The following is a 72,089-nucleotide window of genomic DNA, read 5'->3' on the forward strand; positions in this document are numbered from 1 at the left end:
TAACATCTTGGTCGGAAACATCGGGTTCAGGAGGGGCTAAAATTGGTGTACCGATTAAGAAATGACCTAGGGTCAGTGGCGACAAATCGCTAGGATCCTCACTAGCTGGACTCAAGGGTCTTGAATTAAGACAAGCTTCGATTTTTGACAAAATTGTGGAAAATTCTTCGAAGGTAAAAGTCATTTTTGGTATGCATTTCTTCAAATGCGTTTTAAAAGACTTCACTCCGGCCTCCCACAAACCGCCCATGTGTGGAGCGCCGGGTGGAATAAATTTCCAATCTAGATTTTGATGCGAATTTTGAACAATCGCTTTATTTTGTAAGTCTTTCATGAACAAGAGTCTATCTTTCTTCAGAACATCGACTGCTCCAACAAAATTAGTTCCATTGGCGGAGTACACGCAAGATGGGCATCCACGCCTACTAATGAATCTGGAAAATGCCGCTAAAAATGACTGAGTCGAGAGATCACTGGTTGGTTCGAGGTGTATAGCTTTTGTAGCAAAGCATACGAAAAGGCACACATATCCCTTTGTAATAAGACATGCTCTACCAGTAAAGTTTCGTATGCTGAAGGGTCCCGCAAAATCTACGCCAGTATTAGTGAACGGTCTAGTTAGCAAAGTCCTTTCTGGTGGGAGTGAAGCCATAATCTGATTTTCTGTTCGCTTCTTGTGCAGAATGCAAACTCTGCAATTACGTATCGTCTTTTTTATCAACGACTTGAGTCTGGGTATACAAAATCCGGACCGTAAAACTCTTAACATCAATAGGTTCCCACCATGTAAAGTCACCTTGTGTGTATGTTCGACGAGTAAAGTAGTAAGTTTCGCATTGTGAGGAAGAATTATTGGGTGTCTTTCTTCAAAAGTGAGCGCCGGGGATTGTACGAGTCTCCCATGAGCTCTCATAATGCCTTTCGGGTCTAAGTATGGGTTCAAAGATAGCAATGGACTCTTTGAAGGTATTCTAGATTTCTTCTCTAACGCTTGAATTTCTTCTGGAAAAAAGAAACGCTGGGTACGAATTATACTGGCCCGTTTGCCAGCCTGAATTTCATCAGCAGTGAGGTCTACTTCAGAAGTTAGTGGATTTTGTCGACATACGAGGGTGTTTTTCCAAAATCTGAGTGCTTGCGCATATGCTCTGTATACTCTTGTTAGTGAAGATATGTGTCTCATGGGGTCCTTCTCAATCATTTCATCAGTATTTAACATCAGAACTTTCGAAGTTTTTGCCTCTAATGTAACATCACTTACTTCCTTTGATGGCCAACTATCCTTGGGTAATTTTAACCAATCAGGTCCATTCCACCATAGCTGATGGCTATTGAGTTCGCTAGGTGAGCATCCTCGGCTGGCAATGTCTGCTGGGTTATCTTTCGAGTCAACATGCGCCCAATTTTCTATTCCCACATTTTCAATAATCTCTGATACACGATTGCCAACAAAAGTCGACCAATGGCAAGGTGGTTTCTTCAGCCAAGCAAGAACTATTGTTGAGTCTGTCCAATAGTGTACGTTGAATTTGGAGATTTGAAGATTATTTAATATCGATGAAGACAATTTTGATAGCAGTACTGCTCCACAAAGTTCGAGTCTTGGCAGTGAAATTTTCTTAATTGGGGCAACTCGTGTCTTAGCAGTTAACAAGGAGGTTTGGATTTCATTACTAGTATTTCGGACTCTGATATATAATGCTGCTGCATATGCGCTCTCAGAAGCGTCACAGAATCCGTGAATTTCCACGTCGCTGTCTGGAGTGAAGTGTATCCACCGTGGAATCTTTAAATTTCCAATATCTCCACTATTCTTTACAAAATTCTGCCAATTCATGAGAGTAATTGTCTTCAGTATGTCATCCCAGTTAATCTTGTCCAACCAAATTTGTTGCATCACTAATTTGGCGACTATTACAATGGGAGCCAGCCACCCACATGGGTCGAACAGTTTGGCTATTATCGATAGGACTTCTCTCTTAGTATATGATGTTTTAATTTCCATTGTGGGCGGTGTAAACGAGAAAAAATCTCCAGATATATTCCATTTTATTCCTAGTGTCTTCGTTGAGGCATCATCGGAGATATCAAGCGAATTAACAGGATTAAGTTTTTCTTTCGGTAAGTCGCTGATTAACTTTGGGTCATTGGCAGTCCACTTCATCAGCTCAAAGCCAGCTGATTCCATGGCAGCTGTTAACTCCTTGCGAGATTTAACAGTATCCTCTAATGAATGACCTCCAGCTAGAACGTCATCCACGTATAAGTTTTCCAAAATAACTTTCGAGGCAATTGGGTACGTATCTTTTGTGTCTTCAGCTAATTGTATAAGTGTTCGAAGTGCCAAGAATGGTGCGCAGTTTACGCCAAAGGTAACGGTTTGTAATTCGTAATCTTCTACCGGGTCAGACGGGGATTTCCTGAATAATATTCTTTGAAATTTTGTTTGAGTAGGATCCAATAATATCTGCCGGTACATCTTGGTAACGTCGGCATTATAAACGTATCGGAAAAATCTCCACTTCAATACTTGCAATACGATGTCTTGCTGTAAAACGGGACCAGCATACAAGTTATCATTCAGACTTCTTTTATTTGAAGTGGGACATGATGCATTGAAAACAACTCGCAATTTTGAAGTAATCTTTTCGGGTCTAACTACTGCATGGTGCGGTAGATAGTAGTTTGGAGTCTTGGTGATATCACTTGGAGAAATTTTTCTCATGTGTCCCAGCTCAAGGTATTCAAGAATTGTACTATCATATGATTCCTTAATTTCTGGGGTCTTCATGAGCTTTCTTTCCATCCGATAAAATTGAGCTAGAGCAATATTTCTTGAGTCTCCAAGTTCTTCGCATTTTTTAAAGGGGAGGGTCACTATGTAACGCCCTTCCTTATTTCTTTTAGTAGTATCCAAGAAGTTTTGCTCACAAAATGCATCTTCATCTGATCTCAAAACTTGTTTTGGGGTCTCCTCCACCTCCCAAAAACGTGTTAAAATTTTCTCAATTGATATGGTATTGCAAAGTGATATTTGTCTCTTCTTTTGAGATTCATCCTTCAAGGGTCCGCCAATTATCCATCCAAAAACTGTTTTTTGGGCCAAAAGAGATCCAACTGACTTCATAGGTGTTCCAGTTGTAAATATAAGGGGTCCTATGTCCATCCCTATTAGGAGATCAACTGGTTGGCTGACGTAAAATTTCGGGTCTGCTAATTCCAAGTTCTTAGCATCGCGCATTTGTGTTTTTTCTAAAGTATATGGTGGTAAATTTGAAGGCAAAGATTTCAAAACAGGGGCCCAAACTTCCAGTTTAAAATTTGGGTCAGGCTTAGATCGTAGTTTAAAAACGCATGCTTTAGCAGAAGTTTCCGAAATGAGTTGGTTTATTCCAGTAACATGAACAAGATTTCGTTTTGTTGGCAAACTTAAACGATTTTTTAACTTCTCAGTAATGAACGTGGATTGTGATCCTGAGTCAATTATCGCACGAGCATCGTAATAATGACCATTAGCCTCAATTTGTACTATGGCTGTGAAAAGTAAAGTGTCTCCGGGATGTTGATCTCTATTTCCACCGTCCTGGAGAGTCAAAGTTGTAATATTTTCTGGTTCTTGGTTTGTTGTGGACTGTATAAGTGTCGTAAGAGCTGCAGCACTGGTACTAGGTCGTGCTTCCTCTTGAACTGTAGTTTGTATTGCAGGCAGGGTCTCCTTTCCCTTGTGTAACAAAGTATGGTGTTTCAAATTACAAGTTCTGCATCCAAAACGGCTTTTGCATTCTTTCACGCCGTGATTAGCAGATAAGCAATTATAGCAAAGATGTGAGATTTTCACAACATGAATCCGGTCATTCACGTTTTTAGCCAGAAACTGTGGGCAATCTCGTATAAAATGGTTGTCTTTGCAAATTTGACACGAATTTTGATATTGTGTCTTGGGTTGCTGAGGAGCATTTGCATTTAATTTACCCGTTGAACTCTGAACATTCTGATTTATATTAGTTTGAAAGCTGCTTGTGAACTTCATTTTCTTCGAATTATCTTGTCTGTATGGAGTTTGTTGATTTTGTTTCGAAAAACTTGGCATTATATTTCCGACCGATTCCAAAGTTTTGAATTTGTGGGTCAAAAAATTATTAAAACCGTTCCACGTTGGCAGTGTCTTACAATCTTCAAGAGTATTCTCGAATTCTTCTAAAAATGTTCTTGGAAGTTTGCTGGAACAAATATATACTAATATTGGGTCCCATCCTGAAACTTCAACTTTCAGAGTCTCTAAAGTTTGAATGCAGCTATTCACCGTTCGCTGTAATTTCTGAATGCTGTGACTTGAGTCGGAAGTAACATTTGGTAAATTGAATAAAATTTTCAGTTGCTCGTTCACCTGCATCCTCTTATTTTCATATCTGTCTGTTAAAATCTTCCAAGCTAGCTCAAAACCGTCATTTGTAAGAGGAACATGGCTTATTAATTCTCTTGCTTCACCAGAAGTCTTCTGGGTCAAATGAAAATATTTCTCCACATTACTCAACTTTGAGCCTCTAATGTAGATTGCTGTAAATAAATCACGGAAACTGGGCCAAGAATTATAACCTCCCTTAAAAACGTCTGTGTCACATGCTGGTAATCTTGAAATTGCTGTTGAATCGTTTTGCTTCTGCGCCATCAGGGTCTCTCGTTTTATTTTCTCCTCTGATTCCTTCTGCTTTAGCGTCTGAATTTGTCCATTGACTGCTGCAATCGCCTTTTTATAAATATCAATAGCCTCTAAGTAATGTTTCCTCAGCTGGTTTTTATCGATTGGTTTTTGTCCCTCTTCTGGCTCATAATCGCGGCATTCCACATAAGCTTTCTTTACTTGGTCGTAAAAAGAGTTAAGTTCCACTCGTGATGCCTCCAGGGTATGTATGTCGTCATCAGTGTTAGCAATGCTTAAAATTGAAACGTAATCCTGCAAGTCATTAACGCAGTTTGCAAATTTTGAGCACTTAGCTTTATCCATCCTTATGGTAATGAGGGTCAGACTTTAGAACAAATTTTTGTTTTACAAAGGTTTGACAAAGTTGCCCTTTACGAGGACAAAGTATTATTTTTATTGGGTCTTTAAACCAAATCAAGAATTTTGTCTTTGCAAAATCTATGTTGTTACTTCCCAAATAAATTGACTTGACGACAAAAGGATCTAATTTTGTAGAGAGCCGAGGAGTCGACAGCAAATAAAAGTATTTGATAACAAATATTTCCAAACGAAAAGCCAGGAAATGAGTCAAAAATTTGGATAATAAAACCGCTGGTAATTATTTAGTTGAGTAAGAAATCTTATAAAAATGCTTTTCCAGAAAAGATATTATGCAAATTCAAGAAACGATAGCAAAAAGAATCATAAACAGAAAAATTCCAATCCAAAAAATATTCGACTAGAAAAGGTGTGTTGGGTTGCACAGAAGAAATTATAATTTTCAAAGAGTCGTGTACCAAAGTACTATAAAATCACTTAATTCCTTTGTTAGGAGGATTTTATAATTTGTTAAAGCTCAAAAAACAGTATAATGTAGAGTCGAAACCAGACAATAATCAAATCAGAAAATGTTAAGAATCCCAGCAAAATGTTGCAATCGCGACCAAATTTTTGAGTCGGTAGAAAAATTTCAGCAAAAAATTTAAAAAACTCCAACAGAAGAATGATTTGGGTCAAATGTAAAATATTTCAGCAAAGTTTAAAGTAATTTTAAGTTTCGAAGAACAAATGGCAGCAATATGTTGTAAAAAAAAATCACAGAAAATGTTTCAGCATAAGAATTCAAGAAAGATGAAAGTATTTTGTATCGAGAACAAAAATTTCCATCAGCAAGAATTCAAAAAATTGTTCAAAAGTTTTCAAATAGTTGTGTAAATTCAGGTTAAGCGTTTTCAAAGAAATGTATAGAAAAATGTTTAGGTAAATGTTTTAAGGTTAGTTAACCTAAAAATCACTGCGCTTGTATGTATACCAAATGCTTTGTAAAAAATGCTCACATTTTTGTGGTTAGTTAACCTCAAAGTATTTTAGCGCTTGTCCACCAAACGCGTCTATTTATCAAAAAGGCGCAAAAAATTCCAAGAATTCCCAAAAGTAATTTATTGGGAATCCAATATGGCGATTATATGTAAATATTTAGCAATGTTCAAAAGTGTCTGTGTCTCCAAAAAAAGTTCCCACAAAAATTTATGTAAAAATTGCAAGGTTATGTTTGTTAAATGATGACGCCCAAAAGTTGCGCCAAAATTTGCATATAAACGCTATGTATGTGTTTATTGTAGTTGTTGTGTAAAATATTCTATTTATGTAAATTATTGTGTCACAATTATGACGCCACAAATTTGCGCCAAATTGCAAAAAAATCTCTTGTTGTGTATGTAAAGAGAATATTCCAAAAAAATGAGACAGCAAGATTCCAAAAAACAAACAGTTATTTCCTTTTCTTTCAGTTATTTCCTTTCAATAATTTCGAAGAGAATTGATTTGTAAAGTGTTTGTGGCAATATGAAATGTTTTTCTCCAATATGGCTCCACCAACGTGTAATGTAGGAAAAGTTTAATTATGGCGGGTCAATTTCATAAAGGTCCCACTGTAAACGGACAGATCTTGAGATTAGGAAGAGAGGAAAGAGAGTATATTTCTTTCCAAATGTTCCAATTTTTCCAGTAAAATTATCTCCCTTTGAAAACACACTGGTAATTTCCCAATTTTTGGAAGAAATTTCCAAATTTTCCAAATATTCAAGGAGAGAAATAGAGAGTCGTGTATGTATGTGTAAAAGTGTAGACGTATTTGTGTATTCCCACGAACAAAGAAAGGGTCAACATCAGTCCTTGGTTGCAAAATGTTGTTAAACTAGGGTCAAAGGATGTCAAATTGTATGTTTTATAGCGTTTTAATCTTTAAGGTACAGTGTCGGTGTCAAATTTCGCCGCACCCTGTAGTCCTTTCCACGCTTTCAAAGCACAAAAAAACTCATTGGTACTCACTTTGACTCTCTGTGTATAGTTGGGAGTGTGTCTGTGTGTTTTTACCCTGGTGTTGTGTCCAGTGCTTCTTCTTCCTCTCTGTTTTGGCGCCTTGTGTTGTTGTTGTTGGTTTGTAATTGTTATTTGCCCGAGCCGACCGATAATTAATTGTTGAATTTTGTTGATTTGTTTTGTTGTAAAAATGTGCCAAAGTTCTGTTTTTCTTATTTATTTGTTGTTTTTCACAATGTTCCACTGTCCTGTTTCACTATTTGTTGTTGCTATGTTCCACTTTTTGATAATGTAATTGTATTGTTCACCAAAATTATGTCGTTTTTGTCATTTGGTTTCACTGTTTGTTTTATCTGTGGCCCACTGTAGATTTTGTAGATCTTGTATTTGTTGTTGTAATTCACAGTATGTTGTTGTATTTTTGTGTGTTTCAATATTTAATTAAATATTTAATTGATTTTAAATTTTTTGATAATAATCACTGGGACCACTGTATGTTGGGGTCTTTTTTATTGTTTCTTTTCTCACTTCTCCCACAATATGTTTCTATGTTTGTTGTTGTTGTGCACTGGATGTTTCCAAAATATCACTTGTTCGTATTGTTGTTGTATTTAAATGTAATTTTACCGGCTTTTTCTCACTCTTATTGGAACACTTTTGTTTGACATTTTTCGTTTTTCACCTTTATCACTGTCACTATTTTTATTCCAAAATGTCTTTTTTGTTGTTTTTGTACTGTTGTAACACTGTTTGTATGTAATTTTGTTAATTTTTCCACTAAATTATTTATTAACTGTCACTCGTTTGCTAATTGGTATTGTTTGTTTTGATTATTTTCTTTTAGTTGTTCAATATGTAAGTGTTCACAGGAATGAACCAGGTGTTCAAGTTCACTTTTTAAATATGAAGAACTATTTATTTTATGATTGAAAATTATTATTTTTTTAATTTTGTAGTTTTTTTGTCTCACAAATCACTTTTTGCACTTTTTAATTAATTTATAAAAACACTATCTGGCTCGCAATGGACCAAATGTTTATTTACAAACCTTTTGCCTTTTTATTTGTAAATAATAAGTAGGTATTTTATGTTTTCTAATTTCAAGTGTTTGGTTTTATTTTGTGTTGTAATTCAATGGATGTTATGTGTGAGTGTGTATGTACAATGTGTGTTGATTTTAGCTAGGCTTTGTAATGCAATTTAGGTTTTTAACTAGCACAATGTAAGGTAAGTTTAAGTTCACAATTTTTAAGGTATTTTAAGTAGATATAAGTTTTAGTTAATTTTAGGCAAATTTTACACAGTGCAATATTAGGTTAATTAACAAATTTTAGTTTTAAGTAGATAATTTGTACTTTTTGTATTTGAATTCAATGTTGTATGTTAAAACTAACTTTATGTTCAATGTTTTTTGTGCGTATTTACAAATGTAATGTTTTATAACTTTTGTTTTATGTGAAATTTTATGTTCAACAAGGATAAGTGTATCGTTTTGATGTTGAATGTAACTTGTATTTGTTGACTGTAACTTGTATCACGATCGCACGATTTTAAGGTTGATGACGGACTGGATTATCGCTGCTCTTTGTACGGCTTTTAATGTTGACAAATTCCAGGATTCATTGGAAGGAGAGCAATAGGTTGATAGTTAGCGGCCGCAGTTTGTTTGTATATGTGTATATATGTAAAAATGTACATAGTGCGGACCGCTAATCAATTTTGAAGAAAATAACTTTACAGTGCTGCTCATAAGTATGGTCAGAGACCATACAACCGGTATAAAATATATTTTTGATATCACAATATATACCCACAATGAACTATTTTCGAGGCATATGTGAGGTACAAGTGCACAATTTTTGGAAGATAGATCTTCAATAAACTCGCAATTTTCCCAATTATCAAATATACCAAATTGCATGGTATTTATGTATATTTATTTATTTTAGGTGTATTCCAAAAAGGAACCTGATATTCAAAGACAATTTGAAGATGTTGCAGGAGGGGCTAATCAATGTGAATTTTCCAATTTTAGAATATTTTTTAGAAATGTATAAATTGCCACTTGCACAGACTTTTTTCATGGCTGAAATACTCAGGAGATATCGCCAACATTACTAAGGGCTATTTTGCCACCGTTGACAATTTTATGCGAATCGAACCCGGACATTCAGCGTGCAAGGCGGTTGCACATAGCTAATTCCTACAGGTTGTGGTGTTGGGTATCACATGGTCGGCCCCGTCCGACTATAGCCTTTGCTTACTTGTTTAACATAAACATAGCTTTAGCCTCCCCCCAGTTGTCTTTTAAGGTCAATATTTTTTGCTACGTCCAAAAATTTTCAATTTATCCAAATATATTTAGTTTGTATAATATACAATCACAAGTCGCGTGTTTGAAAATGGTAAACCACGGTTTCAGCCATGTTAAATTTTCAAAAATATTGGTGATATATACAAAATGCAAATTGTGAGGCGGCTGACATTTGTCGTGAAACTTTGACAATTAAACATTTTGTGGAATCTTTAGAGAAGATTATGGAACTTGACGAATATATTGTCCCGTCTCGCTGGAAATGCTGAACGCAATTTACAACTGATATTTGGACACGGCATAATAATGAGTTAGAATGTTGAAGGGTTATTTGGCAAAAATCGATTCCGAAATTCTTCCAATGTTTATACAGATGTAATATGTATGCAAATTTAAGGACATTTTGTTTATTTATGCTTATTTATACATGTTTATTCTTTTCAATTCCAAGATGTTATGTATATCAATATTCAGCGAATCGCCTGATAAAAAGTTAAGTGCAGCTGAAGACGAAATATTTTAAGCAGACAAGTCGCACCAATTCTTATAGCCAAGAAGATAAAAAGGCGATGATATTTTTGAAAAAGAAAACTATTATTTTTGTTTAGCCAGCCTTGAAATCATTGGCTTTATTTACTAATTTTATGCTTATGTGGAATTTTGGGCTTAGCACTTTATAAAGATTATATGTTATATACAATTTAAACAAAAGTTTAAGTTCAACGCCTTATTATACACACTATATAGCTTTTTAATCTATATAAAGTTCCAAATGGGAAAAAACTTAGTAGTGAAAATCTGGTACCAATGTCTCCATATTACCCTTTAGGTATATGTACCTCCAATGTCTATATTGACGCACTGCTTCCAATGTCTCCACTGACTCACTACCTCCAATGTCAACACAGGGTCCCTCGGCAACTACTGACTTACTACTGACATACTAGTTCCAATGTCACTACTAACTTGCGAATGACACGTTCATACAAAATGTCTAAAGGAAATTCCATCAGTTGTTTAAAGTTTGTCAGTAAATCAGTATAGATTCACTATTGACATTTCCTACAGGGAAGTTATGCAGATCCGCACACAATGACACTCTTCAGTAAAATGTAAAAAAATAAAGCGTAAGCTGCGTCAGCTTTCCTGCAACAAGTGTTTAGATAGGTATTTAGATCCTTGATTATACTCTTCCCTACACTTTCGGGTATTATTATTGTTCTCAAACTTACAACGGACTTTTCAATACACTGAAAGAAAAAGCTTCATAATATAAAAGAAATCTTACGTTCCATCAATGAAATTTGTAATTGATTTTGAGCCAACGTAGAGCTTCATTGAATAAACGAAAAAAGTTTCATTGAGTTTCATTGAAGTAAAATTAACGAATTTGTTCATTATTGAAATGAAACTTCTTCATTGATGCAATGAAATATCTTCATTAACGAAATGAAACTTTTTCATTGATGCAATGAAACCTCTTCATTAGTGCAATGAAACTTCTTCATTGATGCAATGAAACCTCTTCATTAGTACAATGAAACCTCTTCATTAATGCAATGAAACTTCTTCATTATTGCAATGAAATACTTTCATTAATATAATGAAATACTTTCATTAATACAATGAAATACTTTCATTAATGCAATGAAATATTTTCATTAGTGTAATGAAATACTTTCATTAATGTAAAGAAATACTTTCATTAATGCAATGAAGCCTTGCGTTGGCTCAAAATCAATGATATATTTCATTGATGTAACGTAAGATTTCATTTATTTCATGAAGTCATTTCATACTCACATAATGCATAAAAATTAAGTCAACGCTAAATATGTTTAATTCATTTTATTGCAATTAGTTTTCACCATGGACACAATACGTCATTTTTGATTCCTTAGTTATTAACTAAATACATTAATGATACCATTGGTCGTTGTCATCTGTAAGTAAAATTGAAATAATAATAAACAATTTGTTACTAAATAACTGGTTTTCTACACAATAACTTGCCTTCATATTTTGCCGCTCAGTGTACTTCCATGATGTTGGGATATAGAATACAAAGTTCACAAAAAACAACTGTACATATAAAAACTACATGAAATAGTTTTAGTTTAATATTTGTATTTTCTTTTCACATTAAACACTTCATACCTACTTTCAACGAATTTTATGATCCTATTGGGCGTTGTCACCATTAAGTAAAATTGAAAATCATAAAAACTGTTAGTAATTTATTTGTCTTTATTTGTCGGTGGACACCAAACTCTTGGCATTTTCTCCGTCATTCCATTCTTCTTTAAGAGCAGTACACATTGTCAGTTTTGAATGTCGATATTTCGCAGTTATCGATAACTGTCCAACCGTCCAGCAACCACAAAACATTTTGTGGTTGCATGATGAATGACAAAAATCAACGGCCACACTAGCAAGCACCAACAAAGCTGTCATTAAAAACTGGCAATGTGTACTCAGCTTTAGATTTTCTATTGCTTGCATCTATTACAAAGAGAAAAACCAAATAAACGTAAATTCACTTGATTGATTCACATAAACAAATGAATACATAAAACTTAACAGAAATAGTTTGTCCAATATTTACATACTTACTTTTCTAATTTAAAAACACGAATCGTAAAATTTTTATTCATCCGCACTTGGCTGCGTTATAATGTCAACTAAAACAATGTTGTTGACAATTTGCTGATCAACTTTTTGGCAGACAGGGTTGTTTTGCTTAATCTTGTTTTCTGCTTGTTAAACGCACACACGCACATTCACACCGCACAGCTGGAATTTACTTCATAACAACAATGGAATACATAACAAGGAACGACAGAGAATAACATACCGAGAGAATAAGCCTTGATACCCAAGTAGAACAAATGAGACAAACATTTTAATGAGAATGAATATGTATGTATATCAAAGCCAATCGCTAGTAAAGCAAGTAAGGAATTTTTGTACAGTTACGCTTTTAGAGACGCATCTGCTAATATTCGTACATACATATGTATGTTTGATGTATGTGATTCTATACACACATATGTATGTACTTGGCAGATTTATAAATGTAATTAATAAAAAAAAAGTAATAATTAGAAGAAAAATGATAATATAAGGTCATAATATAGATAAGATTTCAGACCCTTTTTTCATTCCGCAAAATAGTATTGGGAACTTCAGAAATGCTTCAATTATTTAATGAAACTCTTGCATTTATTTAATGAAAATGTTTCATTTATTCAATGAAACTGTTTCATTTATTTAATGAAACTATTTCATTTATTTAATGAAACTATATCATTAATTTTTGGAGCCAACTAAAAACATCAACTATATCCAATTTTCCACCATTTTCTTAAAAGATGTTTGAATACTAGTATTTTTAAGCACATACTATTAGAATAGTTTCAATACTCTCATATTTTTTTAAAATTTAAAGAAATTAGAAGTTACATTACATCAATGAAATACGTTTCATTTATTCAATGAAACCAAAAATCATTAAATTTTAGTTAACGTAAGGTTTCATAGCATTAACTAAACATTTCATTGTATTAATGTAACATTTCATAGCATCAATGAAAAATAATCAATGAAACCCGTTCATTGATACAACGAAGCATTTTTCTTTCAGTGTAGCTTAGCTGTTATTTGCTTTCATTCTCTCGCTTAGCAGTGATAAAAACGACCTGATGAAATGTTGTTTTCTTAAGAATTTCTGTTTTGACTTTTAAAGTGGTTACTCTTAGCTTTAGCATTTTTTCAAACTTAACCACTTTCTGATTTCTTTATTTTTCCTCGCTCCAATTTTCTTTTGAAAATTTCCAACTTTTTTGCATTTTAGAAACTCTTTAGCTATGCACGTTTTCCATTTTCAAAATCATTTTGTAGTGGTAATTTTGAAAATGAATAAAGTTTTCCCAACACGAAGACCACTTGCCGTGGTGGAGTAGCAGCTACTATGTATACCAAGCAGAACAAAAATTCTAACTAGGAACAAATCTTTAAGTGGGTTTTTGTGGCTTCATTAAACGCACAAAGTAAGCATCAAGCGAAAAAAAAATAAAAATCTTTCCATTTCCTTGTATAAGAGAATCCTCTCAAAGACAACCAAAAGAAACCAACATCAATGAATTTTGGTTTTGACGTTTCCCTGCGAAGCATTCATGGTTTGGAAGGTATGTTAAGTCTGTCATTCTGTTTGGAACACCTAGGGTTTATACGTGATCATATTGATCATTTATAAGGAATGAGGAGTGATTTCTTCATGAAAATTAAATAAATGCGATAAGTAGAAGATGTGGGTCAATATTCGCCTTTTGTGGACTGCAAAGAAGTGAATTTCGTTTCTAACATCAATTTGAGGCAGCAGCGCTTTTGTCCTTACAGAATCAGCTGAGATGACAATACTTAGGCTAATAGGTCTTTCCGCATAAACAACATTGGCTTTGTGTCAACTTATGGGGTGAAAAAACTCCTCATAATAATGATGATTTAAACAATAAGTAGTTCATTTCCGTTCCAAGACATGAGATTGAAACGGTGGACCAAAGATATCATTCCTTCCTGCGTTTTTATTAAAACGACACGACATGTGGACTTGTGAAAGGTATACAAAATCCGACCCACCTGAGCTCACCACTAATGCTTCCGCACCATTTTGTTTTTTCCTTTCTTCTTCTTCAGTTCGTCAATATCGTAACCGTTTTTGATGTTGTTGTCGAAGAAAAATTTTTTGATGCGTAAACTATTACACTGTGCCACCAAATTATTTTTTTTTTCAAAATGATGGGAAAACCCGAGTAGATTATAAAAGAAAAACTAAATATATGAGATACGTGTATCGGCATTTTTAATGTTTACATCGGAAAGTAAACAAAGTAGGCGGGGCAAGTTCCGCCCATTTCTAGTTGTTTTTTTCGAAATATTCGAATTAAGATATCTTGCAATACTTGCATTTCAAGTATATAGTGTCTTCGGCAACTTTACATAGGAGGATGTATGGAATATTTTTGTTACAAATTTTAACCTTCATGCGGTTCAAAGGGGTCTTTTTGGTCCTTTCTTCGAAAAGTCTTCCAAAAACGCCTTTAAAATGTGATCATATGAAATCAAATAGTCTACAAAATTGTTCGTCATAAAATTTTACTATAGGTGTCAGAATACAACAAATCGGTAAATCTTATCTAATCGCCAGGAATCCCTAAAAATGAATAACACGTTTTAGGGAAAACACGTTGTAAGGTTAACATTTATTAACAAAAATATTCCCCACATCCTCCTCTGTAAAGTTGCCAAAGACCCTATATACCTAAAATGCAAGGATTCCAAAATATCTTAACTCGAATATTTCGAAAAACCTAGAAATGGGCGGAATTTGCCCCGCCTGCTTTGGTTACTTTCCGGTGTAAACTTTAAAAACGCTGATACACGTGTCTCATATTTTTAGCTCTACTTTCATAATCTAGTCAGTTTTCCTTGTCATTTTTTTGTCGCACAGTGTTACCAAAGATGTTTTTAAACACATTCACAACTTTGAACTGGGGGTAGTACTTCCGCTTTCTTAGCTCATTGGTTAAGACAGCAGTAAGTAGTGTGGTTTCACTTGGATTAGATTCCAGATTTTCTTTTTGTAGCATTGATGCTGCCTGCTTGTGTTTCTTTCCTCTCTACAACTTTGGTTGTTTGTTAATGACTGTTTTAGCACTGCAATAAAAAGAATTAACAAGCAAATTATTTACTCCACCCCTTTTGCACATTTCTTTAACAATTTCTAGTATGCGCCACTCACTTCCACCCACAAAAAAATCAAACTTAATTAAGAAATTTTGTAGAGTTTTTTTTTCTAAAAATAAAAACCAATCTTAAAAAAATAAACTTTACTGGCAAATTTTAGAATTTTGTGGTTAACTTTGGTGGTTGTGTCGTTTTGTTTTTTGCATTGACACACAAAAAAGAAATACTAATTACGTTTTATGGTTGTGATTAGAGTTGTGTTTTTTGTTGCTGTTGTTAATAGGCATTAGTTTTTTTTTTTTTTGCTTGGCTGCAGATTTTGGCTAAATATATTTAATTAATTGTATGACTCTGGAGGGGGACTTTTGTCAACGTTGGCTGATTTGATGTGATGCATTGCATATGGACGCTGACCATAATAGTCGATGTCGTCAGATAATGATTTCAAGCAACATTATTTTGTGGTTGAATGTATTTTAACACAATGCAATACGTACAGTGGGGGAAATTTAATATTTTCTTATAAAGACACAATTGAAAACATAGTATTTTTTCATGTTACAAAGTTTGTCATATTAAAACATATATCTGGCGGAAGCAAATCGTTGCATACACATCCTTTGCGAAAACTAACACATACTTTCAGGATTTCTGTGCTGTCTGCGTATTTGTGGATGTCGGCAAGTTTGCTGGATTTTTTTGGGGAGTGGAGTTTTTTTTCTACTCCGACTGCTTTTTCTACATGCATCAGAAGAAAATTATTTTATTCCCCTTACATGGTGATGCTAAGTTCCGTGGGCACGTCTGATATAGCTATCGAAAGGAGTAACTACCGAACATAGATGAAGTTCTCACTCTTCAGAAAATTTCAAAACATTTTTAGTTTAATTCAGTTTAATTCCACTTTTCGTACGGTATTGAAATTTTAAAAGTGGATAGTCATTGTCATCATGACTTCATCTTTATAATTTATGCTCGCACCTACCACATAATGGAGGTTATAATAAGTTTGTAATTCTATCTGTAACTCCTCGAAATAATCATTTAGACCCACAAAGTAGATATATGGCAAAAACCAAAAATGTTTTACAATCGATGAATCCGAGTTTCACCCATTCAGAATTCGCGAATTGTTAACATATTCTATATAGTATGATTGACATTCTTTAAAATGAAGTGTTTTAGGAGGGATCCCATAATATCGACCATTAAAATTAATTTACGTGGAAGCTGTGTTGGCATCAATGTAGAAAAATAGGTAAAAATGGGTTGAAGCCAACAAGTTTTTTATGCTCCCTTCCGATTTCGGGCTTAACCTTACATTTTATAGACATAAGCCCAAAGAAGGACTTAAAGAATGCTTCATGGGCAATATGATACTAGTGTATCATTTTTCGATATATCCACTGCATCCACCTAAAATTGATGCCGACATTTTGAAGCCGGAATTTCGGGGTTTTTTCAATTTTTTAATACTAAAACTAATAATAGGATTATAAAACTCGTGTCTTTCTATTAAAAACCTTAGAAAGGCTGCTCGACTTGGAGATCAGATCGTACATAAATTGTGACCTTATAAGCAGCTCTCAGCATGCTTATATGAAAGGGAAATCGACGGAAACAACGCTACATGAGGTAGTGAGTTATATAGAGAAGAACATGGATAACTTGGATCACACATTGGCCGTTTTTCTAGACATAGAGGGAGCGTTCAATAATGTGAAGCTTGAATCCATTCATTCTTCTCTAGAGCTTCTGAGTGTCCCCTCTATCTTAATCAACTGGATTGACAGAATGCTGGAAAGCAGACTGATCAATTCCAGTATTGGAGAGAGTTCCGTAAGGAAGTCAGTCACTAGGGGCACCCCACAAGGTGGAGTCTTATCTCCACTGCTGTGGCTTCTAGTCGACGCTGTCGGAACTGATGCAGGGTGCGCTGGTTAAGCTCTCTCGCTCTCTCACCATGCGAAGACTGAGCTGGTACTATTCACCAGAAAAAGAAATATTGCCGAATTTGTGCCGCCAACGCTGGATGGAGTGCGATTGGATCTCTCTACGGAGGCGAAATACCTGGGAGTGATCCTGGACCATCGGCTAAGATGGAATAGGAACACGGAGGAGCGCACCAAGAGGGGTTTAATCGCGCTTTATTCCTGCAAGAACTCCATAGGCAAGAGCTGGGGCCTCAGACCACATGTAATACATTGGCTGTATAGGACAGTGGTTAGTCCCATTCTGACCTATGGTTGTCTCGTTTGGTGGCAATTAGCTACTGTGCAAAGAGCTGCGTCAGTACTCGTTGCTGGAGCAGCAAGAAGCACCCCTCAGGCCGCATTGAATGCCATACTGAACGTCCAACCTTTGGACATACTTGTACAGTATCGAGCTTCACGATCTGCCTTGAGGCTTAAAGAGCTAAATCTGTGGCGTGGTTCACATCTTGGACATGCTAGTGTTCTACAGCGGATTTGTAGCCAGATTGGACTAAGAGCCAGGGGAGATGAGACTGACTACATCTCATCAAGCCTGGACTTTGACACAGCTGACGTATTAATCCCCGACAGGAGTGAGTGGACACGAGGCAGACCACTTCCCGACAGCCTGTCGATCTTCACTGATGGGTCGAAGATGGAGGAAGGCACGGGATCTGGTGTGTTCTGTGAAGAATTAGACATCAGGAACTCATATAAGCTTAATGACAACTGTAGTGTTTTTCAGGCAGAAGTTTTTGCGGTTTTGAAAGCCTTGGAATTAATAGTGGGAATGACGGACCTTATAGATAAGGCAGTCACTGTTTACGTGGACAGTCAGGCTGCCCTAAAAGCGTTAGGGTCATACAGTATTAAATCCAGGATTGTTCAAAGATGCAGGTCTCTCTTAAAACATGTAACATAGTTGTTAGGTTTTGTTGGGTTCCAGGTCATTGCAATGTTGAGGGAAACGAGATAGTTGATGAACTGGCTAGAAGAGGATCCCAATCCTCGGACCTCACGGTAGAGGATAGTGTCAAGCCACCTCTCTGCTTCTTCCTCGACAAACTCAGTAAGCTCTACGCAGAGAAAACCGTTAAAGTTTGGCAGGATGTGCCTGGTTGTAAGGTATCTAAGTCAATCTGGCCGGTTATCTCACGGCGTAGAACTTCGTCCCTCCTCTCGCTGTGCAAATCAGAACCGCTGTGGGGGTAATAACCGGTCACTGCGGAATAAGATCCATGACTTGCAAGTGGGATGGCAATAACATTGAGTACTGTAGGTTATGTGAGGATGAGGAGGAAACGGAGACAATCGAGCACCTTCTATGTAGATGTCCTAGACTGATGGTCAAAAGACACAGACTATTTGGTGAACATGTGATTGAATCTCTTTCCTACTTCGCCTCTATTGACCCCACAGTGTTGGTGGTTTACTGCAAGAGCCTTAAGATGCTCTGGGGCAGGCCAACACAGACCTAAAACCATTAGTAATTAAATCGTAGTTAGCTACTAAACTATCTTCCCTCTTTAAATAACCTGACTTCTCTAATACAGTCACTGATCATTCTAATTATTCTTACTCTTCTCTCTTGTCATACCAACTTCCGCTTCCCTTCCTGTCCAACCTTTCCAACCTAATCACTTTCCTCCCACACAGCACATCATATCTCAACCAACATCAACACACATAGCCATATCCAGCATCTACAATCAAATAGCCCAAACCACACATCAATACAACATCTTTCACCTCTACAACACACATAATTTAATAGTTTGGATGATCACAATGGACCTCAAGGTCTCCGAGTGGAGTAGCTGCCAACATGGCAGCTGCGCATCCTGAACCTAACCTAACCTAAACTCGTGACTAAAAGCCAATATTTGATGCGTGAATTTTTTTAAAAAAACCTATTTTTTGCCTCCAAAATTTACAAGTGCCATTCAAATTCCTTTGTATCCCGCGTGAATTTAGTTTTTTTACGCGACTGATCTAATGAGCCCATCCGCGATCGAATCCATCCACTAAAACCGCGGATATAGATACCCTGAAAATAGGAAAATCAGCAAAAATTTGTTTTGACAAATCCGCGTACTAAACCGCAATTTTCTTTAAAATTTTTTACGTAAATGGAACCCTTATACGCGATTATAATATTTGCGAAAACGCGTGTCATAAATTACAGAGATACGCGAGTAATATGGGTTTTTTACCAAAAATAGAATGTGGAGGCACATCCGCGGTTCTTGAAGAATCTGTTTGAAATATGTTTATATAGACGTATTTTTGATTTGTGCTACTGAAACCGGGTGCGCATCAAAATCGTATGCAAATTGCGCGATTTTTACCCACTTTAATGTTTTTTGCATTGTGTGATGCAACTGGCGGCACACTTTGAACACTGAGTGAAACATCGAAATATGCATAAATATTGAAAGAGATTGATTCGCTGTATCCAAAAACGGATGCGCATCAACTGATTTTAACTAATTCGCGAATAACATGCTTTTTAATTTCCACATTTTTTGAATGATTGTAATTTCAATATTACTCTTAATTTCCTATTCTTATAAGTTATCACAGTAAGCAACTAAGCTTTCACGATGGTAAACCATATTTCTTGATGAAGTTTTAGCAGTACACATTAATTATTGTATGGGATTTTAGCGAAATAGTTGGAGAACTCCCAAATATTTTTTTTTTAATTTTTCGAATCAACCAAAAAATATATTTGCAACAATATTTTCCAACAATAAGTTTTTCTTTAATATGCAATTTATGTACCCAATCTCTATAAATTTGGTATCATATTTTTCTACGCATGGTCTAGATTCCGCATATATTTTTTAATTTATTTTTTGAGGGTTTGTACGGACTCTGGGACAGGATAATTTGGATTTTCTTCAAATTTTTTGTATTATTTTTTGATTTTCCGCGAAAATAATAATAAATTTAATAACTATTTAAACATTTACGAATATATATGGAATGCTGTTAACGATTTATGGATACATTTTCTCATAACAACAAATAAGATATTTTTAAATATTTTTTCTTTATATGAGAATAAAAACCGCTATAACTTTTGCGCGCATCGACCAATTTTGTGAACGCGAACAGATTTGAAACCAGAATATTTTTCTTAACCTCTATGCCAAAAATTGTAGATGTGCTCGCAAAAATTTTTTTTAATTTTTTTCAACTTTAATTGCAAGGGATTTTTGGTTTTCGTCATATATTCATTTTTAACGTGAAATTATACATCAAAATCAATCTAGCTTCAGAACGGATTGACGTACATAGATGGATCAAATGGTTGTCGAATGTATTGTATGTCCGTATAACTTTTGGTATTTACAATCGGCTATATAAATGGGGTGGATGGGGGCCCTGACACCCATCTTGGTTATTTTGTAGACATTTTCGGTGTACCTTATTTGCAAAAGTTAAAATTTGTCCATTTCAACTCTTTAAAAACAAGTTGTACCCCAGCCTTTAGGTGTTAGATCGCAAGTATGTTTGGAGGAAATCCTTTTCAGACATTTTGGAGTCGATTTAGCAATGCCAGTCCACAAGTTTTGGTGACTCCCCCGAAAAGAAAAATGTGTCACTTAAATGGTACGTATTATATCTCTTGAACAGATCCGACGATTTGGTGTAAACTTTAGATATCCTATATTTTGTCGAAATATAGTTTATCTTCGAAAAGGGTCCATAGCGTTCTTCTTCTTAGGTTACCTTACACACAGAAGTTTACATTTTTACCGATGCTACTCTTTGTAATCGTGTTTACAGCGATTTTATGTTTTTCCTGGGCAAGTCCATGCTTCCTGTCATAGTGGCCCAAAAGCTCTAAGTTATACGGTCACCAACCGAAATTACAAGTGGGCGCGATATCTAACGAAAAGAAATGACTCCCAAAATTAGATCTACTTCCTTCTTCCCCAGCAACACTTATATTTTTTCGTCAGCAAGTTTATATACTAAATGACCGTTTATTTTTGCAAGTGAAAAAGGAAAGCCGAAGATTCGAACCCACACAACCACCACTATATGACATGCATGTTTCGCCTTTGGTAGAGGCTCTTCAGTCATATCGCCTCTGGAGCGGCTTCTCTGTAATTTTATTAGTTTTCTTCTTGTTTGACCTCGCGAATAGATTTTCATAATAATTGTTATTGCAATTTTGTATATTTATGAAATACACGTTAATAAAGACGAGTTTAGTACTCCTTTAAACCGTATCAATTAATCTATATATATAAAATAGAAAAATGTTTGTATGTTTGTTTGTTTGTTTGAAATTTATAGACTCAAAAACTGCTGAACCGATCTTGCTGAAATTTTCAGGGTATATTACTACATCGCCTGAAAGTAACATACGCTATAAAAAGTTTCGAAATTCCGCTCTGATCCGGAGATATAGCATCAGAATCGGAGGTACCTCCAAAAAATTTAAACTTTGTATGCAAATATCTATAGAACGGTTACAGATACAGACTCCAAATTTGAAATGTGTGATGGATTTTAACCTAAAAATAAATGTGCCAAAATATATCGAAATCGGTCCAGATTTGGATATAGCTCCCATATATATCTTCGTCCGATTTCAAGTATTTGATGTACCAAACACGCTATATATGTGCCATTTCCATGAAATTTAGAATGCGTGACGGAACGTGGCTTATAAAAAACTGTGCCAAACTATATCGAAATCGGTTCAGATTTGGATATAGATCCCATATATAATTTCGTCCGATTTCAAGTATTTGATATACAAAACACGCTACATATGTCCGATTTCAATGAAATTTGGAATGTGTGACTAAATTTTTTGCAGAAATGAGCATGCCAAATTATCTTGAAATCGGTTCAGATTTGGATATAGCTCCTATATATATTTTCGGCCGATTTCATGTATTTGATGCACCCAACCCCCTATGTATGTCCAATTTCAATGAAATTAGGTATGTGTGACTAAATTTGTTGTAGATATGAGTATGCCGAATTATATTGAAATCGGTTCAGATTTGGATATAGCTCCTATATATATTATCGGCCGATTTCATGTATTTGATGCACCCAACCCACTACATATGTCCAATTTCAATGAAATTTGGAATGTGTGACTAAATTTTTTGCAGAAATGAGCATGCCAAATTATCTTGAAATCGGTTCAGATTTGGATATAGCTCCTATATATATTTTTGGCCGATTTCATGTATTTGATCCACCCAACCCACTATATATGTCCAATTTCAATGAAATTTGGAATGTGTGACTAAATTTTTTGCAGAAATGAGCATGCCAAATTATCTTGAAATCGGTTCAGATTTGGATATAGCTCCTATATATATTTTTGGCCGATTTCATGTATTTGATCCACCCAACCCACTATATATGTCCAATTTCAATGAAATTTGGAATGTGTGACTAAATTTGTTTTAGAAATGAGTATGCCGAATTATATTGAAATTGGTTCAGATTTGGATATATCTCCTATATATATTTTTGGCCGATTTCATGTATTTGATCCACCCAACCCAATATATATTTCCAATTTCAATGAAATTTGGAATGTGTGACTAAATTTGTTGTAGAAATGAGTATGCCGAATTATCTTGAAATCGGTTCAGATTTGGATATAGCTCCTATATATATTTTTTTGGCCGATTTCATGTATTTGATCCACCCAACCCACTATATATGTCCAATTTCAATGAAATTTGGAATGTGTGACTAAATTTGTTGTAGAAATGAGTATTCCGAATTATATTGAAATCGGTTCAGATTTGGATATAGCTCCTATATATATTTTCGGCCGATTTCATGTATTTGATGCACCCAACCCACTATGTATGTCCAATTTCAATGAAATTTGGAATGTGTGACTAAATTTTTTGCAGAAATGAGCATGCCAAATTATCTTGAAATCGGTTCAGATTTGGATATAGCTCCTATATATATTTTCGGCCGATTTCATGTATTTGATCCACCCAACCCACTATATATGTCCAATTTCAATGAAATTTGGAATGTGTGACTAAATTTGTTGTAGAAATGAGTACGCCGAATTATATTGAAATCGGTTCAGATTTGGATATAGCTCCTATATATATATTCGGCCGATTTCATGTATTTGATGCCCCAAACACGCTATGTGTGTCCAATGTGTAACTAAATTTGTTGTAGAAATAAGTATTGCAATCGGTGTTGATTTGGCTATAGCTCCCATATTTATTTCAATGAAATTTGTGCGGTATCTACGAGTATATCTATAACGGAGGAAAATGTTTGTACGTTTGTTTGTTTGAAGTTTATGGACTCAAAAACCGCTGAACCGATCTTCCTGAAACTTTCAGAGTATATTACCACATGGCCTGAAAGTGTCACAGGCTATATAAATCTTAAAAATTCCGCCCCGATCTGGAGATATAGCCTCAGGATCGGAAGTACCTCCAAAAACTGTAGACTTTGTATGCTGATATCTAACGAACGATTATCGATACAGTCTTCAAATTTGGTATGTGTGACGGAATTTGGTCTAAAAATAAATTTGCCAAAGTAATTTGAAATCGGCTCAGATTTGGATATATATTTTCGGCCGATTTAATACATTTGATGCATAAAACACGTTTTGTATGCCCAATTCCAATGAAATTTGGAAAGTGTGACGGAATTTATTGCAGAAATAAATGTTCCAAACTATTTTGAAATCGGTTCAGATTGAGATATAGCTCCCATATACATATATTTTCGGCCGATTTCATGTATTTTCTACACCAAACACGCCATGTGTGTTCAATTTTGACGAATTTTGGAATCTTTGACGGAATTGATCCTAGAAATTAGTTTGCCAAATTATATTGAAATCGGATCAGATTTGGATATACCTCCAATATATATTTTTGGCCGATTTCATGTATTTTATGCAATAAACACCTTATGTTTGTCCAATTTCAATGAAATTTGAAATATGTGGCAGAAATTGATCTGCAAAAAAATTTGTCAAATTATATTGAAATCGGTTCAGATTTACATATAGCTCCCATATATATTTTCGGCCGATTTCATGTATTTGATGCACCAAACACGCTATGTAAGCCCAATTTCAATGAAATTTGGAATATGTGGCGGGAATTGGTCTGCAAAACAAATTGGTAAATTATATTGAAAGAATTTCAGTCAATAGAATTTCAGGAAATGCACGAACGTACAAATCCATTGATACTGTGGCAACTGAAGACGACGCGGTTAACTATCCAGTTGAATTCCTAAGTTCGTTGGATCTTCAGGCTTTCCACCACATAATTTAGTGCTAAACGTTGGTGTTCCTATTATTTTATTAAGAAACATCGACCCACCTCGCCTTTGCAATGGTACAAGGTTAACAGTAAAAAAAACTACATAACTATTTAATTGAGGCAATGATTATTACTGGAAGTATATAGGTTCAGATGTACTTCTACCTCGAATCCCTCTAATAGCAACAGAAACGCCCTTAAATTTTAAAAGATTGCAGTTTCCTGTACGTTTGGCATTTGCAATGACTATAAATAAATCCCAAGAACAGATTCTTCGTGTATGCGGCCAAAATTTAGCATGTTCTTGCTTTTCTCATGGTCAGCTCTACGTTGCATGTTCACGTGTTGGTAGACCGGCCGATTTGTTTGTTTACGCTCCTGAAGCAAAAACAAAAACATTGTATATCCTAAAGCATTACAATAAATACTTTACTTTAAATTTTTGAATTTGATTTCTTTCTGATTCTAAAGGGGTAGCGAAGCGCACCGGGTTCAGCTAGTACTACATATGTTTCAATGTTCACAAATACATTTGTATTTGCTCTTCTATATCAGAAGATTTTTGATCATCAAATTTTATCGACTAAAGTCTTGACAAGTTGATCGTGGTTTAGAACGCTAAGACGCCGGCAACATTGACACTCTGTTGGCGTGGACCCAGGTTCGAAAACCAGCCTGACACATGCTGAAATTATTTTTTATTTTTCCCTTATTAAGGCGAAGGTCGATTATAGTGAATTTATTTAATTAATTCTCGTTCGAGTTGAGCTGTTATGACCTAAGAGGTACATTGAAAAATTATGAGTCTACCGAAGTCCCACACATCATATCGTAAATACAATCGTTGAGTATAGACGGTAAAGTGAGTGAATAAATAAGCGTTTGTGTTTTCTTAAAGAAATTGTGGTTTTTAGTAAATTAATTACCCCATACATTTTATAATTGAATCAAAACGGTGAATGGAAATATTTTATTGGACAGGAAGAAATCGCTTTTAATATTGGTAATAACATTAATACATTTTTAATATACCTGCATATATTTGCGTTCAAGCGTTCAACGATGTTTGAATATTTTATAATTAATAGTTTTTAATTGTTTTTCATTCTAAAAGTGTGACACTATTTCTTTTATTTGCAATTTTTATGTATCTACGCGTCTGTTGTTGTTTTTGTGTTTGGTATTTCTATACATTTCAATAAAAAAAAAAACCACCACCATTTGTAAATGTGTGTATGTCTGAGTAAGACAATGGGTCTCCCGTGAGCGTAAAATTACTCTCGATCACCACCAGTTATAGTCGACACAGGTTGTGAGCGAGAGTAAATTTACGCTCACGGGAGACCCATTGACTTTTGACAAATATATGTTTTTGTGGATACATATATTTGTTTGCACCCAAACATATATTTGTTTGCACCCAAACATATATTTGTTTGCAGGACCCAAACATATGTTATGTTTGGGACTGCTTGCAAAGCCTGTCAATGGACGAAGAAAGTATTACCTTTACATTGGTATGTTGTAAAGGCGATGTTGGCGATGGTGGTCAAACAAGGGAGATACCACAATAGTCGGTAATGCATCCAATTCTTCCATTTTTTTGCAATCACGCTACAGGTGAAAGAGAGAAAGAGGCATATTATATTTGGTGGTAGTCGGATTACACTATGCAACACTGAAAATGCAAACAACTTCAAGTATGCATTTTTTGAAAGTACATATTTAGACTACAAAAATCCTAGTAGCAAGGGCGTAGCCAGGATCAAATCTAGGGGGGGGCAACTTCTTTTTTTGTGATGTGTATAGTTTTTTTAAACAAAATTTGAAAACCATTATTTAGGTACTTACTTATTGAAAAACAAGTAAAAAACGTCCACCATGAAGTATTTTGAACTAAAGTACCATTGCCCACAATTTTAGGCGAATTTGTTTAACCACTTCGTAAACCAATTACCTATTACCTAACCTTATCTGGTCAGCTAAAATTTTGTACAATACTTGAAATTGGGCGGTATTGTTTGTAACGTGACAAGTGTCACATACATACAACAACACCTACGGTCTTCCCTTACCACCATAGTAGCAATGAGTCGATATGCACTCAACAGCATCTCCATCTACGCCAGCCATGCATTGAAGTCATTTGCTTGCTGTACTCAATACACAATAATTCGCAATCACTCTGTACAACGTAAGACTTTAGTATTTTGGTTTTCGCTGTTGGAGTCAGCTTGCTACTGCTGGGGGCTTGCTATCCACCAAGGCATTCCTGGGTGGCTTGTTGCGTTGGCAAATTTTGGAAGGGACTACCCATTGTGGCTGTCCCATTAATAAATTGCACACAGTGAATTCTGTTTACTGTCCCCCACAGAGACTTCGGTTTCCTGTTCCTCACAGAGACTTCGGTTTTCTGTTTCACACGGAGACTTCGGTTTCCCGTCCCACACGGAGACTTCGGTTTCCCGTCTCCCACAGAGACTTCGCTTCCCTGTTCCACACAGAGACTTCGGTTTTCTGTCCCACACGGAGACTTCGGTTTCCCGTACCACACTGAGACTTCGGTTTCCTGTTCCACACAGAGACTTCGGTTTTCTGTCCCACACGGAGACTTCGGTTTCCCGTACCACACGGAGACTTCGGTTTCCCGTCCCACACGGAGACTTCGGTTTCCCGTCCCACACAGGGACCTTGTTGTATAGTAGTCGTTCCGAACAGCAGATCGTCGTCAACCAGCCCCGACATCAATCAACACGTTCCCGATCAATACTGAAACGAATCAGCAACCAGGATCGTCGCTTCCTATCATCGATAACTGTCGTTATCAGCCAGCATCGTCATCACCGATCCCCGCTAACCATCGGCGTTCCCGAACTCCCCCGAAACGTCATCGCTGAGCGTCGTCACCCGTCGCCGTTCCCGAACAACTTCGGACGAGTTACCGAACATCACCGAATCGTCGTCACCGAGCTTCGTCAAGCGTCGTCGTTGCCGAACAGCATTAGCCGAGTTGCCGAATCGTCGTCACCGAACTTCGTCAACCATTTCCGTTCCCGAACATCACCGAGCTTCATCAACCATCGTCGTTCCCGAACAGCTTTTGCCTAGTTGCCGAACACCAACACATACGAGTTGATAAAGTTCCCGATCACCTATAAATCGTCATCATCTGTCTTATCATCATCCTCCCCTCCGAAGAAGGGCCAAAGTAATAATATCGCATTTCATTGAAGTAGAACATACTAGTATTTAGATCAATAAATATCCTATTGAACCCCTAGAAGGGATAAAACTAGTCTTTTATTTCGTAAGGTTTAGTGGGTCCTTATGGAGACCCTGGACGCGACTGGACTTACCCCAGCCGACGAGAAAACCACGTTACAAATGGCGCCCGAGCAGGGACCCGATTCGAAATCGAACTGCGGAAAAATCGAAACCCCCGCCAACGAGGACGGATCGAGTCAGAAATGCGATAATGAATTGCAACCTAGAAACCGAGAAGCTTGTAGTTTTGAGACGATGGAAATAATACGTCAATGGAACTTGAAATTTACTGGCGAAGAGAATCTCCCAGAGTTTTTGGAACGGTTGGAGGAACTGGCCGATTGTTACCAGATCCCACATAATCGATTAATTTCCACATTATCGAGCATTTTGGAAGGTAACGCTCTGAAGTGGTACAGAATTAAGAAGGATGGCATAACTTCGTGGCACTCGTTTCGCAGGGAAGCCGAAAAATTCTTTTTGCCGAAGCGATACTTACAGCAGGTTGAACACTCCTTCTACAACTGCCGACAGTCCGGCCGAGAAAACGCAAAGCAATACATAATTCAACTATTAACAATAGCCAGACAACACCCTACCCTCCGAACCATGGATCATCTGGACCGCATATATGATGGCCTACGACCAGACTACCGCCTTTATGTTCGCCGAAAAGACTTCAATAGCCTAGACGAGTTAATATCGCTAACAGATGAGTTTGAGCAGCTGAAGAAGGAAGAAACCCGCAATGAAAGACCACACACATCGCACATGGTGTCCGAGGCAACCGAAATTTACAACCGATCAACCCACTGCTGGCGTTGTAAAAGAAGAGGACACATTCGATTCCAGTGTAGAGGCAAAAGAAGGAAATTTTGTTCGTACTGCGGCATGGACGATGTACTGTCAAGGGACTGTGAATGCCGAAATGGCGTTAACGTCGACGTTGAACACCCTGGTCGGTATTACATCTGGGTGGAGATTAACGGTCGAAAGATGTGGGCTTTAGTCGACACCGGATCCTCCCTTACATTCATAGACAAATCAGTTGCCAGTTTCCTAGAAAGTAGTGGGGTGGGCCCAGTTGCAGCTAACCGGAGAGTGCAGATGGCCGACCAGGAAATGGTTAAGTGTAACAAAGTGTACCCTGTGAACATCAGTTATAACGCAAAAGTCACACATATGAGGGTATCAGTATTGCCGAGTCTAGCTGAACATGTGGTTTTGGGAATGGACTTCCTTTTAAAAAGAGGCCTTAATATCGTGCTTGATGGGGAAGTCGTTCCTCAGGCCGCAATAAGTGACGGAAACGGTTTATACTACCTCTATAGCCCAACAAATCAAAACCAACCAGACCAACCAAGCAGCTCACAAACTAAGAACTCGTGTCCAACTCGTCCCATAACCGAAACATCGACTGGGGCTCGACCCGAACATTGCAGACAACGTTCGCCACAGACCTCGAACCAAGAATCAACATTAATCCTGCCTATCCTCAAAGACCAGCTCGTCAACCCGTCAACTAGAGGCGGTGATTCGCCCCTCGTTGCTACAGTACCCAATAATGCCAATAATGATGAAACCGAACATGTCAACAAAAACTGTGGAACTGAAAAAAAATCCGAAAGCACGAGGGAAGAAGTTATACCAGATTTGCAAAATTATCCGAAGCCGAAGAAGAGAAACAGAATGAAAATACGATGATAAGAGCCAGAATAAACATTTAGTTTACGTCCCTTTGGTCTACTATGTATCCCTTTCCGAAGCGGGGGAGAGATGTAACGTGACAAGTGTCACATACATACAACAACACCTACGGTCTTCCCTTACCACCATAGTAGCAATGAGTCGATATGCACTCAACAGCATCTCCATCTACGCCAGCCATGCATTGAAGTCATTTGCTTGCTGTACTCAATACACAATAATTCGCAATCACTCTGTACAACGTAAGACTTTAGTATTTTGGTTTTCGCTGTTGGAGTCAGCTTGCTACTGCTGGGGGCTTGCTATCCACCAAGGCATTCCTGGGTGGCTTGTTGCGTTGGCAAATTTTGGAAGGGACTACCCATTGTGGCTGTCCCATTAATAAATTGCACACAGTGAATTCTGTTTACTGTCCCCCACAGAGACTTCGGTTTCCTGTTCCTCACAGAGACTTCGGTTTTCTGTTTCACACGGAGACTTCGGTTTCCCGTCCCACACGGAGACTTCGGTTTCCCGTCTCCCACAGAGACTTCGCTTCCCTGTTCCACACAGAGACTTCGGTTTTCTGTCCCACACGGAGACTTCGGTTTCCCGTACCACACTGAGACTTCGGTTTCCTGTTCCACACAGAGACTTCGGTTTTCTGTCCCACACGGAGACTTCGGTTTCCCGTACCACACGGAGACTTCGGTTTCCCGTCCCACACGGAGACTTCGGTTTCCCGTCCCACACAGGGACCTTGGTTCTTTGTTCCTGGATATACGCAGTAGTCTGTATGAGTTCGTAGCTGTAATTAGTGTTGTATAGTAGTCGTTCCGAACAGCAGATCGTCGTCAACCAGCCCCGACATCAATCAACACGTTCCCGATCAATACTGAAACGAATCAGCAACCAGGATCGTCGCTTCCTATCATCGATAACTGTCGTTATCAGCCAGCATCGTCATCACCGATCCCCGCTAACCATCGGCGTTCCCGAACTCCCCCGAAACGTCATCGCTGAGCGTCGTCACCCGTCGCCGTTCCCGAACAACTTCGGACGAGTTACCGAACATCACCGAATCGTCGTCACCGAGCTTCGTCAAGCGTCGTCGTTGCCGAACAGCATTAGCCGAGTTGCCGAATCGTCGTCACCGAACTTCGTCAACCATTTCCGTTCCCGAACATCACCGAGCTTCATCAACCATCGTCGTTCCCGAACAGCTTTTGCCTAGTTGCCGAACACCAACACATACGAGTTGATAAAGTTCCCGATCACCTATAAATCGTCATCATCTGTCTTATCATCATCCTCCCCTCCGAAGAAGGGCCAAAGTAATAATATCGCATTTCATTGAAGTAGAACATACTAGTATTTAGATCAATAAATATCCTATTGAACCCCTAGAAGGGATAAAACTAGTCTTTTATTTCGTAAGGTTTAGTGGGTCCTTATGGAGACCCTGGACGCGACTGGACTTACCCCAGCCGACGAGAAAACCACGTTACAAATGGCGCCCGAGCAGGGACCCGATTCGAAATCGAACTGCGGAAAAATCGAAACCCCCGCCAACGAGGACGGATCGAGTCAGAAATGCGATAATGAATTGCAACCTAGAAACCGAGAAGCTTGTAGTTTTGAGACGATGGAAATAATACGTCAATGGAACTTGAAATTTACTGGCGAAGAGAATCTCCCAGAGTTTTTGGAACGGTTGGAGGAACTGGCCGATTGTTACCAGATCCCACATAATCGATTAATTTCCACATTATCGAGCATTTTGGAAGGTAACGCTCTGAAGTGGTACAGAATTAAGAAGGATGGCATAACTTCGTGGCACTCGTTTCGCAGGGAAGCCGAAAAATTCTTTTTGCCGAAGCGATACTTACAGCAGGTTGAACACTCCTTCTACAACTGCCGACAGTCCGGCCGAGAAAACGCAAAGCAATACATAATTCAACTATTAACAATAGCCAGACAACACCCTACCCTCCGAACCATGGATCATCTGGACCGCATATATGATGGCCTACGACCAGACTACCGCCTTTATGTTCGCCGAAAAGACTTCAATAGCCTAGACGAGTTAATATCGCTAACAGATGAGTTTGAGCAGCTGAAGAAGGAAGAAACCCGCAATGAAAGACCACACACATCGCACATGGTGTCCGAGGCAACCGAAATTTACAACCGATCAACCCACTGCTGGCGTTGTAAAAGAAGAGGACACATTCGATTCCAGTGTAGAGGCAAAAGAAGGAAATTTTGTTCGTACTGCGGCATGGACGATGTACTGTCAAGGGACTGTGAATGCCGAAATGGCGTTAACGTCGACGTTGAACACCCTGGTCGGTATTACATCTGGGTGGAGATTAACGGTCGAAAGATGTGGGCTTTAGTCGACACCGGATCCTCCCTTACATTCATAGACAAATCAGTTGCCAGTTTCCTAGAAAGTAGTGGGGTGGGCCCAGTTGCAGCTAACCGGAGAGTGCAGATGGCCGACCAGGAAATGGTTAAGTGTAACAAAGTGTACCCTGTGAACATCAGTTATAACGCAAAAGTCACACATATGAGGGTATCAGTATTGCCGAGTCTAGCTGAACATGTGGTTTTGGGAATGGACTTCCTTTTAAAAAGAGGCCTTAATATCGTGCTTGATGGGGAAGTCGTTCCTCAGGCCGCAATAAGTGACGGAAACGGTTTATACTACCTCTATAGCCCAACAAATCAAAACCAACCAGACCAACCAAGCAGCTCACAAACTAAGAACTCGTGTCCAACTCGTCCCATAACCGAAACATCGACTGGGGCTCGACCCGAACATTGCAGACAACGTTCGCCACAGACCTCGAACCAAGAATCAACATTAATCCTGCCTATCCTCAAAGACCAGCTCGTCAACCCGTCAACTAGAGGCGGTGATTCGCCCCTCGTTGCTACAGTACCCAATAATGCCAATAATGATGAAACCGAACATGTCAACAAAAACTGTGGAACTGAAAAAAAATCCGAAAGCACGAGGGAAGAAGTTATACCAGATTTGCAAAATTATCCGAAGCCGAAGAAGAGAAACAGAATGAAAATACGATGATAAGAGCCAGAATAAACATTTAGTTTACGTCCCTTTGGTCTACTATGTATCCCTTTCCGAAGCGGGGGAGAGATGTAACGTGACAAGTGTCACATACATACAACAACACCTACGGTCTTCCCTTACCACCATAGTAGCAATGAGTCGATATGCACTCAACAGCATCTCCATCTACGCCAGCCATGCATTGAAGTCATTTGCTTGCTGTACTCAATACACAATAATTCGCAATCACTCTGTACAACGTAAGACTTTAGTATTTTGGTTTTCGCTGTTGGAGTCAGCTTGCTACTGCTGGGGGCTTGCTATCCACCAAGGCATTCCTGGGTGGCTTGTTGCGTTGGCAAATTTTGGAAGGGACTACCCATTGTGGCTGTCCCATTAATAAATTGCACACAGTGAATTCTGTTTACTGTCCCCCACAGAGACTTCGGTTTCCTGTTCCTCACAGAGACTTCGGTTTTCTGTTTCACACGGAGACTTCGGTTTCCCGTCCCACACGGAGACTTCGGTTTCCCGTCTCCCACAGAGACTTCGCTTCCCTGTTCCACACAGAGACTTCGGTTTTCTGTCCCACACGGAGACTTCGGTTTCCCGTACCACACTGAGACTTCGGTTTCCTGTTCCACACAGAGACTTCGGTTTTCTGTCCCACACGGAGACTTCGGTTTCCCGTACCACACGGAGACTTCGGTTTCCCGTCCCACACGGAGACTTCGGTTTCCCGTCCCACACAGGGACCTTGGTTCTTTGTTCCTGGATATACGCAGTAGTCTGTATGAGTTCGTAGCTGTAATTAGTGTTGTATAGTAGTCGTTCCGAACAGCAGATCGTCGTCAACCAGCCCCGACATCAATCAACACGTTCCCGATCAATACTGAAACGAATCAGCAACCAGGATCGTCGCTTCCTATCATCGATAACTGTCGTTATCAGCCAGCATCGTCATCACCGATCCCCGCTAACCATCGGCGTTCCCGAACTCCCCCGAAACGTCATCGCTGAGCGTCGTCACCCGTCGCCGTTCCCGAACAACTTCGGACGAGTTACCGAACATCACCGAATCGTCGTCACCGAGCTTCGTCAAGCGTCGTCGTTGCCGAACAGCATTAGCCGAGTTGCCGAATCGTCGTCACCGAACTTCGTCAACCATTTCCGTTCCCGAACATCACCGAGCTTCATCAACCATCGTCGTTCCCGAACAGCTTTTGCCTAGTTGCCGAACACCAACACATACGAGTTGATAAAGTTCCCGATCACCTATAAATCGTCATCATCTGTCTTATCATCATCCTCCCCTCCGAAGAAGGGCCAAAGTAATAATATCGCATTTCATTGAAGTAGAACATACTAGTATTTAGATCAATAAATATCCTATTGAACCCCTAGAAGGGATAAAACTAGTCTTTTATTTCGTAAGGTTTAGTGGGTCCTTATGGAGACCCTGGACGCGACTGGACTTACCCCAGCCGACGAGAAAACCACGTTACATGTTGTTTAGGGGCTATACCAAAACGTGGCCCTATGTCCACAACTATTGGCTGAGAAGTATTTTGATCACTATTAACCCTTAAATTGTACCCAATTTATAGAGAAAATATATATAAAAACAAAAATATTGAGGTATCCGATAGGAGGTACCCGAAGAACGGGATTGATATGGACTATACTCGACTTGGTACATGACTGGACGAAATAATACGATGTGCAACCAAATCGAAACAAGCGAAATATACACCTAATGTCATTGGAAGCACATTCTCTTGTGGCTCGAGCATAGTAATTTCTTAACAGATACATATAGCATACCTAGTTAATGTTAATATATCTATGTCTCTGTTTACCTGTTTAACCCATTTCGTACTTGGTGTTCGATTTTTTGAACAGTAAACACATTTTAAACAAGTTTTAGTATGTATTCATCTGTCAGCAAATAAAAAAATCTTCCTTGAAAATTCCCCCTCCTCGGAGATGGTAGGGGTACATTTTTGAAAGCTATATTTTTGGATACTTTATAAATTAATTTAGAAAATTAAAAACAATGAAATTTAAAAAGTAATCATGGTGAATTATTGCCAATATATGGAACCGTTTCACAAAATATAAAGAAGATGTTTCGATTGACTGGTCGAAATTTCGAACACTGGTACTTATCATAAATATCAGTGGCTATATCACAACGTGGAAATGTACTGACAAATTAGGGGGAAAAGTTATTATAGCCCCATAGAAGACTAAATAGTAAATTTCAGCCATTCCTGTAGGAGAGTACGGCTAAAATCCTGAAAACTCTTAAAATCGCTATAGGCTATATAAAACATGTACCAGTGCTGACAAATTTCTAAAGGGAAGTTAAGTAGCCCCAAAGAAGACTAAATATGTATTAAATTACAATCCATAACTATAGGATAATGTAGCTAAATCCCTGAATAAAAAACGTGGACCAGTGCTGACACATTTCCGGGGAAAAGTTTTTTTTTTCTCTTGAATAAATTTTAAATGAAAGGTGCTTACATCTGGGAAGTTTTTGCTGATTCTGCAACTACAATGTTCATAGATAAGAAAATTCAAAAAACTAAAAAAAATCGCGGGGCGCTTTTTAAATAAATCGCGATTCAAGTTGACATTTTTAAGGGTTTTTTAGGTTTTCATAACTTTGCTTGGAAACCGCAAGTCCTATTGAAATGGGACTAAAGAAAGTGTTGTAGGTATAAAAAATTTTTACAAGATTGATTTTTAAGATATCTTCGTAGTTTTTACCGTTTCAATAGAACTTGCGGTTTCGAAGCAAAAGCAATGAAAGCCTAAAAACCCTTAAAAATTTCGATTTTTTTTTAGTTTTTTGATTTTTCTTATCTATGAACATTGTAGTGTCAGAATCCGCAAAACTTCCCAGGTGTAAGCACCCTCCATTTAAGTTTGTTTCAAGAGCACCGTGAAATAATAAAATAAAACAATAAAACAGCATATAAGTAAATTTTTTACTTCGACACATATAGTGTTCGCTCCAATTTCGAAAACCAATTTCCATTTTACTATGGTAAAATTGATCATCCGCAAAAATTGAGATAGGACACTGAAGTTTGGGAAAGACGGAATTAGCTATTATTTGGCATTTAGGGTGATCAAATCTGCACCAAAAATTATGGACATAGGTATAACCCCCCTTATAACGGTACCGCCCGATTTCAGTTATTTTCAAGATATTATCTACAAATTTATTTGCCTTATACCCCGTTTATATATAACCGGATTTAACAAACCGACTGGGTTTTAAATGTCAATTCCATTGCTTATATTTCAAACAAATCCTCATAAAGAAGGTTAACCCTGCAAAAAGCTCTAATATAAACAGCATATTAATTTTGAATTTAGGGTTTAGGTATTTGGAAGTTATTAAATTGGCTGAAATTTCAAGCTCAAGTTCAAGGTTGTCAAAAAAGTGTATCCACCGAAAAGACAATATCCCCCTCACGTTTTGGTATGGCATTTTTAAGCCCTCAGCCTTTAGGCTAACGAGGTTATATCCACTTTCATACGATCAAAGTGTGTCTTATCGACATAATTATTTTAGACCCCAATTGAGGCGCTCAGCGCCAAAACGGATTAACCCACACGCCCAAAAAAAATCAAACAGACTTTTAAGATTTAACTGAAACCTTTTGAAACAAATTCTAAAAAATTTCATATTGTATTGCTATATGGAATTGTTTTAATAGTTATTTCAAAAGATTCTGGTTAGATCTTTATAGTCTGTTTGATTTTTGTGGACATGTGGGTTAGGCCGCTTTGGCGCTGAGCGCCTCAATTATGTTTGGACAAAATCTGTTTCAGACAATTTCGAGTCGTTTTTGCAATCTCATTCCGTCTGGCTTTCTGGACGCACAATAACTCTCTAACGGATCGACCGATTCGGTCCAAAATTTGTCTTTCGTAATATATTATCCAAACTTAGTTTAAGTTTGAAGATGAGCCATGTCGTTGCACTTCTCATGTACCTCCCCCATAAACATTCCAAATTTTTCGCTAAAATGGCTCGCACGGCAACTCTGGTCCATACTTCGCACATCATAATATTTCTACGAGAAATTGATAATCCAAACATACTTTAAAAAATTTCAACTATGCGTTCTTAAATAAAACTCTTGATTAAGCAAAAATATCTTTTTAACACATTTTGACATCACAAATAATTAAAAGGTGGACCGATATGACTCTCTTCGAAGTTAAACTAAGTTTGGACCGATATAATAATTTGGACCGATTTTAATTTCTACAGACTGACTGACATGACTATATCGACTCAAAATTTTATTCTGATCAAAAATATGTATACTTTATAGGGTTGTAAATAAGTATTTCTATGCGTCACAAAGGGAAAAACCAACTTTATATACCCTCCATCCTATGGTGGTGTGTATAAAAATTACATATCTCATCTATTTTTCAACCGAATTCATTGGTTTTTCCAATTTTCGAAAGCTCACTTGCAAATAATAAATTAAATATTATAAAATAAGAAACAAATTATACTGTTTGGTATCTTCTAAGTTGCCGAGAGCTCGAGGAAAAGCATTTTCCTGGTTTTATCCGTTTTTTACACTTCAATCACCATAGCTATATACAATAACTATATAACCTTAAGCTATATTTTTTTAAAAGTGCTTAACAAATGGTTCGGTTAAACACTTAAAAAAATGCTTATTCGAAAGATATTAGTCACGCATTTGCCGTTATAAAATAAAAAAAGTACATCGGAACATCTGCAATTTTTTCGTATAACAGCATAATTTTTCAAAACTGCACCCCCCCTGCACATAGCTGGCTACGCCCATGCCTAGTAGGGTTTTGTCCTGTCAGATCCAGTTCGGATTTTATGGCCTCATCTAAACCGGGCTAAATCTACACTTTTTTGCATTTATCAGGCCTTTATCTCAGAAACGAATAAGAATTTGGCCTTGCTGTCTTTAGCAATATTGTAGCCCTAAACTAGTTGAACTTATGTTTTGAAAAAAAAACCACATAAGAAAAACTCCATCTAGGGCATCAAAATCTATAAAATATAGAACATTTTACATAATTACTGATATTCTGGTCAGCATCGGCTAAACTTTTGGGAGTTGAACCAAGTAAACTTTTGCCAAAATCTTTAAAATAAAGTTCTCATCAATTCTTTAGAGCATTCTGAAACTCTAAAACGCTTAGAACACCTTTGTTAAGGTTTTTAGAATAAATTTTGAACATTTTCATAATTTTTAAAAAATGTTCCATCTTATCAGGATCCGAAGCACTCGATTGTATCCGTCGAGGTTGTCTGTGTCACTCCTATTGACTCATATTGATATTCCGAGATGTTTCAATTATTTGTAAATTTAAACCCTTTTAAGCTGTTATTTCGGTTTCCGCGGAATTATTTATAGGTTTTCTTTGGTGAAAAATGATTAGAACGAATTTTTCATAGTACTATCGGAAAAATTATCAGAAAATCTATTCGCGAAGATCTAGAAACATAACTTTTTTGTGTTTGATATGGAACATTATCGACTTTAAGTCCCTACAAGATTAAAAAACGTAGATTCATTCGTTTCGAGATAAATAAGGTAACATTAACAACAATTATATGTTCTATTCTACTGACGTGGAGTGTATAACGAAAATAGAAATAAATACACAAAATGTCGTACGGAATTTGACACCGTCTGTTACCTTATATTGTTCTACCATGGACTTTAAAATTGCCAAAGTTTGAACACAATTGGAATATGTTAACACGTAGGATTCGTTTTCTAGCCACAGTAATGAACTGGTAATAATTTCTCATGGATTGGACAATAAATGAGGCCTTTAGAGCAATTTCGTGGAAATTCGCCTTTGGCCCCAGAGGCACGTGTAAACATATTCCAATTGTGCTCAAAACTTTGGCAATCTTATATTCTAACAAAACTAAACACTTTAGGGTTGCTGCCTGAAAAAATAGAATATCGAAACCACACTAGTTTCGCATGTATAGGCCAGTATGCCTATTCTGTAACTTTTATCGATTGAAATGTTGTTAAAATTTCTTTTGTTTTTGTAACAATTACAAAACAAACAAATGAAATTGTTGTAAAATAAACAATGAGTAAAGATGTTAAAAAATTACTGAATAAGAGGGGAGAGCTGGATTCTTGTTTTTAAAATATTTAAATGAAAAATTGTTTCAAATTTTCATAGAACAGGAATTGAGCCTTAGGACATAGTATAATAATGTTTTTCAACATTTCTCAAAATTAACAAGTAAAAAAGCATTAAGTTCGGCCGGGCCGAACTTTTCATACCCTCCACCATAAAATATTCATTCCGGTCCCCAACTTTAAGTGAGTACGTTAAAATGTCAGATAATGTACATAAAATGCTTCATTCGGGAGGCCCTTTTTTATGGTGCCTATATCTAACTTTTGACAATTTTTGGTGGGCTAGAAATTGGGAGGTACTGTTATATAGGGATTATAATAAAACATGGGCCTATGTTGACAGTTTTTGATGGGAGCCTTTAATGTCAAATAACTCCTAATTCGGTTAAAAAATTCAGCTAAAATCCTCAAAATATCGAAAATCGGTACATAACGTGGGAACTTCAAATGTCATTAACAGATAGTTCGGAGGTATCTGGGCTATACGAAAATATGAAATTAAATGAAAAATTTTTGTTGCAGAATTTTTGTTGACTTTTAAATTTCAAATTACAGAAAGTTCGTCCAAAAAATAAAGCTAAGGTACGGAAAATCGGGAGGTTTGTTTTGGGGCTATACAAAAACATGGACCTACGTTCGGTTAAACATTTTAAATAAAATCCTCAAAGTACCGAAAATCGGGAAGTATCGTTATATTGGGGCTATGTTGAAAATTGTTGATGCAGATGTGTGGTGACCACTACAACCTTCAAATGTCAAATTACAGTTAGTTCTGTTAAAAATTGTAGCTAAAATTGCCAAATTACTGAAACTTGGGAGGTACCGTTACATGGGAGCTATATCCGAACATGGACCTATGCTGACAATTTTTGATGGAGAGGTGTTGTGACCACTAAGAACTTCAAATGTCAAATTACTGCTAGTTCGGTTTAATATTGTAGCTTAAATCATCAAATTACTGAAAATCGGGAGGTACCGTTCTTGACAATTTTTGGTGGAGAGGTGTGGTGACCACTAAGAATTTCAAATGTCAAATGTTCAAATTACAGATAATTCGGTTAAAACTTGTTGGTAAAATTCTCAAAATACCTGAAATCGGGCGGCAACGTTATATGGGGGCTATTCCAAAACATGGACCTATGTCCACTAGTTATATAAGTTTATTGACATTTAAGAACCCTAAATGTCAAATTATAGCTAAATCGGTCTGAAAATGTAGCTACAAACGTCAAAATACCGCAAATCGGGGGGTACCGTTATATGGGGGCTATACCAAAACGTGGACCTAGGTCCACAACTTTTGTTATATACGTTTAGTTACACTTAAGAACCCTAAATGTCAAATTATAGCTACATCGGTCTGATAATGTAGCTAAACACGTCAAAATACCGTATATCGGGGGGTACCGTTATATGGGGGCTACACCAAAACGTGGACCTATGTCCACACCTTTTGTTATATATGTTTATTGATACCTAAGAACCCTAAATGTTAAATTATAGCTAAATCGGTCTAAAAATGTAGTTAAAAACGTCAAAATACCGCAAATCGGGGGGTACCGTTATACGGGGGCTATACCAAAACGTGGACCTATGTCCACAAGTTTTGTTATATATGTTTATTGACACTTAAGAGCTCTAAATGTCAAATAATAGCCAAATCGGTCCGAAAATGTAGCTAAAACCGTCAAAATACCGTAAATCGGGGGGTACCGTTATATGGGGGCTATACCAAAACGTGGACCTATGTCCACAACTTTTGTTATATAAGTTTATTGACATTTAAGAACCCTAAATGTCAAATTATAGCTAAATCGGTCGAAAAATGTAGCTAAAAACGTCGAAATACCGCAAATCGGTGGGTACCGTTATATGGGGGCTATAGCAAAACGTGGACCTATGCCCACCAGTTTTGTTATATATGTTTATTGACACTTAAGAACCCTAAATGTCAAATTATAGCCAAATCGGTCTGAAAATTTAGCTAAAAACGTCAAAATACCGTAAATCGGGGGGTACCGTTATATGGGGGCTATACCAAAACGTGGACCGATATAGCCCATCATCGAACTTGACCTGCCTGCAAACAAAAGATGCATTTTCCCAAAATTTCAGCGTCCTATCTCCATTTTTGTGGATGCTAGAGTGATTACCACAGACGGACGGACGGACGGACGGACGTGCTCAGATCGACTTAGAATTTTACCCTGATCAAGAATATATATACTTTATAGGGTCGCAAATGAGTATTTCAATGCGTTACAAACGGAAAAACAAACTTAATATACCCTCCATACTATGGTGGAGGGTATAAAAATAAAACACTTTTCCCCCAATGTGTTAATAAACACATGAACACGAACAAAGTAACAAATCATAGTTGTGTTTCATATTTGTTGTTTCATATTCAACTCAGGTCTTTGTTAATTTAGCCAAATTTGTTAATGATTTTCGTTAGTGGCAACTGAGAAACAAATGAACACACTTTTAGACTCATTGCAGGCAGACGTTTGATCAGATCCACAAAATCCAAAACATATTGCAATAGATGATGCACATCTAAATCTGTTGTATGTCTGTATGATGTTAGTTTAGTAAGTTGTACGTACGTTGTAAGCACGCGATCTACCAACACCCGGTTAAGTATGAGTAACACTACCAAATTTTTCAACATCCAAATAGGTATTGAAAAAATCAAATTCTCTATAAGTTGCAATTTTCAGCGAGTGTTGGTCCATATGTGTCGAGTGGATGTGTTTTTAGACATAAATCATGTTTCCATAAATATTTTCATAATCTAAATGACTAAAAATTCAAATAGTTGAAGTTGTTGGTTGTAGCTGCTACTGATGCTGCTGCTGGTTGTGCGTGCCGCTAGTCAGCCATACTAATAAACAAATGGTAAGTAACACAGTTCCAAAATGAGAAGCTGCAGTTGATGCGACACAGTGGTGTGATATGACACATATTTTAATAATAATGCTGACTTCAGTTAGGGACAACGGTTTTGTTACATAAAAACACAACTCACAGATAGTTAATGACCACAAAATTCCTTATCCTTTCTCCTTCCTTGGAAAATCTTAAACTTTGAAGAAATGACACATATTGACAATCTTCTAAAGTTCAACATCAGTATGTACTGTGTACACGAGTAAAGAATATTCTGAGTTATATAATTGGGCAATATCTATCGTCCATATCTGACAAATCTACGACAGCGGAGTACACATAAAACTTCTTTAAAAAATCCATAAGCAAAGACTTACGCTTCAAAGACGAAATGCTACAAAATTGTGTTTATCCCTCATAAACCACTGTAATTAAAAATTCAGATGTTTTTGATGCAATATGCGTTTATTTTTTTCAACACACACACACGCAAATACATATTATATCTGGCCTACGTTCACTTTATGTTTGGCATTTGTATTATTTTGTTTTTTTGCTTGATTATTTGTGGAATGGATAGATGGATGACATTTTTGTTCTATTCTAAATATTTTTGTTTCGCATTCATATATGACTCGATATGAAACTTGATTTTGAATTTATTACCAATTATTGCAGAAATATTTCAGCTTCATTTTTGTACGTACGGCATATTTCATAATAACGATACTACTAATAATAAATCATTAAAAAAATATGTTGAAACATACTTGTGTTGTGATATGTATGAATGTATGTTTGTAGGTAACAATATCGACAAAGATTATCATTAGATTATATTTGGATATTGAGCATTTGCGAATGCGTGTTACTGCCATATTTGTTCGATTACAACGAAACCGAAAACGAATTGTGGTTTATACAATTTGTTCCATTTTAATTGTGATTGTAAATGACAAACCGCCAAGAGTAGAGTAACACAAAATCAAAACACAAAGCAACAACAAAAACTTGTAAATCGACAACAACATTTTATCACATTTTGTCATCGATTTGGTTATAAACAAATTGTCCATTTACATGACGATGTTGACACATTTTAATTAATCTAAAACTTGAAGATTAAGGCATTAATCTGACGTATCAAGTTTCACAGACCAGTACTAATATGAGATACAACAAATACGTATTATTAAATGTCATTAAATAACCATGGCCAACTTGCATCCTTTGGACGGTGAGTTTCAACACCAAGAAAATGCCAATGAACACGACATTAAAATTGTTCCAAGCTATTTTATGCCAAAATTGGAAAGAAAAATATCTTCAGGCCAACTGATTATAAATTTAGCGCCCATAGTTAATCATCCAAAAACGAAATGAGTCTAATAGTTTAGTGGCAACAGGAACATGGAAGATAGCAACACCACACTTCGACATCTCGATATATCAATCCCACAGCTGCGGGTCCTTCGACATAGAGTTGACTCAGGACTATACAACATCCGTACTTCGGGCAGCCACACTTAACTTTCGGTGATCAGAATACAAGACTTACCACAGTCCCCCAAACAGCAAGCGCACACAAAACACTTAACATCGGTCATTGTTGTTCGAATCACTGAAAATGCAAAAACAGTTTCTTCCGTATGTAATGCATTGAAATAATCAATTACCACCCTATATATGCACATACATCTATAATGATATACATATTTGGTATACATTTAGATAAATGTGGTGGTTTTTAGGGACATATTTTGGATGCAGTGGTTTCTTATGAGACATTTCGTCTTTTTAGGGACAGTCCCCAAAGTTATTTATGTGTAGTGACCTCTTTAGGGACTTGATTAGTTTAAGGACACGAAATATACACATTGATTTTATGTGATTTACAGTTTTTATACCCTATACCACAATGTGGAAAAGGGTATTATAAGTTTGTTTTGGTAAAAATTCATGTAACACAGCGAAATATTCGTTGGAGACCCCCAATGTGGTATACCAATCTTCATATCTCGATGAGATAAAGTGATTTTGAGATGTGAGTCTGTCCGTCCGTCTGTCCATTATAAATTGTAAACACGCTCCAGGCCGCAATTATGGACCGATCGTCACGAAATTTGGTATGGAGGTCGGGTTCAGATCAGAATTGATACCTATTCTTATTGGTGATGATCGTGAAATATTTAGCGGGTGAAATGGACCAAAAGCATAATATTTATCCAATTTTCTAGCGGCTCTGTAGGTCTCAATAATAGTCCGATCAACGCGTAATTTTAAATATGGTAAGAGTATATCACAAAGGAGAAGCTTGCAATTTGAGATAGCGATCGGATAATATTTAGAAAGTTAAATGGACCAAATTTTTTGTGTAAAAATTGTGAAAATTTTTAATATACAGTTTAAATCTTAATTCCTGGAAGTGACATTCCGGACAAGTGAGATATACATGAAAGTGGAACGCTTGACCTTTCAATTGATGCCAATTATGTTGGTGTCCTTTATCAGATAACAGAGTGACAGCCTTATATTTTCCGTTATTTGTTTGTAGTGTAACAACAAACTCGCTAGAAGTCGCAATTATACATCAATAGTCACGAAATTTTGCGCCGGGTAAGAGTATAGGTCGAAAAAGATGCCTACAATTTTGAATGATGATCTGATATTCGTTTGTATGCAAAATATAAAAATTTTATTTTTGGTCGATATTTTAATTCCTTGAGGACATATATGTTTCGCAAAGTAGCCTAAATATGGGAAAAACTACTGGCCTATCCTCTGATGTAAATTGCAATAAAGTGTTTGCTAGATAACGGGCCTACTGTCTAATATATAATGGGTTCCGTGTAAAGAACCACATTTTTATCCCATGCTTCTTATTGTCTCTCCAAAAGTTTATGTAACACCAAGAAATATTCGTCCTAGACCCCTTATTTGGTATGCAAAAATTCATATCTCGACGAGATAAAGCGATTTAGCGATGTGTGTCCGTTAGGGTTATGACTTTTTGACATTTTTCCTCAAAAATGATTTCCTGTAGCAGGGATGATTGAACTTTTGCCTATGAATCACTATGCTATGGTTTATTCCATTGAAATATAAAAAAAGTTCACGCACAAATCGATTTTAAAAAAATAATTTTTTGAAAAAATATATGAAATGAAAAAATTTTTTTTTTCAAAAAATTCTTTTTTGTTGCACGAATGAATAATTATAAGCCTACTTATAACTATAATAACATTTATTTCATTCAAATATTAAAAAAGTCGCGAAAAAAGTCACTTTGAAAAAATTTAAAATTTTTTGTTTTTTGTTAAAAAATTATATTTTTGAATAAAAGCGTTTACGACATTTTTACGATTCTCAGAATTGAAGAAAAATAGTGAGAAATAAATTTTATGTCATTTTAATTATCTCATGTGGCTCTAAAGATTATTTTCAATTATATATCAGTTTTCAGAGACTTCAAAAAATTGTCCATAATTTTGATAAATTCAAATTTTAAAATCATTTTGTGCGTGAGGTTTTTTCACCGAATCACCTTATAATTAAGATTTTATGTCATCTTATGGCAAAACTCATCACGCTATGATAGAGGGATATGAGGTTGTAAAAAAGTCATAACCCTATTGTACATTTTACATATATAGCGAATTTAAAAAATAGGACAACATTTATAGCATTTTTCCACCAAGGACCATCCCCGTACATCAACTGCAAATTACATGGAAATCGGTTTAGAAGTTTTGAAGATATAACACATTTAAAAACGTGGGCGTGGCCGGGTCTTAAAGCCACAAATAAGTCCCTCGGGTCGGAGACACAACCACCATTGTCTATCGAATTAATTTTCAAACCACGCTCCGCCGAAATTGCACAAAATATATAGTTTATTTTCACTAAGCACCAGGGGACATACAGTTTGTCAAGTAATTGTTTTCGAAACAAGAAAACTACTATTTTTCTGTATTAATTTATGAAAAATGACTGATAATTGCGATAAAAATGTCGGGTTTTTTGCAAAAAATAGTTGGTAGACTTATTAAAGACAAGATAGGATGTATAAATAAAAAAATGACCCGCGTAGTCCAACAAAAAATAACGAAAACCCATAACTACATATAATTCAAGCTGTCAAATAAATGTTTTCAAAATTTAATGGAGGTTCCAAAATAACCCATATTTTTGGTAAATTCTTGAAAATCATGACATTTTATGAATGTTATTCTTAAAAGGGGTTAACTACTAACAAGTCTCAACAATATTAGTCATAAAATATGCCTACTAGGAGGGTTACCATATGGACCAAGGGAGTACCAGGTCATATTACATGTAAATAGGGTCCTACAGGTCTTACACCGAGAATATCTGAAAACTAAGGCGTTTTATGAGTTTTTTTAATTCACCAGGATGGACTGCCATCAATTACAATAAATATTACCTTCAGAATAATTAGATCAGTGGGGTTGCCAGATCTACTAAAAGGTGACAGGTTATATAAACGGTAAACGAGGCCACCTGGATCCATAGCCAGGGCCTAAAATTTGTTTATTTAACTCAAAGTGAATAAAGGGATAAAGGAATTCTCCAACATAAACCAAAATACGACATAAAAGTACAAAAATCGCTTAGAAATGCATATATAAGATATTGTCAGTCTATGCTGATTTTTAATAGACCTCCGATTTCAATTGTTTATAGCGAGATCAGAGGAATTCTCCAAGTTTTTTTACTTCCATGCTAACACTGAAGCATTATTTACCCATCAACATAATTTTTCCCTTAAAAATGTACTACAGTAGTACTGCAGAGTACGCGAAATGTGTCCAATATGTCGAACTATGCATTTCTGAAAATTGTCGAAACCTTTACCTTATACATTTCTAAGCAATATTGGGCTCCTACTGCGAAATTTCTGATTGTTTAGTGAAATGTCATTATCTTTTAATTAATTTTAAGTAAAAAAACAAACTTCGGTGCCCTGTTCCGTGGCCCAGGTGGCCTCGTTCACTGTTTATATAACCTGGTACCTTTTTAGTCGATCTGGCAACCCTTCTGATCTAATTATCCTGTAGGTAATATTTATTGTATTTGATGGCAGTCCATCCTCTTAAACTAAAAAACTCATAAAACGTCTTAGTTTTCAGATATTCCCGGTTTAAGACCTATAGGACCCTGTTTACATGTAATATGACCTGGTACTCCCTTGGTCCATATGGTAACCCTCCTAGTAGACATATTTTATGCCTAATATTATTGAGACTTGTTAGTAGTTAACCCCTTTTAAGAATAACATTCATAAAATGTCATGATTTTCAAGAATTTACCAACAATATGGGTTATTTTGGAACCTCAATTAAATTTTGAAAACATTTATTTGACAGCTTGAATTATATGTAGTTATGGGTTTTCGTTATTTTTTGTTGGACTACGCGGGTCAATTTTTTATTTATACAGCCTATCTTTTCTTTAAGAAGTCTACCAACTATTTTTTGCAAAAAACCCGACATTTTTATCGCAATTATCAGTCATTTTTCATAAATTAATACAGAAAAATGTTAGTTTTCTTGGTTCGAAAACAATTACTTGACAAACTGTATATGCATTCTATTTTCACCAGCATTATCCCGGTACATTCCCTGAAATTTGTAGGAAAATCGGCTCAGAAGTTTCAGAGATAGAAATTGGGCGTGGTCGTTTCTTAAGGTCCCAAAATGAGTACCTGGGGTCTGAGAATCGAAGAGTGGAAGTTCGTTGCAGAGTGGTTCGAAATGTAGAAGTTCGGAGCGGGGTGGATGGGAGGGTGGGGTTTGGAGGGTGGAAATTCCGAGCGGGGTGGATCGGAGGGTGGAAGTTCAATGCGGGTTAGTTCGGATGGTGGAATTTCGAAACATGGTTAATCGGAGGGTGCAAGTCCGCAACAGGATGGAAGGTCGAAGCAGGGTGGATCGGTAGGTGAAAGTTCGGGGCGGGGTGGTTCGGTGGGTGGAAGTTCGGAGCGGGGTGGTTCGGAGAGTGCAAGTCCGCAGCAGGGTGGTTCGGAACGGGATGGTTCAGAGGGTGGTAATTCGGAAGAATTAATTCAATCACTCGTTTCATTTTAGCTAAAATAGCGGTTTTATTAAATCAGACATAGTGGAGGTACAAACCCCTCCGAAATTCAACACAATGTATAGCCTATTTTAACCGCGGGTCCTCCCTGTACATTATCTAAAATTGTCAGAAAAATCGGTTCAGTAGTTTTGGGTATGTAACGTATTTAAAAAGTGGGGGTGGTAAAATAAGGTTTTTATAAAAATAGGGCAAGGGGGAGGTATCCCGTCCTCTCCGAACTTAAAAAAATAAATAGCCTATTTTCACCACGTTTCCTGTACATTCTCTGAAATTTTCAAGAAAATCGATTCAGCCGTTTTTGAGTCTATACGGAACATACAAACATACACACATTGTCTTTTATATATTAGATAGCATTTTTACAAAAATAGGGTATAGGGGAAATACCCCGCCCCTTCTGAAATTCAACAGAATTTTTAGCCTATTTTAACCGGGGTCCATCCCTGTACATTCCCTGGCAATTTCAAAAAGATCGGTTCAGTAGTTTTTGTAGAAATGACACAAATTTAAATTTGAAACAAGTGAGCCAAGGCTATAGTCGGGTCGGGGACGACTATGTGATACCCTACACCACTACCCCTGTTCATAAGCTTTTGACTAATAAAATTCAAAATATTAAAATTGAGATAGCTTAGCCTTTGCTCTGAATGTCTTCATTAACACAGGTCATTTTTTTGAAACGCATTTAAGTGCATCGACTGTACAACCCAAATAAAAAATGGAAAAGTGGGATGTATGCCAACCATCAAGAGTCTTCTTTCCCTGTTAGACCCCCATAAACCCCCAAAATTTCGTGAGGATCCGATCAAAATTTCGTAGTGTGTGTGCACAAAAATGGAAAAAGGGATGCATTACCGACTTGCGATATATCTGCTGTTTGACCACCTATGACAACCTAGTTCACATCGTTGTAAAGGTGATATTTTCTACTTTCCTTGCCAGGGTTTGCTTTCGATATACCTCCTACAGAAGGGAGATATTAACTTCTTTTGTCCAAATATTTTTTTTGTCAAATTCCGACCCCTGAATAATATCCGACCATTATCAAAAATCAAAAGGTTTTTTCCTCTGTGGGACCCCCAATAACACTCAAAATTTCGTGACGATCCAATTAAAATTGCGACCTATAGCGTGTTTTCCAAAAAAGTGGAAAAATGGGATGTATTACCGACTATTGTGATATCTCCGTTATGTGGCCACCTACGCCAACCTACTTTGCATCACTGTAAAGATGGGATTTTCTACTTTCATAGTCAGACTTTGTTTTTGGAAGATCCTCAACCGAAGCTGTGATATTCGTCATTATTATTAAAATCGCAAAAAAAGAAAGTTGGGTTCTATTAGCGGTTGTTGCGATATATTCGTTGTTTGATCACCTACGGGAACCCACTTTACATCATTAGAAAAGCGATATTTTCTTCTATCATGGCCAGGTTCTGCTTTTGGTATACCCCATATTGAAGCTAAGATATTCGCTTAGGAAAAAAACGTTGCTTTTTCTCCAAATAAGTTTTTTGCCCATTACGACCCCTGAATATTATCCGATCATCACCAAAATCAACAGGCTTCTTCATCTGTGTGACCCCCATTAACCCTCAAAATTTCGTGACGATCCGATCAAAATTGAGACCTGTAGCGTGATTTCCAAAAAAGTGGAAAAATGGGATGTATTACCGACTATTGCGATATCTCCGTTATTTGGTCACCTACGCCGACCTAGTTTACATCATTGTAAAGATGGGAACTTCTACTTTCATAGCCAGGCTTTGCTTTTGGAAAGTCCCCAACCAAAGCTGTGATATTCGTCATTATAATTAAAATCTCAAAAATGAAAATTTGGGTTTTATTTGCGACTATTGTGATATCTTCGTTGTTTGATCATCTACGAGAACCTACTTTACATCATTAGAAAGGTGATATTTTCTACTTTTATTGTCGGGTTTTGCATTTGGTATACCCCGTATAGAAGCTAAGATATTCGCTATGGAAAAAAACGTTGTCTTTTTATCCACATAAGTTTTTTGCCCATTCCGACCCCTAAATATTATCCGACCATCACCAAAATCAATAGGCTTCTTCCCCTCCGGGACCCCCGTCAACATCCAAAATTTCGTGACGATCCGATCAAAATTGCGACCTGTAGCGTGATTACAAGCTTTAGATGGACAGACGGACGGACGGACTGACGGACGGACACACATAGCCAGATCGACTCAGCTCGTCGAGACATTCATTTTGGTATATATAAGTATGGGTCTACGACCATTATTTCGATGCGTTACAAACTTTTTGGCCAAAACCAACTTATAATACCCTCCCCACATAGTGGTGTAGGGTATAAAAAGTGGGCGTAAAAGTGAGCGTGGTCAAAATTTCGTTGCATAAAAACCCAAGTCGGGTTATGGCGCACATTTTACAGAAAGAACTATCGAAATAGGTCCAGCCGTTCTCAACTGATGGCATTACCAACAAACGACATTTTATTTTTATTTATGTAGATATTGCATTTTTAAAGAAATACGGTATAGGGAAAGTACCCCGCCCCTTCCGAAATTCAACAAAATTTGTAGCCTATTTTAACCGGGGCCATCCCTGTGCATTCCCTGGCAATTTCAGAAAAATAGATTCAGTACTTTTTGTAGAAATGAGAAAAATTGAAAATTGAAAAAAGTGGGCGTAAAAGTGGGTGTGGTCAAAATTTCTTTGCATAAAAACCCAAGTCGGGATATGGCGCACATTTTACAGAAAAAATTATCGAAATCGGTCCAGCCGTTCTCAACTGATGCCAGTACCAACGAACGACACTTGATTTTTATTTATATAGATTTTTGCATATTATTGTTTTCCTTTGATCAGTAGTTTCTTCTTCTGTTTATTTGCCTTGAGGTCAGTAAAATTGAAAAGACATAAAATTTGTTTTTAAATGGTTTTATTTAGCTCACCCCGTTTGTTTTATTATTTATTCTTGGGTCAAATTTAGTAATTCAAATTTCACCCTCTTCCTGTCAACCGATTAATCTGAAATTTTGTATACACTTTGGATTTTGGTGACAATACAATTATATTTATTCATTATCATTATAAATTCAAGATGGCGGCCGCTACAAAATGGCGGATAGCGTAGGTTTTATCAATCCCATCAATATGGGTATCAAATGAAAGGTCTCAACAAGCAGAACACAATATACTATAAAAAATTGAAATCCAAGATGGCGGATAACGTAGGTTTTATCAATCCCATCAATATGGGTATCAAATGAAAGGGCTCAATAAGCAGAATACAATATACTATAAAAAATTGAAATCCAAGATGGCGGATAACGTAGGTTTTATCAATCCCATCAATATGGGTATCAAATGAAAGGGCTCAACAAGCAGAACACAATATACTATAAAAAATTGAAATCCAAGATGGCGGCCGCTACAAAATGGCGGATAACGTAGGTTTTATCAATCCCCTCAAAATGGGTATCAAATGAAAGGTCTCAACAAGTAGAATACAATTTACTATGCAAAATTGAAATCTAAGATGGCCGCCGCTACCAAATGGCTGATAACAATTTTTTATCAATCCCATCAATATGGGTATCAAATGAAAGGGCTCAACAAGCAGAATACAATATACTATAAAAAATTGAAATCCAAGATAGCGGCCGCTACAAAATGGCGGATAACGTAGGTTTTATCAATCCCCTCAAAATGGGTATCAAATGAAAGGTCTCAACAAGTAGAATACAATTTACTATGCAAAATTGAAATCTAAGATGGCCGCCGCTACCAAATGGCTGATAAAAATTTTTTATCAATCCCACCAATATGGGTATCAAATAAAAGGGCTTGACAAGAAGAATACAGTGCACTATACAGTACATGTTATACACCCGAAAGCAATACAGTTTCCAGCTAAGTACAATTACGGGACGGCTGAAAGAAGAATGTTGCCTTTAATACTTTCATGGGCTTCTACTATACATAAATTGCAGGGCAGCACTGTGGATCACGGTGTCGTATACTTAGGTGCGAAACTGTTTGAAGAAGGTCAAGCCTACGTGGCTCTTAGTAGAGTAAGATCTTTGCAGGGACTACGTATAGAGAAGTTGGACTGCAATAAACTAACGGGCAAGAAACCTTGCAATAATGAAGCACTAAATGAATTAAACAGAATGCGAAATAAAAACTAAAAACTAGAAAATAAAAATAGGTAACAAAACTTTTTAAGTTAAACTGTTTTATGTTAAACATACATTGCAATGTTTAAGATAAATGTACTAAAAACAAAAAAATAATAAAATAGATACAGTCGTGGGAATTATAAACATATGCATAGACTAGACTAAAATAAAACCGTGGGGCACGTCAATTGTCTACAAATTATCGACTTAATGTGCGATAGAAGAATCGTTTAATTCGTCGTTAGGCAGTTGGCCCGCAGACGGTGAGGAAATTACTTACTATTTCTTGCTCATGGAAATTCCAATAGTTATACACTCCATGTAAATAAAAGAGATATTTCAACTAGTTTATCGTTGGACATTCACACTGCTGCCTGGCGAGGAAGCGTTTCACTGCTCGTAGTTTGTCTTTAATCGACAAAGTACTACTCGCTCACAACTATGAAACCCTAAAACTCGCTTACAATCGAGCTTGCTAGCTTGTTTCCACATTCTAGCCCTACTTATCACACGTCCATCGTTGTCGGTTGAACAACTGCCTAATTATAGTGTGACATTACAAAACAAACATTTTAATTAACGATTGTAGACAATTGACGTGCCCCACGGTTTTATTTTAGTCTAGTCTATGCATATGTTTATAATTCCCACGACTGTATCTATTTTATTATTTTTTGGTTTTTAGTACATTTATCTTAAACATTGCAATGTATGTTTAACATAAAACCGTTTAACTTAAAAAGTTTTTTTACCTATTTTTTTCAATTTTGTTTTTTATTTCCAATATCACTGTGAACCGAAATTTTGGGGGGTGGAAAATTCCTATTGGAGATGAAAGCCCTTGTTGAGTATATACAGAACCCCGAAGGACAGATTCGCCGTGAGTCGAACTTTCGCGATATGGCGTGATGAATATTTTGCTGGAGACCCTAAAAGCCATCTGAAATCAGCGTTATATCTTTGTTCGCTGTTGTTTAAGCTTATATTTAAGATGACATGTCTTCAATCAAATCAAATGAGGATTTTTTTTCGTAGAACATTTCGACCTTCTAATTCGCTTCCTTCAATGTCCTTTTCGTCCTTTATTTCAAGAACCGTAATAAAAGTGGTACAAGATGACATTTTTCCGCTTCGAAATATTCTACAAAAATGTGGCTCGGAAGATTTTAGGTACGGTTCCCAAAGACATAAAATCGATAAAATCTTGTTTAAGCGGTTGTTTTTCACTTTTACCCGAATCTTGCTCAGACAGCCCTATATCTTTTTATTTCAATATATTATTGTTGACCTATTGATGACCGAGAATTCTCGGAGTCATTAAAACTGTTGCATCTCGTTCTGCTAAGCACGTTAATTTAATAATTTTTTGGAATAATGATCCGGATATCCGAATTATGGAACCGGTTATTCTGATAGTAAAACCGAATTTTTATCCGGTTTTTATGAACCGATTAACCGTATATGTATATCATTAGAAAGCTATTAAAATTGTCAATCAGATATGATTAATATGCATTAGACATTTTAATCGGCTTTGGTGCTGGAACAAAAAAACCGTATTTTCGAACCGTTTCTAAACGTTTGTGAGGATACATTTCTGTGCGTGAAAAAACTTATGATCATGACCTGGGGGGTTGAAAATTCTTTTTGGAGGTGAAAGCTCTTGCAGAGGACATAAAGAATCCTGAAGGGTAGATCCGCCGTGAGTCCAACCTTTGAGTTATGGCGGGTTGAATTCTGGGATGGTGACCCATATTGCAAGTGTAAAAAGTTACGTAACTGAATTTCAAGTGGGTTTAGGGTTCTACTGGGACAATATGTGCTATGTCGGTGTAAGATTATTTTCGTGATATGCCCTAGCCAAATCTGATGAATTTTTAAAGTATATTTTTATACCTTTTTCAACAACAAGGACATAAACAACAAGGCAGGATAAGAGTAAGACACAAAATGTTCTACAGAAATCGTCTTAAATCGATTTGACTTAGCACATACTGTCCCAGTAGAACCCTAAACCCACTTGAAATTCAGTTACGTAACTTTTTACACTTGCAATAATGGGTCTCGTAACTTTTTACACTTGCAATATGGGTCACCATCCCAGAATTCAACCCGCCATAACTCAAAGGTTGGACTCACGGCGGATCTGCCCTTCAGGGTTCTGTATGTCCACACCAAGGGCTTTCACCCCTAAAAAGAATTTTCCACCCCCCAGGTCATGATCATAATTTTTTTCACGCACGGAAATGTATCCTCACAAACGTTAAGAAACGGTTCAAAAATACGGTTGTTTTGTTCCACCATCATAACCACTTAATACGTCTAATGCATATTAGTCATATCTGATTGTCAATTTTAATAGCTTTCTAATGATATACATATACGGTTAATCTATTCATAAAAACCGGATAAAAATTCGGTTTTAATATCAGAATAACCGGTTCCATAATTCGGATATCCGGATCTTTATTCCAAAAAATAATGAAATTAACGTGCTTAGCAAAACGAGATCCAACTGTTTTAGTGACTCCGAGAATTCTAGCCCATCAATAGGTTAACAATAATATATTGAAATAAATAGATATAGGGCTGTCTGAACAAGATTCGGGTAAAAGTGAAAAACGACCGCTTAAACAAGATTTTATCGATTTTATGTCTTTGGGAACCGTACCTAAAATCTTCCGAGCGACATTTTCGTAGAATATTCCGAAGCTGAAAAATGTCATCTTGTGCCACTTTCATTGCGGTTCTTGAAATAAAGGACGAAAAGGACATTGAAGGAAGCGAGTTAAAAGGTCGAAATGTTCTACGAAAAAAATCCTCATTTGATTTGACTGAAGACGTGTCATCTTAAATATAAGCTTAAACAACAGCGAACAAAGATATAACGCTGATTCCAGATGGCTTTTAGGGTCTCCAGCAAAATATTCATCACGCCATATCGCGAAAGTTCGACTCACGGCGAATCTGTCCTTCGGGGTTCTGTATATACTCAACAAGGGCTTTCTTCTCCAATAGGAATTTTCCACCCCCCAGACTTTGAGCTCCATTTTGTTGCACAGTGTATTTCGACTATCTTCGGGATTTCTGTTACTTAAAAAGAACAAAAACATTTCGTTACATAAATATATAAAAACCAAAATTTTAACAATTATTACATTGGATTATTAATCTTATTTATTAACAATATTAAATTCGATTTCTTGTTAGCCATTTATTAAATCATTTTACCGTCTTCACTTAACGCTTGTCTTGAAGAAACTGAAATAAAAATGCTCTCTGCCTTTGGTTCCTCAGTGTGGTTCCGCTTCTGAAGCCGGGCAAGGATGCCAGCAAAGTGAATCAGACAGTCCGATGTCTCTTTTTTTCGCCGTAGCAACTCTCTTGACTCTTGAGGCTGCACACCTCCCCAGCGTCAAAAATAGCTTTCCAGTTGCCGAACATCAGCATGGGCTCCGTAAGCAACATAGCACAACAACACCGCTGCACACCGCACATTGATTCAGAATAGTTTCCCTGGCCAAAGCTCTATAACTTTTGAAAGGATAGAGATAGTTTCATAATTTGTTTATTCGATAGATAAGACAATCAGCTATCCAGTGAATCAAATTCGGTCTAGTTGCAGAGGAATTCAAGGACAAAGCAAAAATGTTGAGCTTTTAATGTTTTGCATTAAAATATGAGTTAGTTTTAATATGTTTACTATCGAATTCCATATAGAAATTAACAATCGGTTACGACAAAAAATTGGGGTTTTGGCAAGGTAAATCGATTTCTGAACCTTGCGCCTTCCATACACATATTTATCAAGGACTCAACCAGAGCAAGGAATTCTGGGACAAGCAGTCCAAGACCCGTAGAGTGAAACAGGGAGTTCTCCAATATGGAGTTCCCCGTATTCAATCCCCTCCAAAAGGCATTGAGATCGTAACGTATACGGGTGATTGTACAATCTTGGCGTCAGTTATCTTCCCTGATGTCATTTGTGAAAAGCCAAACTCGCATTTGACTGATCTTACCACATTTTTAAACTCATGGAATGAGCAAATATCCGCACTAAATCTTCGGCCACTACTCTGTTCACCACATGGACTGCAGAGATGAATGCCAATGTCGATAGTAGCAGAATTCCGACAACTTACTACTATTCTAGGGGTTACATTCGATGGAATGTTCACTTCGTCCGCGCATGTCACAAACTGAGATATAGGTCCAAAAGTCCCTAGCCGGTAGTAATTGGAGATTACTTTGAAAACAATAAAACCATTTTGGATGATAAATATTTACATTTTCATTATTGACCAGAAATAAATATAGAGCCCTCGTATATACTAATTCCAAAAATACAGCAACTCAACCAAATATTGTTGTCCATGCAACAGTCCATCCATGTGTGTATATCATCACGAAGTTTATCGATACGACTAACTGACGCACTTTGATGCTATAAACTGTCACAAATGTCAGTTAAAACATCAATGCAACACTTCAGACATGACCACTCTTCTCCAATGAAAGCTGTCAGTCAGCAATAAAAAGGAAAATTATGAAAAGACATTCGACTAAATCAACTAAAAGTATGATATAATTTTTGTTCAAATACATATTACTTATGCCGCACAACACACGTTGCCATTCTGCCTAATGGAAGAGCGATGATGGTATGGAATATACGCCTGTTCACGTCACATCGCATAAAAGTATTATTCGCCATCATACGAAGGTATAGCACCACTTATTGACGTCGACGATGATGAAGAAACATTTTTTTATCTTGTCTTTAGAAATTTAGTCAAGTGAATAGGGGAAAGCGAACAAGAAGATAACAAGGTACAAGCTTAGTAGAGTGGACAACTCAGCAACCTTGGCCGAACAGAAGCGGAAAATTTGTTGCTTAAGAAGTTGTTTGCTTTTGGACATTGTCTTTTAATCGAAGCGTTAGGGTTATGTAACGCAACACATGACAAATCCAGTCTCGGATTCGACTCCGTGGATTTTTGTCATTTATCAATACACTCTTTATTTTATATGATAGAGAATTATGAACGATAAAAGTTGGTGACCCTATGTACCATACTGCAAAAGGACATACCATTGTGGAATAATCTTTGAAATTGATCCTATCAAGACATGAGGAGGCTCCCTGTTGCAGTTCTGAGAGCGGCATTCGTTTCCATCGTGTTGCACTTATATTCGTGGACTACACTAGCGCCACCACTAGCTTACAACAGATCGGCCTATCTATGTGGGCAACATGGTTTATTTGTCTGCACTCCAGGTGCTGTCAGCCTGGGACTTGAGAACCTTATTCCAGATAGCAGATAGCTGTGGCATGCGCGGACGATGTGAAAATGCTGTCGAATGTGACGCCTAGAATCTTGGGGTAGTTGATGTTCGGAATTCTACTACATACCTTCGACCATAACATTCAACTTTGGAGCCCATGTGTTGAAAATATAAAGGCGGATATTTGCATAATCCTCACGTCAAGATCGTACAATCATCCACATCGGTTACGATCTTAATGCCTCAATGGAGGGGGTGGAATACAGGAGAGATAGAAGTTAAACAGTTCCGGAGATATTACCACATGGGGAACACCCTGTTTCTGTTCTGCTTGGACTTCTTGTTCCTGAATTCCATGTAAGACTGGCGTCCATACCTATAATTGATAATCCAACGTTTCAAACATAAACGGAGGGTAGTCTGCTCGATGTCCTTAAACACCGTGGAGTTCTTGACAGCATAAAAGCCTGTTGATAAGACGAGCGTCACCAAAACTGTCCTGTCGCACTCTGGTTGAGTCCTCGACTAATATACATATGTGGAGATGGCATACAGAGCTATTGTCGTGCCGTGCTGCTTAGGGAACTCGTGCTGAAAATCGGCAAGTGGATAGCCATTTCTGACGATGGAGAGTATTAAAACCTCAAGGGTCCATGCTTCGGACGACAGAGGCGGAATCGCTCTGTATGATTCACCTTTGCAGGCATCATCTCCTGACTTCAGCAGCTAGACCATCCTGCCTATTTTCCAGACTTTGGGAACGATGTGGACGGCTATCGACAGGTTGAAAACTTTGGGGAGATACACGAATCCCGGCTCATCCAGCTTTGTCAGAATTACCATGGAAATTCCCTCAGGGCACAACGCATTGCGTCATTTAGCGTCCATGATGACATTCGCAATATCTTCCATTATAAATCTTCATATGATTAAGCCACTTGTTCCGCTTATGCCCACCGGCCAACTTGTTAACTTTCAGGATGAACTCCCTGACTCTGGGGCCACTGATGTTTTCCTAATCCCGTCGCTTCTGCTAGGAAATTTGGTGTCACTTCGTGTATTCGACCGGCAGATGTATGGAGAGCGGCTGTAGCACTGATGATGTCTCGGATAGGGTTATGACTTTTTTACAACCTCATATCCCTCTATCATAGCGTGATGAGTTTTGCCATAAGATTACATAAAATCTTAATTATAAGGTGATTCGGTGAAAAAACCTCACGCACAAAATGATTTTAAAATTTGAATTTATCAAAATTATGGACAATTTTTTGAAGTCTCTGAAAACTGATATATAATTGAAAATAATCTTTAGAGCCACATGAGATAATTAAAATGACATAAAATTTATTTCTCACTATTTTTCTTCAATTCTGAGAATCGTAAAAATGTCGTAAACGCTTTTATTCAAAAATATAATTTTTTAACAAAAAACAAAAAATTTTAAATTTTTTCAAAGTGACTTTTTTCGCGACTTTTTTAATATTTGAATGAAATAAATGTTATTATAGTTATAAGTAGGCTTATAATTATTCATTCGTGCAACAAAAAAGAATTTTTTGAAAAAAAAATTTTTTCATTTCATATATTTTTTCAAAAAATTATTTTTTTAAAATCGATTTGTGCGTGAACTTTTTTTATATTTCAATGGAATAAACCATAGCATAGTGATTCATAGGCAAAAGTTCAATCATCCCTGCTACAGGAAATCATTTTTGAGGAAAAATGTCAAAAAGTCATAACCCTAGTCTCGGAACGTCCTTTCCGCTACCCGAACATCAGAAGGGCTGGGAAGATCTCTGAAGAGGTGATTAGTAAACTCTCTAAAACTATGCCATTTAGCTGTCCCCCAATTGATGAAAATGCGGCGCACAGGGGAGATGAAATTGGGCGGTCTGCTGATGGAGACAATTATGGGGAGATAATCTGGTAGTCAGCCAGCACTGTACCCCTCTGTTAATTTTCGAGGACCGAATGTCATAAGACGACCAGAAGCGGAAAATTTGTTGCTTAAGAAGCTGTTTGCTTTTGGACATTGTCTTTTAATCGAAGCGTTAGGGTTATCCTGCGTTACACATGACAAATCCAGTCTCGGATTCGACTCCGCGAACTTTTTCATTTATCAATACACTCTTTATTTTATATGACAGAAAATTATGAACGATAAAAGTTGGTGACCCTATGCACCTTACTGCAACAGGGCATACCATGCACGAACCAAAAGAGTCCAGAGCAGGCATTCCGGGATATGCTGCTCGCAACAAATACAAACTCTGTATACTGAGTAGGCAGCCACTGTGCGGAACACGGGTTTTGTATCAAAGAACCCGTCGAAGTTAGATTTCCCATCGCAGTGTTGCTATATCGACTTGGTATGCCTTCTCTAGCCACCGTGTACCAATCAAAAAATATTTCCCACCCAGATCATGAGGGCATGCTAACCACTGCACCTCTTTGCTTCCCCAGTACCTTAATTCCTACTAGCTTTTTTGTCACCCGATCTCCTGAGTCAGGAGTCCTGACCCTAAATTGGTTTAAATTAATACTCAAGACCATTGCCTGATTTACTTAATTCGTCGGCTTGTAGGTCCTGAGAAAAAAAATAGTACCAGTAACAGATCTACTCCATTTTTATCATATTTTCGAAAATACATGCCGATATTTTCCTGTTCTTCTCTAAAAATATATATCTACCTCGTCAACGTTAAGAGTATCAAGCACTGGGGAATCACTTTCTGGAAAGATTTCTATAACTTCAGAAAGACACAAAGCAAACAACTATGTGACAACTCCGCCAAGTGACATCATCTTGTACCGTACACAAATTTCATAATTATGGTCATAACTATTGTCAGCAGCAGCTCATTGACCAGTTAACGACGTCAACAAGTTTGAACTAAATTCTTGTCAATCATAATACCGCATATTCGTCGCTGTTGTAGTTTTGTCGTCCTCGTTGTCATTACAAAGCCCATAATATTTTTGTATGCCACCACCGCTACCTGTCCAGTTGCTGAGATGCTGTTCGATATACATATATTTTTTCTTATCTGAAGCGTGCCATAAATTGACGCATAAAAATATTTCATTCTATAAAATATAACAACATTCGATTCAGAAATCAGCAAGCAGAAAAAATAAAACAGCACAAATACTATTTATTACACCAAGTGTTTATGAGTTTATACTGACTGGTGTATTGTAGTTGTAATTTAACCCACAACGGAGGGAAGAATGCAAATTATAGGAAAGGAAATGCCTTGTGGTTTTAAACTACATTTTTGTTATCCCTAAGTATTGCAGCGATACTAAGTGGGATTATCGAAATCGTCTGGTGATGCACTGGAAATTGTTTTCGATCAACTCATATTAGGTATTGCCTAGAATTTGTTCTTTGTTTGCATAATCGGTTAGGTTAGCTTACGTTTAACGGCTCATAGCTGTCGCAGTAGACAGCCACTTCACTCAGATACCTTGTGGTCCATTGTATCCATCCTGATAAAAGTGCTGAAAAGAAATGTATAGGGGAACAAGTAAGAATGGCGTTAAGTTTGGTGGGGCCGAACATTTTATACCCTGCACTTCATCTACGTTAAGTGTAATCCTTTTGGAGAGATTAATATTTTAACTGATGGTAATCACTTTATACTGAAAATATTCTGTGTGAAGGTTTTCTACCCTCCGTGAGTGCGGTTCTATGGGGGCTAAGAACCCACAAATTTCTGGTGGAAAGTTTTATACCACCAACGAGGACTAAACACAACATTTCAGCCATTTTGGTGGGATATTGAGACCACAACCTTCAAAATACCGAAAATCGTGAGGTATCGTTCTTTGGGGGCTATATGAAGACGTGGCCCTATAACGACAAATTTCAGTTGGAAAATTGTATACCCCCAACGAAGACTAAATACCAAATTTCAGCACTTTCGGTGGTATTTTGAGTTCACAAACTTCAAAATACCGAAAATCGGGAGGTACCATTTTCAATACAAACATCCCAGGAGTAATAGAAACTTTTATACAAACTGATAAAGCTCTGTCTTAAAAATTGCGACCTGTATCTTGATATCGACAGACAGACGGACACGGCCATTTCGACTTAGAATTTTATGCTGATCAAGAATATCTACTTTATTGGGTCTCCGACGATTATTTCGATGTGTTACAAACAGAATGAAAAATTAAATTGTAGCAGAGCTTTGAGAGAGATATTGAAAAGATATTGAAGATTTTAGGTGTAGAGAAGAAAAAGTTTGCCACTTTTATGGAGCAGTATTTTGTTTTCTACAAAGACTTGCTGGCTCGGTTTGGCAGAAGGTTGTCAGAGTTTCGATTGTGTGTTCACCTATGATTCGCTGTCTCTGGGTCACGAGCATTGGATAGCGACATAATAATTGCTCGGTTATCTCCGTTTCTTTTTCATCGTCGCATAACCTGCAATAGTCATCTCTTTCCCATTTGCATGACATTGATCATATTCTGCAGCGACCAACCGTTAATTTCAGATCGGACTTCTTCATGGAGAGCAGAGAGGTAGTTCTTCACTTGTACTTGTTGTACGAAATCTGGCTAGCCTTGTTCCGATATCTTTATCGACTTCAATATCGGCTGGCTCCGATCCACAACACGCCAGTTCTCGAATTGCTAATAACTAGGGACCCAATAACGATTGATTTTAGCGCTTCAATGGTGTTCTTGCAATCCAAAGCCGCTGCAAGAAAGTCAACGGTCCAACTATACCCCTTTTCATGTTACTTACCAACTCTGCAACTTTTTGATTGCAATGATCTCAACTTTGAAGACACTAAAATTTTCGTTCAACCTGTAAGAGAGCCGTAAATTGAGGGTATCGCTGTAGACGACAGCTCCTGTTCCCGTTTTCACCTTGGAGCCATCGGTATTTACCTCTATGCAGGGCAGAGATGGTCCATCCCTGGACCTATTGTGGGTTATTTAATCAAAATTCTGAAATCCGAAAAACCCTAAAAATGTGATCTTTGACCTCGAATTATTTAAAAATTCCTCCGGCGATTTGTTTGTTTTTGATTTTTCTCATCTATGAACATTGTAGTCTCAGAATTCGCAAAAACTTCCCAGTGGTAATCACCTCGCATTAAAAGCTAGTTAGGGCGACAGCGATAAAACGCCACCTTGTGGTATTCGCCTAGTGTCGGAATGGACTTCTTACCGATATTTGAGTTGATTATCCTGCTGCTGAGCATTCCAATTGATCGGTGTGGAGGAAGTGGTAGAGAGTGCATTATGGATGAATTGAAGCATTATTGAAGGCATATTCTATGTCAAGAAAGGCTGCTAACTTCAGACTTCGTGAGAGCAAATATAAGTTCGGGAGTAGACGCTTTGTAGTGATGCAGGCTGATCTGCATTACGGAACCTTATCCATCCTAGCGTGGTGGCACCTACTCTGACAATGCCCTTCTACAGGGGATCGCCTTCACACTAACAGTCGCCAGTCGGCACCATTCCCAGAGTTGTCCATGGCCGTCGTGACGCAACGTCACGTAGATGTTCTTCAATTAGCAATCATCGATTGTCGCTGACCTTGTATTCAAAACCAGATCTACCGATGACTGCTACTCAAAGTTCATCTGGTGCCATTGGTCTGCCGGTCTTATGTCAAGTAAAGATGCCGGTTCCGGAACGGACTTCCCAACCCTCCCTTCCTAGATTTTATCTGGGGTTGATTTTTAGGAGAAGTCTGAGTGCACAGGACCTCTCTTTAAAAAGGGAGTTGAAGTCAAGAGAGGTGAATCCTTCATCGGGCGCAGAGTCAAGCCACTATCGGTCCCGAATTGACCTTTGGGGCTATAGGGGTCGATTTGGGAGTTGAGTCCAGCTTTTCCCCTTCGGATATCAGAATGAGCGAAAGCTTATTAAATTCAGAATTTCTCTTGCATAAGTAATGATCTTTGATTAATTTGATTTTTCTCATCGAGATGAACGAGGGTTCCCTGTCAATGTACTTCCTGAGGTAATTTATCGATCTACGATAGCCCCTCTTCTCATTTGCCAATCGAGTCGCAGAGTGGGCTGAAGTGGTGGGAGCCGACCATTTGGCCGACAATTTATTGAGCACCCGGATAGCGACTGGGCGTAGAAAACTGTTGTACGTCTTTTGCGATCCTTTCCAGCTGAGGAAGAACCACCCTACTAGTTCCCGAAGCCTGGAAATGGGGATGGTGGTCCTCTACTAAAACCCGGTAATGATGCCAGCAAAGGTGTGCCATACAGGCCGATCTCACTTTGGTCACCAATAGCAAGGGCATTTAGGGCGTTACTCCTCCCCGGCATCAGAGCGTGTTATCCAGTTCCGGATCATCATCACGATTTCCGGAATCACCATAGTATCACAACAGTACTCCACGCCAATTCTGCACATACTATCCGAGGTCTCAACCAGAACAAATCGTGCCACAGAATAATGATCGTAGCATCAACTTTATTTGCAGTCGCCATTCACACATATCTGAAATTCAGAAACAAGAAGTCCAAAGATGCAAGGAGAACCTCTAGAAGAGCAGGCTGATAAGACAGGTTTGAGAAATATTCATACTGATGCAGTCGCCGAGACTATAAAAGTATATCGAATGAATACCGCCAGTGGAATATCAACAGCTGTCTACACAAGGTACATTTTTAGGTACATTTTCTGGCTGTCAATGTACTTCCTGAGGTAATTTATCGATCTACGATAGCCCCTCTTCTCATTTGCCAATCGAGTCGCAGAGTGGGCTGAAGTGGTGGGAGCCGACCATTTGGCCGACAATTTATTGAGCACCCGGATAGCGACTGGGCGTAGAAAACTGTTGTACGTCTTTTGCGATCCTTTCCAGCTGAGGAAGAACCACCCTACTAGTTCCCGAAGCCTGGAAATGGGGATGGTGGTCCTCTACTAAAACCCGGTAATGATGCCAGCAAAGGTGTGTCATACAGGCCGATCTCACTTTGGTCACCAATAGCAAGGGCATTTAGGGCGTTACTCCTCCCCGGCATCAGAGCGTGTTATCCAGTTCCGGATCATCATCACGATTTCCGGAATCACCATAGTATCACAACAGTACTCCACGCCAATTCTGCACATACTATCCGAGGTCTCAACCAGAACAAATCGTGCCACAGAATAATGATCGTAGCATCAACTTTATTTGCAGTCGCCATTCACACATATCTGAAATTCAGAAACAAGAAGTCCAAAGATGCAAGGAGAACCTCTAGAAGAGCAGGCTGATAAGACAGGTTTGAGAAATATTCATACTGATGCAGTCGCCGAGACTATAAAAGTATATCGAATGAATACCGCCAGTGGAATATCAACAGCTGTCTACACAAGGTACATTTTTAGGTACATTTTCTGGCTTTTGGGGTATCCGTGGTCGAAAAACTAAAATTGTGGACAAGAAAGAAATATAATTGTTTCACTTTAGTTCAGAATATGTTATGGAGAAGAGATTAACCACTTCAGCCTTGTTCTATTTTATAATGTTTTGTCACATTCATGGTCTCTGTTTTTTTAAGTGTTATCGTTGTTTACCAAAAACCCCTTCCAAAATTTTCTAAACCTACCTCATACACTCATCAATATGAATCTCTAAGCGCAGCACAGCCTACCATCGAATTCTAGTTGCAAACATTTAGTCAGTCATACAGACACCAGTTATGATATGAAATGCCTCCTTCTTCGGCAATGATCTTCTGTTAAATTCATCAAGTAAGTATCGCTCCGTCAGTCCGGCAACCAGTCAGCAACATCGTCATCATCATCGCCATCAGAAACCATATCGCAGTGCAACAGCAGCATTGCAACGAATTGTTTATTGACCATAAAAGTATTCCGATATCGTACGTTGTACGTTTTTGAGCATTAAGTATTGTAATCGGACGTTGTTCGTTCATATTTCAAATACACCATCACCACCACCAACTTACTGACCAGCCAACAACCAACCAGCCAAGCCAGACATCAAACCAAAAATACTAAAAACGTTGAAACATGACAAAAAAGCGGCTTTATGGCATACCGCTCGCGCTGCATGTCACTGTCTCAAGGGAATCATCAGTGCTTGAGCCTTCAATTGTTGTTGCTGTTGTTGTTGGTGCGTATTGTTGTTCTTCTTGTCATTATATTAATATTGCAACTGGCATTGCGGCAACTGTTGCTACTGCTGCTATTTCTGTAATAATTTTGTGGGCCAATAATATAAGTCTTCAAATTATGTTGCTATAAATGGTCTTCAAATGAAATAAACCGCTGATGAAAACGCCAAGCAAAGCAATAACAACAAAAACTAAAAATTATTAATTACAAAAAACGTTTATTTTTTCAGATGCTATATTCTACGTTGGCGGTTTTCCAGAGATGAACTAACTTAGAGTAGGGGTCAAAATAGAGCAGTAATAAAAATAGTTGTAAATATTTCTTTGATAATATAAAATTGAATAACCGTTTTTTTTTTCTATTTGAGATCTCATTTAGAAATCACCTAGTTCCTAGCTTGAAACACTTTAAGCTTGCTTGAGATGAATAGATCCACAACGTGAAACTAAATAATATAATTAAAATAAGATTGGACACCACTGCACACAATACGTTCTCTTTTGAATTGACAATGACATGACCAAATATAAATTTTAAATATTTTATTTATTTTTAGTTCAGAATTGAACAACAGAAGCAAGCAATCCAAACTAAAATAGCAAATATTCGCTTTATTATTTTGTAAATTAGTGTCAAAACAAATATTTTTTCACTCGCATGCAATGTGTGGTCTTGAAAAATAAGATGAAAAAAAAAATGAGTGCAACGCTCGGCATGGCGTGCATCTTAAGCATTCGCCTGCAATGTTCTGTCTGTCTGCCTCTCTGTACGAGCTTAGTGTACTGATGATATGATTTTCCAAACGTAAGTTTGTATAACCAAATTGAAATTAACTTGTATTGATTTGAGATGATCTTGATGTTGTTGTTTGGTTAACAGGCTGGCTGGTTATTTGTGGCCGCCTATCTGCAATTGTATGGTGGGATTTTTGTTTTGTTATTACGAACTAGTGATGGAAAATTTTTTACTATTGTCCATTATTTGGTTCATTATTTCAGAATTGAGATAACGTTTTGGTCTGAATAATCACAAATGTCTGAAAATGTTAAAGAAGTAAGTGTATAATATAAACTGCAGATTTTAGGGGCCAAATTGCCCTAATGTAGGTTTTAATGGCAATCCTAGACCCATCACAGATCTAGAAGAATGAATAATTTAAAGTTAAGTCAAATCCATTTTGTTAAATTGACATTAGAGCTAGCTATCCATTCTATGTTCATAATCAATACCGGTTATCCATATACATGTGTACATTATAGTAATAATTGTTCCACAAACATCCCAGGGTGCACTCCGATTCATATTAGCTCCGATGGGTGCACTCCGATTCATATTAGCTCAATGATATGGGACCTACTGTTTATTCCCAAGTCCGAACGGCGTGTCCTAAGACACCACTTGTGGAGAAGTTTTTCAAGGCTGAAATAATCAGGAAATGTCGCCAACATCATTGAGGGGTATTTTGCCACCGTTGAAAAATTGATATTGTCTGGCCTGGGAATCGAACCCACGACCTTTAGCGTACAAGGCAGGTGTACAATATATATGTACATTAGGGCAGCCAAATAATGCGAAAATTGTTTCTTGAAACACATGCCCCGTAATTTTTTCCATTTGATCCGACACACGTGTATATGGAATTTTATGGCGATCAGTTAACGTTAACCCGTGATAACCTTACAATCTTTGTTCCCGTAGTACTTGGCATGGGGCCAAAGGTGGGCATATACCGACAAATTTCATATGGAACGCTAAGTACCCCAAATGAAGACCAAATACCAAATTTCAGCCATTTCGGTGGCCACAACCTTCAAAATACCGAAACTCGGGAGGTACCGTTCTATGGGGGCTTTATGAAGGCGTGGACCTGTTCCGGCAAGTTTCTTATGAAAAGTTTTATACCCCCAACGAAGACTAAATACCAAATTTCAGCCATTTCTGAGGTATATTGAGGACTAGGGTGTCCAAAACCGAAACCGGTTAACCGGTTACCCGGTTTTGAGTTACAAAACCGAAACCGGTATTCGCCAAAAACGTCATTTTCGGTTAACCGAAAAAACCGGTTATTTGTGTCGGTTAACCGGTTTTAAAAATTTAGTAAAATTTTTAATATTTCATTGCAATTGTATTCTTGGAGGTAAACTAAACTTAACTCACACAAGGTACTGCAAAGTTTTACATGCCAGATACCTTTAAATTTGAAAAATATTTTGTATAAAATGTAGAGTTGTGTCAATTTAGTTCACTACGCAGTTCCAATGGTACACACTATTTGTATGAAAAATCTGCGTATACGTGATATCACACGTTAATTTTTATGTAGTTACTCATACATTTTGGAACTAATGCAGTGAACTAGGAACTAGAGCTATAGTAGTTACAATTTAAAACGAATGTTTGGTCCAACTTAGTCATTATTCAAATAACCGCCGAGTTTTCAGGCATTTCACGATAATTTGAGTTTGGCAAAGCAAGACGAAGAATCCGAACTTAATAAAATGTAAACTTAATTCTTTTGGTACACAACTTGTAAGGACTTTTACTATCCTTAGGGCAGAATTTCGATCTTATTTTTGCTGTCCCCACTTCGAGGTTTATTGTCAAATAATAAGGATATTATAAGATAATTATATAATAACGAAGTCGTTATACTTAATTTACCCCTTGCCGCACATTTCCAATCAAATATATATCAATTATGAGCACATTTGTACCTATTTAACAAAGCCGGTTTAAACCGGTTAACCGGTTTTGAACATTTTTGATAACCGAAAACCGGTTTTTGAAAAAATAGAAAATTTCGGTTAACCGAAAACCGTTTTGTTCGGAAAAACCGGTTTTTTGGACACCCTATTGAGGACACTACCTTCAAAACACCGAAAATCGGGAGTTACGTTCTGTGGAGCTATATTCCGACAAATTTCATATGGAACGTTCATTACCTCAAATGAAGACCAAATATCAAATTTCAGCCATTTTGGTGGATTATTGTGGCCACTACCTTCAAAATACCGAAAATCGGGGGGTACCTTCCAATGGGGGTTATATGAAGGCGTGAGCATATACCTACAAATTTCTAGTGGAAATTTTTGTACCCCCAACGAAGACTAAGTACCAAATTTCAACCATTTGGGTGTGATAATGAGGCTAAACCCTTTAAAATACCGAAAATCGGGTGGTACTGTTCAATGGGGGCTATACCAAAACGTGGACCGATATAGCCCATTGGCAATAATAAACATCCTAGGAGTAATAGAAACTTCTATACCAAATTAGAAAGCTCTATCTTAAAAATTACGGGCTGTATCCTGATTTCAACAGACGGACGGACGGACATCGACTTTATAGGGTCTCCGATGAATATTTCGATGTGTTACAAGCAAAATGAATAATTTAATTATACCCTCCATATTATGGTGGAGGGTATAAAAAAAATTACCAGTTAATTTTTATGGCTAACAAGTAAAAAAGTATCAGTCGGCTTTGCCGACAGAGATATACCCTCAGCCTGTGTGGATTGAAATAATTTTTTTTCTCAAAAAAAAAAAAAAAAAAAATAATAAATACATAACGTATTTTGGGGGGTTTCCAAAATTTTGGCCATATGAACCGACAAAAAATGGATTGGATCAAAGCTCAAAAATTTGCGAGGGATATCGATAGATAGAGCTTTTGTACCATACTAGCCTACGAAAAACATAATATCGCTGTAAACAGGTTCACTAGGAGACCCCCGGTAAAAATATCCAAAGTATTCTCGAACGGCCCCTTACCCTTAAAAATGTTGAACATTTGTGTGGTTGGTACCTCAAGGATTGGACTGAAAAGGCCAAAATTTTAACATGAACTAAGTTTGGACAAAATATTTCGATATCCAAAGTTTGGACAATTGGACCGTTTGGACCGTTTGTGAGATATTGCGAATATTTTCGAACTTTTGTGGGGGAGGTACCGGAGGGAGTGGACCTATAAGCACTACCTTCGAGTTTCATATAATATTCGAAGAAATATTACGATATCCAAAGTGTGAACGAACGCAGTATTCGGTTCAAGCCACTACATACATATGGTGCCATAGGGGGTTTTTACACCTTTCGGAATGTTTTCTCAAGAAGTATGAACTTGCCCCAAAGAAACTTTTACTGTCGTAATTGAGGTAGCGAATGCAAGTTGCTTCAACAAAAATCAAAGTGATTCAACTACAGGTGTTAAAGTGAATTTAACGAAAATTTTGTGTGTGCGGTACCCGAAGGAGTGGACAAATATAGTCCATATTCGAACCTGATCTATATCTGGTAGTTATATTAGGATGTGTAAAGCATGAAACAAATCGGTCACTCCCATCAAGAGTTATCGCGTGCACAAATTTTGCGAAGATTTTTGATCTTTTGAAGGAGTGGACCGATATGGCTTATCTTCGAACTTAAACTAAGTTTGCACAAAATATTGCAAAGGCCACCTTTTGCACCGAATCGGCAGATCGGTTCGAGAGTAATATTGCGTTCCACCACTACACAGGGTGTCATAGAGTTTTTTTTGCAACTTTCAGGCTATTTTCTCAGGAAGTGTGGACTTGCCCCTGATGAAACTTGTACCGTTGTATGTGGGGCAGTGAATACAAGTTGCTACAACAAAAATCAAAGCGATTCAAGAGCAGGTCCTAAACATAACATTTTCGAAATTTTGTGTGGGAGGTACCCGAAGGAGTGGACCGATTGAGTCCATATTGGAACCTCACCTAAGTCTGGTAGAAATTTCACGATGTGCAAAGTATGTACCAAATCGGTTACTCGCTTCAAGATTTATCGAGCGCACAAGTTTTCCGAACATTTTCGAACTTTTGTGGGGGAGGTACCGGAAGGAGTGGACCAATATAACCCATCTTCTAACTTAAACTACGTTTGGACAAAATATTACGAAGGCCACTACGAGACAGACAGACGGGCGGACATGGCTTAATCGACTCCAAATTGTCTGAAACACATTTCGTCCAAACATACTTGAGGTCTAAAACCATTATTTCGCTGAGGCACATTTTGCCCGTATGAAAGTGTATATACTAGGGATATGACTTTTTGACATTTTTCCTCAAAAATGATTTCCTGTAGCAGGGATGAATGAATTTTTGCCTATTAATCACTATGCTATCGTTCATTCCATTGAAATATAAAAAAGTTCGCGCACAAATCGATTTTAAAAAAATTGTTTTTTGAAAAAATATATGAAATGAAAAAAATTTTTTTTATTTTTTATTTATTTTTTTGTTGCACGAATGAATAAATATAAGCCTACTAATAACTATAATAACGTTTATTTCATTCAAATATTAAAAAAGTCGCGAAAAAAGTCACTTCGAAAAAATTTTAAATTTTTTGTCAAAAAATTATATTTTTGAATAAAAGCGTTTACGACATTTTTACGATTCTCAGAATTGAAGAAAAATAGTGAAAAATAAATTGTATGTCATTTAAATTATCTCATGTGGCTCTAAATTTTATTTTTAATTATATATCTGTTTTCAGTGACTTTAAAAAATTGTCCATAATTTTGATAAATTCAAATTTTAAAATCATTTTGTGCGTGAGGTTTTTTCACGTAATCACCTAATAATTAAGATTTTATGTAATCTTATGGCAAAACTCATCACGCTATGATACAGGGATATGAGGTTGTAAAAAAGTCATAACCCTAGTATATACCCTCGTTAGCATAAATGCTGAGGGTATAAAAATGGCTAAATTATAGTATTTAGTCTTCATTGGTTGGTATGAAACAATCTTTCAGGAAATTGTCAGTTTTGTTATAGCCCCCATAATTGTCAATACAGAACCAGGTTTTAATATAGCCCCCACAGAACGTACTTCAAGATAATCGACATTTTTATGGTTTAAGCCACATTATCTAAATGAGATGACTGAAATTTAGTGTTTATTTTTCGATATATGTATAAAACATGCCTATAGAGATGGCTATAGGAAGAAGTACGCTATATTTCGACATTTTGAAGTTCTTAGCCTCAGTATTAATTTTTATTACCTTCACCGTATGCACCTACGCAGGATTTAATTTTTTGGCCCACCTTGAGCAAATATCATAAAAGTAAAAAATGTTGTGTAACCTTACGTAAAACTATTTTAAAGGTTTTTTTAGTTGATTTTGTATGCAATATTGACAAATTCAATAGAGAGTTCACAAATTGTATGTATATACTAGTACTTGGATGTTTATAATTGAAAATGAACCATATCCGACCACGTTCGGTATAGTCCCCATACAAAAATTCATGACGGTATTTTGAACTTTTTAACCAAATTCTCCTACAGAATTGACGCAATAACTAAAAAATCTTTCAAATTAATTTTACCCACATAGGTTTAAGTTTTGGTGTATCCCGGAAATTTCAACCACATTAGCTCTTATTTGGCATTTTGGGTTCTAATTCCCGTAGAAAATTGCTAAAATAGGTCCCACTTTTCGCTATTGAAAGATTTTTAGTATTTCAAAACTATTAGCTTAATTTTTAAAAATATCGTCTGTAATATGGATTTTGGAAATATTTTTGGTGGGAGAACCTCCTTGCAGAAAGTGGTCAAAATCGATCCACGTTTGAATACAGGCATTGCATTCGCGAATATGACGAATGATGATATACAGTGTTTTAATGCGGTGTAGGATATAAACAGTTCGACCCAAACATAACACACTAATATCCCATTAAAAAAAATTTGTATTATTATACCCTCAGCCTTAAGGCTAAGGAGGGTGATACACTTTGATACGATGAAAATGTGCTTCATCGAAATAATGGTTTTAGACCCCAAGTATGTTTGGACGAAATGTGTTTCAGACAATTTTGAGTCGATCTAGCCATGTCCGTCCGTCTGTCTGTCTGTCCTGCTGGCTGGAGCGCACGATAACTCTCGAACGGATGAACAGATTCGGTTCAA

This window comes from Musca autumnalis, unplaced genomic scaffold, assembly GCF_047663935.1.
Source record: "Musca autumnalis isolate F117 unplaced genomic scaffold, ASM4766393v1 scaffold_2, whole genome shotgun sequence".
NCBI classification, from domain to species: domain Eukaryota; kingdom Metazoa; phylum Arthropoda; class Insecta; order Diptera; family Muscidae; genus Musca; species Musca autumnalis.